Consider the following 60,948-nt stretch of genomic DNA (forward strand, 5'->3'; position numbering starts at 1 on the left):
GGTTTTTAACAACTTCTGAAGTTACTAATAGTTCAAATAAGCAGTATTTTAACTACATGTTTGAAACAAATCCCTCACCGCCAAGGAAAGTGTATTCACATCAATAAACCAAGATTTGCCTGGATTAATTAGAATTTTTCACACCTTTTTTATATACTTTATCCAGAGTTAACGATTAATCCTGGCTATTAATAATCTGATTTGTCACACTATATATTCCTAAAACCCGGGTTACACTGCAAAAAATGTTTTTCTTAGATTTTTTGTCTTGTTTCCAGCCAAAATATCTAAAAATCTGTAAATCAAGAAGGATTTTCTAGACAAGAAAGAAAAATCTTGTTTTCAGTAAAAAAAAAGTGTTAAAGTATTAAGTGTTTTTGCTTGGAACAAGCTAAATAAGCTGCCAATGGGGTAAAAAATAATCCTGTTTTCTGTTTGAAATAAGATTTTTTTTTGTACCCCATTGGCAGATTATTTAGCTTGTTCTAAGCAAAAACACTTAATTTTGACTTTTTTTTTTTTTTCTGAAAACAAGAAAAAATTTTTTACTCGTCTAGAAAATCCCTCGTGATTTAAGATTTTTTAGATATTTTGGCAGGAAACTGGACAAAAAATATAAGTACAATTTTTTTTTTTTTGTAATGTTATTAAACAAAATCATATTTGGTTCTCTACCATTAAAAATGGACATTAAGATCTCAATGTCTCTGGGATTAAATCATAAAGGGCCTAAAAAAGGTAAAAAAAAAAAAAAAAAAAGTCTTAAAAACCAGAACCTAAAATTGTATTAAGACATTTACAGGCATGCACACCTCGGACAAACAAAATAAATTTCCACTGTAAATATTATTTATTTTTCTGAATTTTTTTTGTAAATAATTACAATAAGTATCGGATGTATGCATAGTGACCACATTTGGGTTTTCAACCAATGAAAAAGCATATTATTCAACAATCTGAATATGGAGCTGCACTGAGGTCCCCATGTTTCTGACAGTCACAGGGCCTTGAAAATTATGATTTTAAAAGAATCTAAAAATCTAGACTCTAAAATCCTATTAAGATATCTTTAATGTTTCCTGAGTTACAGGCATGCAAACTTTGAAAATAAAAATTGAAAAGTATTTATGGACAGATAGGCTATGCAATTGTTTTCATAGAGAGAAAAAAAAGGTACATTTCTAGTTTTCTTTTATAGGGAACAATGTATGAAGAATAAATAATATTGTATTTGTTCTTCATACAGTCCTCTCTAAATGAAAAAAAGTATCATGCACAGCAAATGCAAAGTGACTAACATTTGGTTTTTAACCACTGAAAATGTGTACAACTTACCTGTTTACTCCTGGAGATCCCAATATCTCTGTAACAGAATCACACAAGGCCCTAAAAATGAAGATACCAATAGAAAAGTTGATTAATATCTAAAAGGGCAATAAGATGTCTTTAGCATTTCTTGAGTTACAAACATGCAAACTTTGGTGAAAATCTTGAAAAATGCTTTTTCACTATTTTTGAATGGTCACCATTGGCACATAATGCAACAAAGATTGCTAAAGTCAACAGATTTTACTAATAGAGCTACCAATCTGTGTGTAAAAATAACACTATGATGCTGGCAGCTTTCAGAAGTCATTTTCCCCTCCTGTAATTTGGCTCTGAATCTTTTAAAATGGTAATTTTAACAAAATAGTGCATTACTCAGTAAATATTCATTCATAACATTTAATATTTTGGCTTTCATCACTATACATGTTTACCTTTCTTCAGAAAAAAAAAAGCAAAATCAACAATTTGACCTGCAGGTTAAAAAAAAGGCTGTAAGTCAACAGTAAAATGGATTGTTTTAACTTTATTGCATTTTCAGGAAAAAAATTAACATCAAATTAAATGTAAATTAAGTTTGAAATTTTTTATCTTTATTTGCAGCTAATTGAATAATATGGTTAGAGAAAATGTATACATTCAGATTCAATGCTAAATTCAATTTAAATTGACTTAAGTTAGGAATGCAGTTGAATTGACTTAAGAAAATTAAGTTGAAAAAACTACTTTAATTGGTAACACCTTAAATTAAGTTGATCCAACTGTTTACTCATGCAGTTGAATTAATGTAGTCTAATGTAAATATTATGATTGAATGAACTAAAATTTTGTAAGTGTGATTGACCTAGGAAAATGAAGTTGATCGAATGTAATAAATTAAGTTGAAAAAACTTTACTTCAATTAGTAACACCTTAAAAAAATAAGCAGTTGCAGTTGAATTAATTTAGTCTAATGTAAAAATTCAATTAAGTTAACATTATATAAGTGTGATTGACCTAGGAAAATGGGTTAAATGTAATAAATTAAGTTGAAAAAACTTACCATTTTTAGGTGTTACTAAGTGAAGTAAAATTAAAAGTTGATCCAACTGTTGACATTTTACAGTGTGGGTAAGTCTCTGAAATCTGGTGATTTGACGCAGAAAGTACTTCGCAAAAAATATAAATGCATTCACAATGCTTCACAGAATGAGTCTTAAATGCCTCTTTTCATAAGCTTCTTTTCTTTCTTTTTCAAATTTGGTTGATGGTTTATCACTGAATTTCCCTCTATATATGATTTTTATAGACATGAATGTACTGGCTGCCATTGTAATAAGCTAATTTACATTTTCTATATGAGATGCATGTCTGAATAACTGGTCTGAACAGCGACTAACCCTTCGACTGATCTCAGAGAGCGAGCGTTCATCACGACGCACTGAAGCTGAACTCGTCGCTCACAGCGGTCGCTGTGTGCACCCACTCAACACATTTACATAACAGCCCCGACCTCGTCTCACATTACTGAGCATGAGCTGAACACAGACACACATAACCTTTACACAACGCACCTCTCTCTTCAGGAACTTCATTATAGTGTAAAAGTCTAAAACTTTTAAGGTGAACAGGGTAAAAAAATAACTAATAGTTAAATGCAAACATTTTTTGTATTACAAGTTTTCTAAAATTTTAAGTTTATATATGCAAATGAGCTATTGTTTAATGAAGTATGCATACATTTCTAGTACAAAAACCTAAACACTAGATGAGGTCAATTTCAATTCTTGTTTATTTTTTGACATATTAGAGTCAAATGTTTTACAGGGGATTTTGGGTATTATTTTGTCACTCCATAATTTAGAAAAAACTTAGAACAGACAGAAAACAATAGATTTTTTGTTATTTTTAGTGGAATAAAATCAAGCAAATTATATATGAACAAACCCCTCTGTTAAAACCTTCAGGATATACAGTACAGACCAAAAGTTTGAGAAGGTGTGTCCAAACTTTTGGTCTGGACTGTATATTTTTCTGTTTATTAAAGTTTTTACTCTACATTTGTGCAGTTTTCAGTGGGTTAGTGATATTTTTTTAAAAATATATAAATTAATAAATAAATATTTTTTTAATGGGTTTTTATACAAAAACTGCTTTTTTATGTAAACTTCACTTTATAAAAGACCCACATTTCTAACTTTAATTCATGGGGATAACATGGATAATTGCACATGGTTTAGTGTAAGATTTTTGCCCATCTTTTGGAAAATCCAGTTTTAAAAGTAAAAAAATTACTTCTAGCAGTAGGTGGCTGCAGAGCTCCACTATTTGCTATTTGACCACCTGAAAGATATTTTTTCACAAGTTTTTTTCAGTTGAATACATATCTACAGTACAGACCAAGTTTGGACACGCCTGAATGAGAAGGTATGTCCAACCTTTTGGTCTGTACTGTACACAGGAATAAAAATGCTCAGTGTGGTGTGTGTAAGTGCTGCTGAAGTGGAGATTTATGGCTCAGTGTAGGAGAAAATATTCCCCTTACTTAGGAATATTCTCTCTGTGACAGTATACATCATTTTTTATGAAAGGTTTAATTGCCCTTTTTCATGTACTTTAAGTTCCAAGACATGCGGTTTGACTGCACTGCAGCGATCAGGGTTTCTGTTAGTTTAATAAAGACAAATTGAACACTTTTTAGAGACATTTTTAAGGAAAACATGTAAATGTCTAGGGAGAACGCAATAAAGATATATCAGCAACACTTAAGTTTAAAAAACAGAACTTTGAACAAGTTTGAAAATACAAAAAGTAAACAAAAAATAGTTTAACTAGAATATGGATATAACTTTTACTGTAGCTTCTTATCACTGCACACAAAAAAAACAAAGCTCTTGTGTCTAAAAGTTTAACTAAAATCAAGATATATGCAAAAAAAAAAAACTTAAGAAGTTGAGGTTTTCTGAGAAATTAAATGAAGTAAACTTATTAAATAAATTAACAAATATCTGTCAGTGGGCTGATAAATAAAACTTAATTTCAGACAACTGGAAACAACTGTCATTTTTCAAAATTCTAATTCAGATTTGACAAGATATTTGTTCTCGTTTTAAGCATACGCGACATTTTGTATAATTTTTCAAAACAACACCACTTTATATTTTTGAATTTCAAGGGATCTTTTCAAGTGATTTAAGAATGAGAAGACATTTAAAAACGACTTTAAGTGTATATGCAACATTTAATGCCATGAATTTAAATTTTCTGCTCTGATTTAAGACCTTTTCAGGCCTTCATTTGTGTAAGGGTAAATAAAGACTTCTTTACGACCAGTAACAGCTTGTTTAAGGCCAGTATATAAACCTGACATTGATGTAAACATAAATGACACAGACATTAGTGAGTTTGAGAGAGCGATCTACACAAATTAACGTCTTACCTGTCTGACCGGAAGCTAGGATTTCATCGAATCTTTCCATCTTGTGTTTGTTGGAGCGATGTTCGCTCGTTTTTTCACTCTTTGTGAGTCTTTCTGTCTTCTGGATTTTTCTGCTGTTCCAGGTTTTGATTCTCTCGTTTTCTCTGCAGGTGAAGCGCGGTCAGTGTTGCCAGATTGTAAATGTCCAAGTATCGTACCAGAAGCTCAAAATTATCGTATTTGGGAGAAAATTATCGTATTTTAGTCAAACGTTCAAAATAAAGACATTTATCTAGATGTTACAGCTATTTCTCCTTTTTAGCACTCATTTTCTATACCTTATTGCAATGCTAAACTAATTATCTTACCCGAGTCAAACGTTCAAAATACAGCTATTATAGATGTTACAGCTATTTATCCTTTTCAGCACTCATTTTCTATACTTTATTGTTAAACTAACAACCTCAGTTTTGAAACAACTGACCTAAGTACGACAGGAACGTTAACTTGTGCTCGTGAGAGAGAGCCATTCTCCACGATGATTGGTTGAGAAGACGTAAGATTGGATGAAAGGCATGCGTAAGGCACGTTCACCTCTCCTCACAATCATGAAGGTAGACGTAGTATCCACACAGCTAGATCTTTGAGAATAGAAGCTCTTATAATTACAACGACCATAGTGTCACAAAATTCTGAAATTATCGTACATTGTGGTATTATTGATCGTACATCGTACAGAGGTCAAAATTATGGTACAAATACGATAATTATCGTACGTCTGGCAACACTGAGCGCGGTAATTGTTCTTCGTCGCGTCAGGAAACAAACAGCGCGCTACTAGCGGTTCTTCTTCTTCGGAGCATTATCGCCACCTACTGTACAGGATGACAAATTAAACTTACATAGCTCATGAGTCTGAAATTCGAGGAAAAAATACGCATAACATACAATTATCTCATTTTGGAATAGATTCCGGTTGATTGGAAGACGAGCACACCTGTTGTTCTTTGTGGGATGCGTACTAAAGCATCCTCAGAGGCGGCAGCCAATCAGCGTCAGGATCCTCGCCATTTCTCCTCGCGTCTGAAAAGAATCGATTCACAAGCTTTTTTTTTTTTTTAATGCGAAAATGTACATAACAAGACAGGGAACAATTAACAAAAATATACTTACAACAATATAGCAAGAATAAGGGAAAAGAAAAGAAAAAAACACAAAGAATAATATCAAATAAAGTATATTATAAATATTTGGAGATGTTTGGCAGAGAGTTTCAGACTTTCTATTTAGATTTGTGAAATACTTAAACAATACTTAAAAATATGTAAACATACTTAAACATTTTTACAAACTCACAAAGAAAATCGATTCACAAACTCTCACTTGGATTCCGTTCAGATGAGGTTACAGTGATCTGTCCACACATTAACAGGGCTCTACACTTACTTTTCTCAAAAATGTTAGGAGCACCTAAAATCAATTCTAATTCTAATTAGTTTTTCATAAAGTGTTTTTTTCAGACTAGTGGAAAGAAAACACCCAAAAGACACGGTTAAGTCTTTCTTTTATAGCATTTTATGTCATTAGATTTCAATTACAATCCAGATTTTTAAAGGCCATGAGTTTTTTCTCCTACACTGAGCCATAAATCTCCACTTCAGCAGCACTTACACACACCAAACTGAGCATTTGTATTCCTGTCTATATCCTGAAGGTTTTAACAGAGGGATTTGTTCATATATGATTTGCTTGATTTTATACATTTTATACCCCCAGAAATGTCAAAAAATATAGTTTTCTGCCTGTTCTAAGTTTTTCTGAATTATGGAGTGATACGAGATCCCCCAAATCCCCTCTGTAACACATTTGACTCTAATATGTCAAAAAAATTAAACAAGAATTTTAAAACTGACTTCATCCAGTGTTTAGATTTTTGTACTAGAAATTCATGCAATGAAGCGCATATTTAATTAAATAATGGCTCATTTGCATATTTAACCCTAACATTTTAGAAAACTTGTAATACAAAAAATGTTTGCAATTATCAAAGTAATCAATCAGTAACTATTTGTTATTTTTTTACCCTATTCACCTGCAGTGTCTCGCCTTAAAACAACAGAATAAGTTACCAATCAAATGAAATCAGTATTAACTAAATTAATTTGTACTGCAGAGGTGGCACAGAAGAACACAAAAGTGGCTTGTAGGTGTATTTTTTAGATGTTTAATGAGGCTCAGAGATGGCATGAGTGCAATCAAATTCAGAAATTCATGTTGAGATTAATGATCTGCCAGCAGGTGGCGACAAGTCACTGATTTAATCACTGAGTCATTCATTCATTTGATTCATTCGAACGGCTGATTCATTCAGGAATAAACAGTGATGAAACAGTGATACGCTATAAATAAACGGCGTTACTAACGGCGATACTTTTTTCAGTATCGAGTAATCTAACTAATTACTGTTTCCCCCATTACAACACCATTACTGTTACTGACAATAAAATGTGTTACTATAACTGAGAACACTGAAGCGGTTTTCATGCTCTCTCAGCCATAGGACCTCTCTTTCTCTCTCCGCTGCACAATCAATCTCTTATTTACACTTAGTTTATGAAAGGATTGGTGAGATATGTTTGTGATACATTACTCAAAGTTGCAAAAACACGTAGAAACCTTTGAATTTCCCTTCAGCACAAACACAAATATGCTGATCGGGTCAGACACACTGCTGCTCCTAAAACATTTTCATAGTCGCACGAAGTGGTTTTCAGTCGCAAATGCATAAATGTTTAACGTTTTATTCACGCATCAACAAAAGATGGACCAGAGATTTTGGGATTTAAGAAGTGATGTCAATAGATTGAAATAAATCGGGATTAAAATGAAGAAATAGGCTATTATCTGGTAAATTCTGAGTGATAGATTGTGGAGGATCCAGCAGACCACTGCAATCTGACACACTTTACACTATTTTACTGCAGGGGAGCAGTTTGTTTAAATCCACGTGGAGTTCAGAGTATAATTTTTTATCCACATTAATTTCACACTTGTCTATAAATATGTGGCTTTGTTTCATAATTACAATGTATACATTTTTCATCATTTACTTCAAAAGAAAGGAAGTAAAATGTGACAACATGCCCCGTAGGTGGATACATTGTAACATCTGAGGGACACCTTGTAACATTACCATATGACAGCTTCAAATGTTATCTGGTCGAATGAAACAAAATATTCACAACAAACTTTAATATTTATTTTCAATAAAATAAAATGACTAACTTTTTCAAATAAAATAATGGCATTTTTTTAAGAATTAAAAATAATCGAATTTTGGAGTTTGACAATGAACACATCGCAACCATGCTTGGGACAGCCCTGATCGCAACACACAGCTGTACAGTAGAGTTCAAAACAATGTGCACAAATAGATGAAACACATTTAGACATTCAGAGAAACACTCCACACACAGCTCTCATAGAACACCAGACAAATAAACCAGCCACAATGCTTGACATTTCTTCAAATAATAATTTCTAAAAACTAAACATCGACTGTCAGTCTTTATTCACCTGTTTCTTGTGGTTTCTCATTAAAATCCATAAAAGTGAATGGTATAAATGACATCTCTAATGTGATAAAACAGCACGGTTTAATGTTTAACGCAGTTTTACAACGTTCCCCGTCTGCGCCACTGGGATTTAAAACAGGGGAGTGTCTTCTGCTGATTTGCAAAGCATTAATAAACTATCTAAACTGATAAATAACAGATTGGAGATTAAAATAATAGCAGATTTGTCTCATTTTAAATAAATACTAAAAACTGAGATGAAAAATGCACTTCAGCCAGTAACGTACTTTTACTATGGTAAAATAAATATTCACCGAAATCTTCAAGACATTAAAATTTTGGCGCACTTTTTTCTCTGTATAGTGTTTCTATGTCAGCTAGTAAATATCATACATTTGGTTACGCTAGCATGTGTGGAAATATTTAAACCATTTGTGTTACAATTAACTCAATTTGCTCAATTTCTTAGCTACATTTAAATAAACAAATTTAATTGACTAACTTTCAATATATTTTTACGTAAATGCAGCTAAAATAAATTGATTGCAACCACTTACCTTAAAATTGTTTTTTGTAAATTCAATGAGTATTTTTTTCAATGCAGTAAAAATATCTGAACATTCATAAATCAAGATACATTTATTTAAAGCTGAAGCTTTATTTTATGGAATTCACTAATTTTTTTAAGGTAAGTGGTTGCAATCAATTTATTTTAGCTACATTTAAATAAACAAATTTAGTTGACTTTCAACATTTTTTTACTTAAATGCAGTTAAAATAAATTTATTGCAACCACTTACAGTACTGACCAAAAGTTTGGATACACCTTCAATTTCAAATGAATGAGAAGGTGTGTCCAAACTTTTAGTCTGGACTGTATATTTTTCTGTTAAAGTTTTTACTCTACATTTGTGCAGTTTTCAGTGGGTTAGTGATATTTTTTAAATATATATAAATTAATAAATAAATATTTTTAAACAGGTTTTTATACAAAAACTGTTTTTTATGTAAATTCACTTTATAAAAGACCCACATTTCTAACTTTAATTCATGGGGATAACATGGATAATTTCACCTGGTTTAGTGTAAGATTTTTGCCCATATTTTGGAAAATCCAGTTTTAAAAGTAAAAAAACACAACTACAAATAACTTTTAGCAGTAGGTGGCTGCAGAGCTCCACTAATTGCTATTTGACCACCTGAAAGATATTTTTTCACAAGTTTTTTCAGTTGAATTCATATCTACAGTACAGACCAAAAGTTTGGACACGCCTGAATGAGAAGGTGTGTCCAAACTTTATGTCTGTACTATCCTTTTTTTTTTTTTTTTGTAAATTCAATGAATCACTTATTTTTCAGTGTAGGCTACTACTTACCTGATTACATTGGATTAAAAAATTAAATATTCAGCGATATCTTCAAAAGATTTTGAATTTTGGCACACTTTTTTCTCTGTATAGTGTTACTATGTACTAGTAAATACCATGCATTTGGTTATGCTACAATGTTACAATTAACCCCACACTCATCTAGACTACTACTTACCTGATTACACAGGATCCGCAGGTGGTTTCATTTCTAATGTTCTGGTTTCTTTCCAGTTTGAGAAGACTCACACATCATCTGAATGAAAGGTTACAGTGCAGACTTTTTTCTGAGGTGTTCATGAGAATCAGACATTTTGAGCAGTTCAGAAAAAGCCCAATTTATTGTGACATTCATAACACATTTTGCCTGAGGAAACAGTCATTCTTTCAGGTATAATGGATTGTCTCTTTCATCGAGACGATGGCAACTGGAACAAAACACTGACATACGCACGGTACAAACTCCACAACCACACCATGTTGGATACTGGATTAATTAAAGGCACACATACATTCCTCATGCAAAGACAAAGACAACCAGTTGAACGTGGGACAAACGCTCCAGTGCGCAACAGACGATCGAATCGAGGCACTGCTATTCACCGACAAGCATGCAGATGCAAGAAACGCTGTTGTGCTGGAAGATACAAAGATACAAACTAAAACTAAATCATATATTAGCATCAAATATTATACAAAAAAAAACAAAAAAAAACAGCAAGCCTAGAAGCTACGAAGACCGAACTCAAAGCGGCATTCTTTGAAATTATAGGCTGAAGGTTTTTTTTTTTTTTGCGTCTGTGATGAGGAAGAAATAGTTTTCTTCATTTTAAAGGGTCTGTCCAGAGCGATGTACCATCAAATGTGCTGTGAAAGCATGTAAAGCTCCTAATAAAGGAGTAAAAGTCTATGTTTCTGAATGCACAGGTCAAAGTTCAAAAGCAGGGAAGCGGGAATCCTCCGGCTGGACCACATCTGAGAGATAATGGATAGCTCCTGCCATACCTACAACAACAACAACAATCTGGTTAGATTTCATATTCACAATCAGGGATTGAAATTAACTTTCATTTACCAGCCAATTTGGATACTAAATATTTAAGTTATATTCATATTTATATTCATAACTTAATAACTTTCTGTCCTCCTCTATCATGTGTTTCCAATTCATTCCGGTGCTCTCTACACAGCGCACTAACATCACACGCACACATCGACACAATCTCTCTAACCTGCGTCCTATCCAAACCTCTTCCACTGAACCTTTCTCTTTCACGGCTGGACTCTGGAACTGTCAGTCAGCTGTCAACAAAGCTGACTTCATTTCGGCATTTTCTTTGCAATCTGGCCTGAGCATCCTAGGTTTGACTGAGACCTGGAGACGTCCAGAAGACTCTGCAACCCCAGCCGCTCTATCTAATAAATTCTCCTTCTCTCACACCCCTCGTCACACTGGAATGGGGTGGGGGTACGGGACTTCTTATTTCTAACAACTGGAAATACTCAACCCATTCTCCTCAATGCAATTATAGTTCATTCGAATCTCATACAATCACTATAACATCTCCTAACTCCATGTTGTGGTAATTTACCGCCCTCCTAGTCAACTTGGCATCTTCTTAGAAGAGCTGGATGGACTGCTGTCCTCTTTTCCAGAGGATGGCAGCCCACTTCTAGTCTTTGGGGACTTTTAACATTCATCTTGACAAACCCTATGCTGCAGACTTCCATTCACTACTTACTTCATTTGACCTAAAACGCATTATCACTGCATACACTCATTAATCCGGCAACCAACTTGATCTCATCTACACACAAAATTGTATTTCAGACAACATTGTGGTCAAACCCCTACACATCTCTGACCACTTCTTCATTACACTAAACCTACATCTTGCTACTTGTGCACCCCCATCCCCTCTACCTGTTACTTTTAGACGAAACCTACGCTCTCTCTCAACCTCCCACCCTTCTTCCTTAGTATCCTCCTCTCTTCCCTCTCCAACCCACTTCTCATCCCTGGACACTAATGCAGCAACCGACACCTTATGCTCCACTCTTATCTCTTGTCTAGATGATATATGCCCTCTCTCCTCCAGGCCAGCACGGGCTGCTCCTTCCAACCCTTGGTTATCCGATGTTCTTCGTGAGCATCGGTCCAAACTTAGGGCAGCCGAGAGAAAATGGCACAAATCTAAGGATCCATCAGATCTGAGTATGTATCGGTCTCTGCTTTCAACTTTCTCTACCCAAGTACATACAGCCAAATCTTCTGAGGCAGAAGTAGCCAAACTTTTCCTCTCCAGCCATCCAACGACATGTCCTTTAGATCCTATCCCCTCACACCTTCTCCAAGCAATTTCTCCAACAATCCTACCAGCGCTCACACACATCATCAACACATCTCTTCTCACAGGCACTTTCCCCACTACATTTAAGCAGGCCCGGGTAACCCCACTGCTCAAAAAACCTACACTTAACACATCACTCATTGACAACTACAGACCTGTCTCTCTCCTTCCATTCATGGCAAAAACACTGGAACGAGCTGTTTTCAACCAGCTATCTTTATTCCTCTCACAGAACAATCTACTGGACTCTAACCAATCAGGGTTCAGGAGTGGCCATTCAACTGAGACTGCTCTACTGTCTGTCACTGAAGCCTTGCGGATTGCAAAAGCTGATTCCAAATCATCAGTACTCATCTTGCTGGACCTATCTGCAGCTTTTGACATGGTAAATCACCAGATCCTTCTGTCTACCCTCTCATCGCTGGGCATCACAGGGACTTCACTTCGCTGGTTCAAATCCTACCTCTCTGGTAGGTCTTTCAGAGTGGCCTGGGGAGGAGAGGTATCCAAAACTCATCAACTGGTCACTGGGGTTCCTCAGGGATCAGTTCTTGGACCCCTCCTCTTCTCCATATACACTACATCTCTGGGCCCCATCATACAGGCACATGGCTTCTCCTACCATTGCTATGCTGATGACATACAGCTCTATCTTTCATTCAAACCAGATGATCCATCAGTAGCTGCACGGATCTCAGGTTGCCTGGCGGATATCTCTGCATGGATGAAGGAGCACCATCTACAGCTCAATCTAGCTAAAACTGAGCTCCTTGTCTTTCCTGCCACTCCAACTCTACAGCATGACTTCTCCATCCAGTTAGGTTCATCAACAATTACCCCATCAACTTCAGCCAGAAATCTGGGTGTTATCTTTGACGACCAATTGACTTTTAAAGACCACATAGCTAAAACTGCTCGATCCTGCAGGTTTGCATTGCACAACACCAGAAAGATCAGGCCCTTCCTAACAGAGCATGCTGCACAACTCCTCGTCCAGGCCCTGGTCATTTCCAGGCTGGACTACTGCAATGCTCTTTTAGCTGGTCTTCCAGCATGTACAATCAGACCTCTACAAATGATTCAGAATGCAGCAGCACGACTGGTGTTCAATGAGCCCAAAAAGGCCCATGTCACACCTCTCTTCATATCCCTGCACTGGCTACCGGTTACAGCAATTCAAGACACTGATGCTGGCCTATAGGACAGCCACCGGCTCATCACCTGCTTACCTCCATTCACTACTACACATCTACACTCCCTCCAGAAGTCTGAGATCCTCTAGTGAAAGACGCCTCATTGTACCACCACAGAGAGGCATGAAATCACTTTCCAGAACATTCTCGTTCAACGTTCCTGCCTGGTGGAATGATCTTCCCACCCCTCTCCGGAATGCAGACTCCTTAACAGCTTTCAAGCGACTGCTGAAAACCCATCTTTTTCAACACAATTTGACTAAATAATATTATAAAAAAAAAACTTTGTTCTCCTCTCTTTCTTGATTTACCCTTTCTAGCTTGTACTCATCTAACAACGCCTAATATATGGTATTTTTGAGCACTTCCTTTGTTGATCTGCCTAAGGGGCAGGATGAATCACTTGTAGTATTCCCAATTTGTAAGTCGCTTTGGATAAAAGCGTCTGCTAAATGAATAAATGTAAATGTAAATGTAAATAACTCCCACTATCCAAAAAAAAAAAACAGCTTGAGGTTGTCTACAGCAGATGTGACAAAGCGACTGTTGCAGATCATTTGGTGTCAGTACTAGGGGTGTGTGATATTGACAATAAATATTATCTCAATATTTTCTGTGATTTTATAGATCACGGTATTAATAAAGATAATTAGACAATATTATGCGTAGTGAGTTAATGTATGTGGACAACTGACTCCTGAATTCTTTGATAATCTTCAGATTCTGTGGCCAGTTCACTGCAGTGATAGAAATTCATCTTTTCCGATAAGTTTAAATTGATTTTTACCTTTATAAAGCAATTTTTAAAGCGTACATCATCTTTTGAGTGAAATTCTTACATTTAATAAGTCATAATACATTACGGCTGTTACCAAACAAATGAAATCAGGATCAACAAAATTCATCTTTGCAGAAGTTGCATCTAAGGTGCCATTTAGATGTATTTTCACACTGTTTAATGAAGCCCAGAGGGACATGGAATGCTTTAACCTGCAGTTACAAATGCAGAAATAATGTTTTGATATTTTAAACATAAAACGTTGAATACTGATATTTGAAATGATTTAAAAAAATAAAAAGATCCTTTAAATGTGAAATTCAATCACCAGTAGGTGGCAGTAAGTCACTGTTAATAAGTGAGTCATTGCGATTGAACCAAATCATTTAAACGCTTGATTCATTCAAGAACGAAACACCATCATGTTGATCTGAGACGCAAAACGTGTTTGGAAGGATTTTTGTTGGTGAAATAGAGCAAAAACAGCCAATACGGTGTTTAAGTCTCTTATTGTTTATTGATACACATATACATATAAAATTAATATCACATTTGTAATCATGCTGATTTTTAAAGAAAAAACTGCATTCTTTGTGTGATATTATAACTATATGAAATGATATAAATATATAGATTTTCTGCCCAATATCTTGAATTATGTGATGGTTCTTAATGCATATTAATAGACTGATTCATGCAGTGAAAGAACACACTCTAAATGCGCACACGCACTAAATTGGTCTAAAAAGACTTCATCACATAGTCCTGAATGCGTGCATTTCTGTAGTGTTTTGTTTGTTTTTTGCAATATACTCCATAATGTCATGATGTCTCACGAGTTCAGTATTTGTGCTAAACCTGTGCAATTTTGGTTTGCATGAACATTCCCAATAAATTAATGAGTGAACATGACCAAATGTAACCAGACAAATTGGCTGATGATTTGACAGCGTTACACGCCACAGCTGATTTTTACCTGTGGTTAGCGAGTGTTAATTTCAAACCCTGTTCACAATATACTCATATTAAAATAAATAACTTCATCATATTGATACATTTGTTTGAGGTCATGTCGAATGCAGGAGCAGGACCGTCTCTGATGGCTAACTACAGAGAGAGCTGCAGGAGACTCCAGCGACCAATCAGAGTGTGACTTTTAATGAGAATCTGAGAGCAGGAAGTGGGTTGCCATGACAACAGCAAGGTAAAGCAGCAGATAAATCACTATAGATGCCAAGATGGGTACGGCTGGCAGTGAATGTGGAGTTGGCATCAGGGGAGAGCTGAATTTCTTCACAGAGCCTCGGGGATCAGATGATCGGACAGAAGGTCAAGCAAAAAGCCAAGTAGAGTTGCATGAACACCATCAAGTTGTGGAAACAAATGGATTTTGGCTTTCTGATATTATATTTTTGGTCTTTTTCCACTTCTTATTAGAGATGCACTGAATAACCAGCCAGGGACCGGAATTAGCAGGTTTTCGGCGTGATCGGCTCAGACCGGAGACCGGACCAGGGGTGTAGCTTCTGGGTATGCAGGTGCATATGGGATTTTGGATTTTTTTTTTTTTTGGATTTTGCAGTTGTGGATTTGGCTAGATTTCATTTTGTTTCTTTATTAAGTTAATTTAGAAATATGTTTGGAACATATTGTTTGTTAAATTCAAGCTTTTGTTTTTTTGAGTTGAGCATGTTTGATCAATTTAGCCTTCTCAAATCAACACGACTTGCATAAAATAAAATCTATAGACATAAAACACTTGCTGCATTTCACAATATTCATTTAAACATTTAACCTAGGTAAATGTAAGCTGTTAAACGCATATCCAATCGTTTGTGCTGAGCGTGCCAGCGTGACCACTTATTTTTTTCTTAATAACAGTGGAAACCTAAAATACGCCATCATTTTTGCTCATAAAGGTAAGAGTAATACATCATTCGGAATGGCAAAATGTCTACTTTTATTTGTGTGCGCTCACAATATCAACAAAACATTGTGCTTTTGTAAAATAGCTAAATAAAACAAACATGTGCTTCTGCTGTTTCTGTCTTGAGGAGGAGCGCTTCACAAAAATGATGCCTCATAGACATGACAAATATATCTATAGAATGCTTTAAATAACTCAGGTTATTAATCAGGTTATATTACATCAAATTAATGCGAAAATCCCACCTATACTCCATCAAAAAAAAAAAAAAAAAAAAAAAAAAAAAAAAAAAAAAGTCTGTGGCACCCAACCTGTCTTTACATTTAACATGAAAACAGCAATAAAAATTTAGGCTTCAACTCTAATTTATGAGAAAAATACAACAATTTGGGCAAAGTTATAGGCTGGTTGGCTTTTCTGATGTAGGCTAAATGTTACTATAATTATGACTTACATGATGTTTTATTTACTTTTTTTTAACTCTGATTTCATGAGACATTGTGTTTATTAATGTTTTTTTAACATGCATTCAAATATTTTTTCATGTTTATTTCTTGCTGCAAGTATTAAAAAGGAAAAGATCATTGATTCACATGGCGCTTGATCTGAGGCAAATATAGTTTTCTCACTACAAATTAAAGAGCGTAAAAACGCATTTATTGTTTGTATTTTATAATAAAACTGACAGAATTTATAGGCTGAGACTTGCATGCTACAAATAATGAATGGAGTTGAAAATGTTAAATATTATTTCCAAGAAATGATACCTTAAATGAAACAGATTGTGAATACTCAAACATACAGTCACATACAGTGAATACTTTGAACAAATCTGTTGAATGAAGGACTAAATGACAATCTCACATTGCTCACAAGAGAACCACATCTCAATACTACTGCATATTTTTATATATAAAAAATGTAATATAGCACTTCTTGTAATGAATAAATGTTTTGCTTGAATACGTTTTAGCTGCAAGCTGCAAAGAAAATTACAATCCTACCACAGAAGTACTTACTTAAAACTTGTAATACATTTTTATCTAAAATAAAGAATAGAATAAAATACACTACTGTTCCAAAGTTCGAGGTTGGTCATTTATTTTTTTTATTACAATTTAATAAATTGAGGGGGGGGGGGTAGAATTCATATTTTTTATTCATGGATGCATTGAATTGCTCAAAAGTTACAGTAGGACAGTAAAATGTAGGATGGTTTCCACAAAAATACTGGACAGCAAAACTGTTTTCTACATTGGTAATGATCAGAAATGTTTGTTGAGCAGCAAATCAGTATATAAGAATGATTTCTGAAAAATCATGTGACACTGAAGACTGCAGTAATGATGCTGAAAATTCAGCTTTTATCACAGAAATAAAATAGATTTAAACAGATATTCACAAAGAAAACAGATATTTGAAATTGTAATAATATTGTACAATTATACTGTTTTTATCAAATAAATGCAGCCTTGGTGAGCAGAAGAGACTTTAAAACGCTTTTTTTTATTTACCAACCCCAAACCTTTGTATAAAATTACACAACATAAATTTAAATTTAAATAAGCTACACAAAAAAAAGCACACACACAATGATCTGTGTGTCTCTTATTTCCCCACAGAGAATGACAAAAGCTGATTATGTCTAATATAGACAGTGGAAGAGTACTTAAATAATGAGAACAGACCGGGAGAAAGATTATTTGAGGATATTTCATCAGTGAGAAATAATGATCAATTTACCTTCAAAAAGGGAATAAGGCCGGTCAGGAATACGGCAGCCGTGGGTCCCGTAGTCTAGACACCATTCAGCAAACTACAAACAAAATACATTCATTAAAGACAGAAAAACAGAATTTGGAACAAAGTACAAGCTTTGTTATTAAAGTGAAGTGCAGAAAGTGTGTCTGTCCATGCAAATCCTTAAAGCACATCCAGTTCCTCCTCACGTCAACACAAAAATAAAAAGACGAATGATGAGCATGAATCAATTGTTTTGACGGGGCAATTTTTTTCATAAAAGCAACCATAAAAAGAAAGGTTTTTGCTGGAGAGAGAGGCCGCTTGAGTCACGCAGGGTGAAATGAGAGATGGTGTCTGGCGGCGCTGCTTAATTTGGGCTGGAAAATGACTGCGGCTGTGAAAGGTTAGCGTGATACAGAAACACCAGAACAGCCGAGACCATTATGCTTTCATTACTCCGGCAGTTTCGCCAGACTCAGGCAATTATCGGAAAGTTGACGGAAACGGCCAGCGAAACCGACCAACATCAATCTCACCCGCAAATCTGCTCTGAGCTGATCGGATATACAAACACTTTATAATGGCTGAAATAAGACGCTGTAGTCTCACTGTAGAACACAATAGACCATTCTAGAAAAAAGCTAAATATGATTCTGATACTACATTTCCCATACTATTTCTTGGAATGCTATAATATTTACTAGTGTTCAAAAGTTTGGGGTCAGTAATAAAAAAAAATGTTTTATGTATTTGAAAAGTCTCTTCTGCTCACCAGAGCTGCATTTATTTGATTAAAAATACAGTAAAAACTGTAAAAATGTGAAATATTATTAACATTTAAAACAGCTGTTTTCTATGTGAATATCTGTTAAACTGTAATTTATTTCTGTGATCAAATCAGAATTTTCAGCACCATTACTGCAGTCTTCAGTATCACATGATCCTTCAGAAATCATGCTAATATACTGATCTGCTGCTCAACAAATATTTCTCATTATTATCAATGTTGAAAACAGTGTACAGTGTGGAAATCGTCATACATTTTATTTTTTAGGATTCACAGATGAATAGAAAGTTCAAAAGAACAGCATTTAATTAAAAAGGAAATCTTCTTGAAAATTGTTTGTTCACAAATGTTTAATGCATCCTTTCTGAGTAAAAGTATTAATTTACTTTCAAAAATATTACTGACCGCTGACTCATACACAACATACTGCATTACAGCTCTAAAATGTGTTATGTTGCTACAATAGTGCAAGTCAATGTCACCCAACTAATTTCTATATTTTATAATTTATCATCAGATTGATTATAGGTGATTATATACAGATACTGTAAAATGAAATTCCAGCACTTTCAAGGACTTTTCAAGCACTACACTTTTGATTTTCAAGGAGTTTAATCAGAGATCTTGCTTATCAAACAAAATGTTTTCAAATTAAAAAAAAAAAATAAATTAGATACATAAAATTACACTATTAAAACCAAAAAGCACATGCAAAGTATTACAAAGTATGCTACACTTTTACTATAGGAAAACCAGTTATTTACATTGTTTTGTTTTTTTAACAGTACTGCCTTAAATGTTTGATGTTTTCTAGTGCTTAGTAAAAATAAACATTCAGTGAAAATTGTGGTGAAAATGATTCAGCGTATGTGTGCCGAAATCGCAAACTGATTCAAAACATTCGCAAACCTGCACTGAAGTCCTGATCTGAATCAAATGTTTCAAGATCTACGCTGCGAAGTCTAAAAAAAAAATTTGCGAACCTGCTCCAAAGTTCTGATCTACTCTGAAGTCCCCATCTGAACAATTATGACTCATTCGATTTAGATTGGAACTTCGAATTGCGTATCACAAATCTTTTGATTTGAATCATTCAATTTCGTTTCGTTTTTCGGAAGACGGACCTTCGTCAAACCCGAAACTAATCGAGCCGTTTGTGCCACCCTGGGGAGAAAGCTATTGTAATAATGAAAATTATGTGAAAAATAATGCGTTTTTCGAACCACCAAGCATGAGAGCATGTTCTAGTGCACCCACAAAATAAAATAAATGACTCAATTGATTTGGTTCATCTGTTCTCGTGTCTTCAGCCATGTTTACACGACATTGTCGATACTAATACTGGTTTGGTACGCAATCTGCATACGTCTGTGCTGTTTGTGTTCTGGTGTGCTGAGGAAAGTGCTGTTGCAGTACCTTGCAGGCACGATACAGGTATTTCTTATCCTGTGTGGCGTGGTACAGAGCGAGGAAGGCGTATCCGTTCCCAGCCGTGCCGTGACAGATGCCGTAGCCCTTCCTCAGTAAACCTCTCTGCCAGATCACCTCTCCACATTCGACCGCGTCTCGCAGGTACTTCTCATCCTTGAAGATCTGCAAACGCAACGACACACGCATTAAACTCCTCCAGTCACCAGCCTTCCTCTGCACATTCTTAGAATCAATGACGAATCATACTTATTATGCTTTAATTATGGTAATTACAGCATTACAGTCAAATGCAATAATTGCAGATTGTGCTCTGCTTTATGTATATTTACTGTGTGCGCACGCATAAAAACAATCAAGAAATTGAAAAATGTTTAGAATGATTTCTGAAGGATCTTGTGACACTGAAGACTGGAGAAATGATGCTGAAAATCCAGCTGTGAATCAAAGAAATAAATTACAGCTTAATAGATATTCACATAGAAAACAGCCGTTTCAAATTAGAAAAATATTTCACAATTTTATTGTATTTTTCAAATAAATGCAGCCTTGGTGAGCAGAAGGGACTTCTATCAGAAACTTAGCATTTTCTCCAACGTAGTCCATGAAGTGAAATTAATTCTATTAGAGTATAAAGCATATTTGTGACCCTGGACCATAAGAGGACATTTTTGAAATTGAGATTTATACATCATCTGAAAGCTGATTAAATAAGCTTTCCATTGATGTATGGTTTGTTAGGGCAATATTTGGCCAAAATAGGATTTGAAAATCTAGAATCTGAGGGCAAAAAAATTATATATAAATAAATATTAAGAAAATCGACTTTAAAGTTGTCCAAATGAAGTTCTTAGCAATGCATATTACTAATCAAAAATTAAGTTTTAAAATATATGAAGTAAAAAACGTTATGTGACTGTTTTACAGTATAATATATATGTTTTATTTACAGTATAAATGCTTGGAAATTACATTTAACATTTTCAACATTATTTGTAGCACACAAGCCATCCAAAAGCTTTGTGCTTTTTATTACAACACAAAGTCTCAGCCTATTAATTATGTAAATTTTATGATAAAATACAAACAATAAATGTGTTTGTATGCTCTTTAATTTGAAGTTTATTGAAGTATATTCGCCACAGTTCAAGTGTCATGTGAATCATGATCTTTTCCTCTTTAATAACCTACTGGCAGCACGAAGTAAACATGAATAAATATTTGAATGCATGTTGAAAAAATAAAAAATAAATCTGAACAATTGAATGAAGATAAATGGCTCTTAGGAAAGCCAACGATATAACTTTTCCAACACAGTTTTATTATTTTCATAAATCTGCCAGTTAACCAAGTTGAAGCCTACGTTTTTATTGCTGTTTTTCATGTTAAATGTGAAGAATGACAGTTTGGATGCTAAAGACTTGTTTCGGGGCGATTTTTTCACATTAACTTTTCACAATATAACATGATTTTATTATTGTAATTTTGACTTTATTCTTAAAATATTATGCCATCAATCTTATTTATTTAGTTAATTGTTTTTTAACATGGCACTAAAATGCTGATGTAGACTATTTGTACTGCATGCAAACACAATTGCATTGCTCAAAAAACATACAAACAAACAGAAAAAAATCCTCCAGCTGTGCAGCTGCTGTTCAAGCGCATACAATAGGTTAAATCTTGCCTCAAAGCCCAGCAAAAGTAATTAGCCTGGCATGAACATGAATGTGCTGGGGAATATAGTAAGGAGATATTTGAATTATCTGTTAATAAGCTAGTGTTTTCTGTGTTGCAAAGATGAAGTTCCGATCTCCTCGTTGGAGGCGCCTTTAGAGAGAAATGCAAACGTATGGATTACATAATGAAAGAGTTTTTGTTTTCAATTTGAATTACTTTGTTTGAAAATAGTAATTTAAAGCTTTCTATAGATGCTTGCTTGCTTCCATTTTTGTGAAGAGTTCCTGTTCAAGAACCAGACGGCAGAAAGCGCATCTTGTTTGTTTTCTTCATTTTACAAAAGCACAACGTTTTGTTGATATTGTAAGAGCACACAAATAAAAGTAGACCCTTTGCAGTTACGAACGATGTGTTAATGAGGACCTTTAAGAGCAGGAATGATGGCATTCCAAATTGGAACTAAAAATGATATTTCATTCTGTATTCTGTTACTTATTGTTTCTCATGTTTAACATATGTGTGAGAGAGAGAGTGAGAATGTGTGTGAGTGTAGATGCAAAAGCAGGTCCTGCCGTCTGTCTTCATTTGTCAGAGCTCTGGTGTAAAAGTTGCTGGAGGAAAAATTCACTTTCCAAATATAACACATGCTCAATTCTCCCTTCCAGTCCTCAGGCGACCCACCAGACAGAGATAAAGACACAGACGGACACAGAACCAGAGAAAGAAAGAGGACGAGAGATAGAAACATGACCCATATGTTCACTCCGCAGGGATGGAAGTAGAAAATAAACTCACTAAACATGCACAGACTCTTTTAAACAATAAAACTCTTCTATCTAACTATACACTTAAATGTGTAACCAAAAACAAGTCAAACTTGTATGTGTAACATTTATTGGATATCACCATGATGCCTGATAGAAATAAGGGTATTATGTTTAAAACTGGGACTCTAGATGGAAGTGAGCACTAGATGTCACTGTGGGCTGCTGTATGAAGAAATAAACTCTGTGACCTAAAAACACACAGAACAAACATGACCCTTAAGAATGAGACAGACATTTTTTTTTTTTCAAATTTCACTTCAACTGCAGAGAATGAGTTGTTTTTTTCCATATAATAAAGCATGACAGGATATATATATGGTGATTCAAAAGTTTGGGATCAGTAAGATTTTTTATGCTTTTTAAAGAAGTCTTTTCTGCTTATCAAGGCTGTTTCTTTCATTAAAATACAGGAAAAAAACTGTAATATTGTGAAATATTATTGCAAATTAAAATAGTGGTTTTCTATATTAATAAACACTATAATAGAATTTATTCTTGTGATACAAAACTGAATATTCAGCATCATTACTGCAGTCTTCAGTGTCACACAATCCTTCAGAAATCATTCTAATATGCTGATTTATTATCAATGTTAAGTTGTGCTGCTTAATAAATATATATTTTTGGAACCTGTGATACTTTTTTCAGCATTCTTCAATGAATAAAATGGTAAAATAACCACATTTATTTAAAATATGAATCTTTTCCGTTCAAAGTTTGGGGTCAGTAAATGTTTTCTTTCTTTCTTTGTTTGAAAGAAATGAATAATTTTATTCAGAAAGGGTGTGTTAAATTGATGAAAAGTGGTAATAAAGAGTTATATTGTTAGAAAATATTTCTATTTTAAATAAATGCTGTTCTTTTTAACTTTTTATTCATCAAAAAATGTATGAATAATTAGAATGATTTCTGAAGGATCATGTGACACTGGAGTAATGATGCTGAAAATTCTGCTTTGCATCACAGAAATAAATTATTTTTTTAAGGATATTAAAATACAAAACCACTTTTTTAAATTGCAAAAATATTTTACGATATTACCGTTTTTTTCTGTATTGTTTAACAAATAAATGGAACTTTAATGAGCATAAGAGACTTCTTAAAAGAACTTTAAAAATTGTACTAATCCCAAACTTTGAATGGCAGTGTATATAAAAGTACTCACATGGTGATATAAGACTTTGGTCATGGTATACCGATATACTCCTGTGTGTATATTGATTAGATTGTTTTTGTGTGTGTCACTCACTTTATGAGCCATGATGAGCATATGCAGCACTCCAGGAGCTCCGTGACACCAGTGCACCAGTCTGTCCGTCTCATTGCTGAGGGATGATGGGTAATTGCCCGACCGGAACTTCTTGTGCCGCACGTAATCAATACTGGGCCGAACAAGCTCATTCAGAATGTCCTGATGGACTTTAGCACTCGGCTGTGAGGAAACACAAAGTTGAAGTGAATATTTAGTTTAAAACATACAAACAAAAACTAATAAATTACATTACACACAAATTAATCAGTCTGTGATCACATTCTGAACTAAAATTAATTGTAATATTTTTGGGGGGGTTAAAAAAAAAAAACTTAGGAAAATTAGGAAAATAGCCTTATTAGAAGGACATTTTGTAGAAAGCATAAGCAATAAAGACATTTTGGCATATGATGCAACCAACAAAGAGATGTGGTGCAACTTCTATTTAGTTATTATTACTACTATCAATAGAAAAATTATAAATAGAAGTATCAAGTAATTCAACAGTTTTATGATAAGACAACACTAGTTCTGGGTGTAAAATGTCATGTGGAGCAACTTTTTAAAAAACAGTGATATTTATGGATGTTAAAACCATGAAAGCAACATGAATATAAAGTCTGCATTTGCAAGAACTTGGAAAACTCTAGGATTTTTTCTCTATGGTACTTTTTTTGCAAATGGCATATGCACAAAAAAAAAAAAAAAATTGGACAGTAAGATTGTTAATGTTTTTTAAAGAAGTCTCTTCTGCTCACCAAACCTGCATTTATTTGATCCAAAGTAGACCAAAAATGGTACAATTGTGATTTTTTTTTTTTTTTTTACAATTTAAAATAACTGTTTTCTATTCAAATATATTTTAAAATGTAATTTATTTCTGTGATTTCAAAGCTGAATTTTTAGCATCATTACTGAAGTGAATTGCATTAGTGGCAGAATGAGACGGTAATGAACAATAAAACATGATTTGTTTTGAAAAGTCTATTTTGTTCACCAAGGTTATTATTACTTGATTATTACTGCATTAAAATAGTGAAATATTATTGCAGTCTAAAATAGCAGTTTTTTATGTGAATATCTGTTAAAATGAAATTTATTCCTGTAATCAAAGCTGTATTTTCAGCATCATTACTCCAGTCTTCAGTGTCACATGATTCTTCAGAAATCATTCTAATATGCTGATTTGCTGCTCAAAAAATATTTCTTATTATTATTATGTTGAAAACAGCTCAGTAGAATTTTTCCAGGTTTCTTTGATGAATAGAAAGTTCAGAAGAACAGCATTTATCTGAAATAGAAATCTCTAATGACATTATAAATGTCTTTATCATCACTTTTGATCCATTTAAAGCATTCTTGCTAAAATAAAAGTGTTCATTTCTATTTCAGCTTTGATCACAGGAATAAATTACATTTTAAAACAGTCAGCAGTTATTTTAAATAGTAAAAATATTTCACAATATTACTGCTTTTGCTGTATTTCGGATCAAATAAACAAATAAATAGAGACTTCTTTAAAAAAACCATTAAAAAAGTTACTTTTTTGACTGGTAGTGTATTTTTAAAGTAACATTTTATTACTGTTTGTAAGAAAACATCAGCAATAAAGAAATTTTGGCATATGGTGCAAACAACACAGATATGTGGTGCAACTTACATTCAGTTATTAAATATATTACATATCAATATCAATATTTAAATATCAAATGATTCAACACAATTTTTAACAAGACATTTTTTATGCCACAGGTTTCTAAAAAAGGCACAGATTTTATTTCTACAACAGATATTTTGAGCGTTCAGCACAGCAGCGTCACACCTGTAGCTATAGATTAGGGCTGGGCGATATGGCCTAAAAATAAAATCCCAGATTTTTTCACAAAAAATCCGATTTATGATTTAAATCAATTTTCCTCCCCTACTACTTTTAGCCCCAGCTTTTCCACAATATATATATGGGCACCATATATTTTGCAATATACATAGCAACTGCATCAGTGCTTTCCACCAGACCCCATTCGTATCATACCAGACACAGTAAATGTTTGTAAGACAAATAAATATGAGATGGGAGGAAAATATATATTTCCATGCTTTTCTCTTGCACTTATATCCTATACAAAAATATACAATTTTGAACACAGAAATATTAAATGATTTAAATAACTGAAACGATCTGCCAGCAGGTGGTGGTAAGACACTGATTTAATTACTGAATCATATTCATTTGATTCGTTTGAACGGATGGTTCATTCAAGAATAATGCAAGTGACTCTTTATGAATGGGAAATTGAGTCATTTCACTAGATTCGGTTAAAACACGTTCATTCATAAACGAAACATCGCTGTGTTTGAGTGGAGATGCGCAGCGGCTCAGGTGTGACTTGTTTCAGACCACTTTTGACGATGAAATAGAGCAAAATCAGGCAATAGTGTTATAGTCAGACAATGTAAGTCACTTAATAATAACTTTATTTAACTGTTGTAATAAATCAATATCTCGTTTACAAACTCCCTTAAAATTGACTAAAAGCTGTCACTCATCTTAGTTCGCAATCTCACAAAGCTCTATTATAATAAACGAAGCTACTGCCCATTCAGTCTCTTATTTACACTCTCTCTACAATTGAGAAACATTAGTCAACGTGCAAAACACAGAAACCTTTGAAGCTCCACTCAGCGCAAATACAAATATGCTGGTCGGGTCAGTCGCACATGGTGCTCCTAAATATTTTTCATTTTTTTTGCCCTTGAACTGCTGGTCGCACCGGTGCGACCTAAGATTCTTTTTAGTCACACCATTGAGAAATTAGGTCACAGCTAATCATGTCCCCTTAGTTATTTGTTTTCCGTTCTGAATACAGCGGTTAATTAGGAGAGCCATCATGTGGTCGGACAATATTGCCTTTTAATTATTCTGCCATTGGTGCAACTACAATGTATCTAATATTTATATTTCAAAATCGCCATACCTCGATTTAATAAAAAAAAAAATCGTCTTAAAACGTAAATTCGAATTAATCGAAAAAAATCGAAAGAATCGCCCAGCCCTACTATAGATGCATTAAACGGCCCGTTTCTGTGAAGGAGACCCACGCACATCAATATTGATGTAATATTCCTCATTCATAGTGTCCACTTACAGCAGTTAAAGAGCGCAGCGCTGTGTCAAACTGAATTTAAGGATGTTAGTCTTGATGAAGCACTGAAGGCTCCCACTGCGCTACAGGAGCTGCTGCTGATCGAGTTACCAAAGACTTCACACTTAACAAACGCGCCAGAGATCCTAACAGGAGCTCGTTTCTACAGGAAAATGCCCTTTAAGAGCACAGCTGGATGTGTTAGTGATACTGATATCACACATAGTCTGCAGCCCCACAGGTTGCTTCTTTAGCTTCAGCAAAGCACACGCCTACACAAATACTGACACGCTGTGGTGTGAGAGCGCCGATGATGGACAACACTGGCCACCGGACCACATCCCTCTGCGTCACCATGACGCACGCTCCCGTTGCCGTGCCAACCGCTAGAGCGCCACACCCAATCAGCTCGCTGCAGCTCTCTGCTCCTCCCGCCAGCAGCTGCAGCAAACTTCACTGCGCTTCCTGTTTCAATTAACACACCAAACTCAGACTGAGACTGCACTGTGACAAACGTTCAATTACACTGTTAATCTACTATCTTAACCTATACCCAACACTCAACACTCCGATAAGTGATTAATATATCTTAACCTTTACCCAAAACAAATGTTCAATTGTGCTACTCAATTTACCATCTTAACATTTCATGAGCTGGTTAATCTGGCAGCTTAGTCTGTTGCAAAACAAATTTTTTTTATACCGCTCAGCATACTAGTTGAGCATTCTGCTACCTGGTTAACCTGTCAAATAAGTCTATAATAGGGATGTAACCTATCAAAATCTCACGATACAATATCGTATTTATTAGGGATTGGTTGATAAATCGTTGCAAAGCGAATCAACAAATGATTAAGCATTAATTCTGAGATTTCCAAACACATCGCGATTTTTTCCTTACACCTAACCCTAACCCAAATCCTTACACACACTTGAACCTAAAATAATCATTCATAACATTCTAAATAGTTAAAGGGGTCATCGGATGGACATTTTCCACATGTTGATATGATTCTTTAGGGTCTTAATGAGAAGTCTATAACATACTTTGGTTAAAGTTTCTTAATGGTAGTGTACCTTGTCTTCTTACCTTGTCAAAATCAGGCCTTTTTAGAGCGAGCTATTCTGTTGCATGTTCCTTTAAATGCTAATGAGCTCTGCTCGCCCCGCCCCTCTCTGCCATGTGATGATGAGCCGTAATGTTTACTTTAGGCCATTTGCAAAGATGCATAAAAACCCTTCTACTCATTTCTGCTGTGGGTGAAGCTGCATCAGGAATGCTTTGCACAAACATAGACGCATATGTAGTTTGGGATCGATGCTTTACTTTCAAAAACGAAAGTAACATTAATCTTCTCTGTCTTCAGCGGCTCAGATGTTGGGAGTAAATGACCACTGTTATGTTCATTATTACATCCTCAATCGCTCAATCGGATACATTCTTGTCTTCCTCTTCCTCTGGCGATCGGAGTCGGACTGTTTCAGCTCGGTGAGGGCGGGGCTAAGGTAAGGTGCTCATGTCAATCAACTATTGTGGGAGGGGCCTCTGTGTGTCGTCACACCCACAAGAAGCTGAGAATGACCTGATTTTGAAAAGGCGATATTACTTTTAAAGATTAAAAAAATACCACTAGGTGTTTTTCATCATTGCAGGGTGGTTGTGAACACAAACTGCCAACACACATTAATGTTCAAACAACATGGAAAAGTGAGTTTTGCATCCGATGACCCCTTTAAAGTGGATTACAATGGTGTTCACAGTGGGCGGTGTTTACATTAATCTCACGTCATAAAAGCATTCTGAGCCAAGGTGAAATTACACGACTCAGCCGAACACACAAGTGCTCTTCCTCTTCAGCACTCTTCTTCGGGAGCATTTGATTGTGTGGATAAAAACTAGATTACAGCGCCATCTGCTGTTAAACTCTAAACTCAGAATCGATTCCAAAGAGAAATGCAAAGCATTCAGACAATCTCAGAATTGATCCGCGAATCGATTTATCGTCGCATCCCTAGTATTTATACAACAGTTATTTCTGGTTCTCGAATCTGATTGGCTGATAAGAGTGCGATATTAGAGTCCAACAGAACTCCAACAGCAGTTTCACCATTTGTAATCTTGTAAACTTCTTACAGCGAGTGTCATGGCGGACGCCCAAATCCAGTATCATTTTAAAAATATTACTGTTTTAGTGTCTCAGAAGGTTTTCAGGTGAGAATGTACTTGTTTATAGTTCAAATATGCAGTTTGTTAATAAAGATGGCGTCTATTTGAAAATTTGTGTGGATGTTTTCGGACATGAGAGCTCAGGATCATCAGCAGCTGTTCTGCCCTCATAATTCCACCGTAGAGAAGCTTCAACTTGGTCAGATCTTCTAGAATTTACCGCTGACTCTGATGTCTCTGTAGAGGTTAAACATGAGATATAATTTGTTTTGGGTAAATCTAACAGGCAGTCTTTGGTCTCATTGATCTATTATTTGTTCCAGACCAAATAGTTTTGGCAAAATCGCATCATGTTTATGTAAATTCAATGCTGTATGTCAGAGCGCTGCCTGTGTATGTTTGACTGAATTGACCAGCAGCTTTTATTATGGCTGATGTTGCTGTTTATTAAATATTATTATTCAACAAATAATATTTAATGTAAACAATAGTGGTATTTAATACACTGTTTTATATAAACAATAGAAGTATTTAACACTGTTTAGTACTAAGAAACAGTGCATGTGTTCGTGCTGGTAATTTTAGTTACATTATTCCTACATTAAATGGCGACAAGAGACGTTGAAAAAATAAATGCTGTCATAAGCAGAAGTTATTTTTAGTTTCAACATCAGCTTTAAAATGCAAAGCAATTAAGCCATATTGTGCTTTCAGGTTTAGTGTTTTGACAGATACTGTGCCAAAGCATATCATTTAAAGGAGTAGTTCACTTCCAGAACAGACGTTTACAGATAATGTACTCTTTCTTTCTTCAGTCATAAAGAAATTATGTTTTTTGAGGATTTCAGGATTTCTCTCCATATAGTGGACTTCTATGGTGCCCCGAGTTTGAACTTCCAAAATGCAGTTTAAATGCAGCTTCAAAGGACTCTGAACGATCCCAGCCGAGGAAGAAGGGTCTAGTGAATTTTTTTTTTTACAAATTATATACTTTTTAACTTCAAACACTCATCTTGTCTAGCTCTGTGTGAACTCAGTGTATTCCGGTTCAAGACAGTTAGGGTATGTCCAAAAACTCCCGTCTCATTTCCTCCTCCAACTTCAAAATCGTCATGCATCGCTGCAGAAGTACAGACCTAGTGTTTACGAAGTGAATAAGAGGACAAAAAAAGTTTTTTTGAGGTTGGAGGAAAAAATTTGATTTTCCTAACTGTCTTAAAGAGCTAGACAAGACCAGCGTTTGAGGTTAAAAAGTATATAAATTTTCATGTTTTTTACAAAATAACCAATCGTTTCGCTAGATAAGACCTTTCTTCCTCGGCTGGGATCATTTAGAGTCCTTTGAAGCTGTTTTTAAACTCCATTTTGGAAGTTCAAACTCACAGGCACCATTGAAGTCCACTATATGGAGAACATTCCTAAAAGGTTTTCCTAGAAAAACACAATTTCTTTATGACTGAAGAAAGAAAGACATGAACATCTTGGATGACAACAGGGCCATAACCACGATAATAGAGACAGATTTGCTATCGCGATACCACAATATTAATAACACCTTCACATCCCTAGGCTATACCCTATGCAAAATTTCAAGTGAAAAAGTGTTTTTGGTTTACGAATGGCCTCCGTGACTCAATTGAACAGGCAAACCCAATGAAACGAGTGAGCAGCAGTCACATTTCCTTCAGTAAGTGTAAGACATATTTAGTTTTTCTTGTAGATGCCACACTGGAGCAGTTGAGACAGTCTAGCACTGTGTTTGCCGGAGACTAAAACGTTCTTCTTCCAGCGCATGTGGAGATGACAGATTTCCGAACAGAGGCTTCCCGTCGCTAGAGGCTGGAGAAGAGAGAGGACGGACAAAGAGGAAAAGAGCTGCCTTCCTCCTCACACAACACTCAATTACAGCACAAAGACAACTCTCCCACTGCACCAAAACAAACCCTCCTCTCACAGAACGCTCTGCTATTCCCGTTATTTGGCTGTTTAATGTAAGCCGAGCTAGTCGTAACCCTGCCGCACTTCACCATCTCGAAGCTCTATTGCCTCAAATTACATCACAATCCTCTGGGGCTTGATTCTAAACATCCGCTGTCAGTCATCAACCAGCACCGCATGTCTCTGTTAGCCCCGCTGCCACAGAGCAGAGACGATCGTTTACTACTGCCGCATACACTACTGCACGGGATGAAAAATGAGGCGTTTTACTGCTTTTCATCTCCGCTTTTCACTGTATAGCTGAAATGGTTCATAAAGATGTAGCTTTACATATGGAGTCTTATAAGGCTACGGGAAAAGCCATTAGAGGAGGCGGTGGTTGCATGAGGATTATCCATCACAGGAAGCTGTAAAGACATATGCAAATGATAGCAGACTCGATGTTGCATCCTAGGATGCATTTTAAAGGAGTATCGACAGGGTTCTCAGGTGTGCCAGGCCGCATAATGACACAAAAATCCAAACATCGATATCCATCTGGATTTGATATGCAACTGCTCTGGAATGGCTTTAAAAGGCTGTTTTTTTATGCAAAGGAACTATGTTTTTGGACCGAACATCAACTGCAGCTTGAATAAGGATGCACCCATTTGAAAATCCTGACCAATACCAATACGATATGATCAATAACTGATAAATAAAACACTAAATGCTACAGGTGAATTCAGGCTTTACAACATTGTAATGTAAGGTATGAAAAAGGTTTACTAAAGATTGCATTTATTAGTGTTATTATATTCTTAGTGTTTCTAAAATATTTAGCAAGCATTAGAAGAGGATGAAGGATGCACTTTATTAAATATGCAAATTAACTAATATTCACTGACAAAAAATAAACAAAATCTGACACCAGGCAATGCATCACACTACAAGTCAAAAAAAATGTTAATGTTTTTTAAAGAAGTCTCTTTTGCTCACCAAGCCTGCATTTATTTGATCCAAAATACAGCAAAAGGAGTATTACTGTGAAATATTTTTACTATTTAAAAAAAACTGTTCTCCGTTTTCAGTCACATGATCCTTCAGAAATCATTCTAATATTCTGATTTGCTGCTCAAAAAACATGTAATATTATTAAGGTTTAAAACAGCTAAGCAGAATTATTTCTCTTTTTTTGTTTTGATGGACAGAAAGTTCAGATGAACAGCATTTATCTGAAATAGAAATATTTTGTGTATAATGTTACAAAAGTTTTTATTTCAGATAAATGCTAATATTTGGATCTTTCTATTAATCAAAGCATCCTGAAAAAAAATGTAATCAACTGTTTTAAACATTGCTAACAATCAGAAATATTTTCTTGAGCAGCAAATCAGCATATTAGAATGATTTCTAAAGGATTATTACTCCAGTCTTCAGTGTCTCATGATGCTGAAAATTCAGCTTTGATCTCAGGAATAAAATCCTATTTTAACAGATATTCACACAGAAAAATATTTCAAAATTGTACTGTTTTTGCTGTATTTTGGATCAAATAAATGCAGGCTTGGTGAGCAGAAGACAATACTGTTAAAAAACAATCTGTTCTTGTAAAAAGCATTTTGGAGCATAAAATATATTTATTACAAAGAATGAATTACATCTTTTCTGGTGCATACCGACAACATTTTATTGTTTAAATATAATTAGGAGTCATTGCTGTAGCTCAAGCTTTCTACTGTAATTTATTCTTTATTAGGATTCACAGAAATATTTTTTAGCATTATAAAAGTCTTTGCTGTCACTTCTGATCAAGTGTCCTTGATGAATAAAAGCAGTGTTTTGTTTACTTTTAATTACATTTTTTTTTTTTTTTTTTTTTTACTCAAGCTGAAAGCTTTTTCATCTTGAGTCTTTGCTTGGGGTCACAATTAGATTACAGATCTGCATCTTTAAACACTGATGTAATTAAGACTTCACTAAAGGGGTTCAATATTAAAACTTCATTTCCTTCAATTAAGCGCCGTTATCTGTCTCACGGAGGGCAGGAGGTGCTGAGTCTGCATTACAGCCAGCTTTCTTAAAATGTGAACCCATGCATTTGTGCCGCCCTCAAATCGGGGCTAAACGTGTGGTGGTCTGTCCGGGCAGCCGTCCAATGCCTCTAATTCAACATCTTAAAGTTCAAGATAAATTATTCATCACCTCTGTGGACCTCTAATCAATCTTACAGCTGACTGCTGTTAACTTTAGCTAATGTAAGAGCAGAGCATTTTAAAGCAAGGGAAAAAACTATTTCCCTCACTGTTTTTCAAAGCAGTCGGCTCTGCTTGAACGCTGCGTCCATCAAATTTAATTGAAAACATGTTGTATGTGACAGAAAATGCTTCCTGGTGTAAAAGTGCAGTGGCTGAGAAAAAAATTATAAAAATTGTGTGCACTGTGATCTACTGCTGCACAATCAGCTGTTTTAAAGAAAAGAAATTAATGGAACAAAGCGGACAAAAAGGCAACACTGGCATGTTTTCTGGAGGACTCAGAAGATTTGAGCTCCAGAGCATTAGCAGAAGATGCCCTGGTGTGAATTCTGAGAGGATTCAATAAGTTTGGTTCAAGCCCTTCCAATATGACGGCTATCAAAGACAAAATCAAGAGACACTTCTTTGCAATGCATGCTTGTTTTTTGATGATTAGAAAATTAACCAACAATGGGAATGATTTAAATAAATAGATATTTGAATTTAATTTTTATTTATTCAGTTATAATTTTCAAAAAAACATCTTAATGATGGATTTGTTTGAGCTTTAGTCTTGTCAAGATGCTAACTGGTGGACTGGAGTGGTGTGGATTATTGTGATGTTTTTATCAGCTGTTTGGACTCTCATTCTGATGGCACCCATTCACTACAGAGGATCCGTGAAATTTCATTATTGTTTTTAAGTGTTTACTCTACAAAAATGCATTAAACTGATTAAAACTGACACTTAGAGACATTTAAAGTGTTTGTTGGTGATGTTTTTATCAGCTGTTTGGACTCTCATTCTGATGGCACCCATTCACTACAGAGGATCCGTGAAATTTCATTATTGTTTTTAAGTGTTTACTCTACAAAAATGCATTAAACTGATTAAAACTGACACTTAGAGACATTTAAAGTGTTTGTTGGTGATGTTTTTATCAGCTGTTTGGAGTCTCATTTTGACGGCACCCATTCACTCCAGAGGATCCGTGAAATTTCATTATTGTTTTTAAGTGTTTATTCCACAAAAATGCATTAAACTGATTAAAACTGACACTTAGAGACATTTAAAGTGTTTGTTGGTGATGTTTTTATCAGCTGTTTGGACTCTCATTCTGACGGCACCCATTCACTACAGAGGATCTGTGAAATTTCATTATTGTTTTTAAGTGTTTATTCTACAAAAATGCATTAAACTGATTAAAACTGACACTTAGAGACATTTAAAGTGTTTGTTGGTGATGTTTTTATCAGCTGTTTGGACTCTCATTCTGACGGCACCCATTCACTACAGAGGATCCGTGAAATTTCATTATTGTTTTTAAGTGTTTACTCTACAAAAATGCATTAAACTGATTAAAACTGACACTTAGAGACATTTAAAGTGTTTGTTGGTGATGTTTTTATCAGCTGTTTGGACTCTCATTCTGACGGCACCCATTCACTCCAGAGGATCCGTGAAATTTCATTATTGTTTTTAAGTGTTTACTCTACAAAAATGCATTAAACTGATTAAAACTGACACTTAGAGACATTTAAAGTGTTTGTTGGTGATGTTTTTATCAGCTGTTTGGACTCTCATTCTGACGGCACCCATTCACTGCAGAGGATCCGTGAAATTTCATTATTGTTTTTAAGTGTTTATTCTACAAAAATGCATTAAACTGATTAAAACTGACACTTAGAGACATTTAAAGTGTTTCTTGGTGATGTTTTTATCAGCTGTTTGGACTCTCATTTTGATGGCACCCATTCACTCCAGACTCAGAGGATCCATTGGTGAGACAGTGATAGAATGACACATTTATACAAATCTAATGAAAAAACAAATTCATCTATATCTCAGATGGCCTGATGTGAGTACATTTTAATTTTTGAGTGAACTATACCAGGTAGGGATGCACCAAAATTATTCGGTTAGGTCCGAATTATTTTTTTGGCGAGTTTTTTTTGCGGGTCTTCCACCAAAATAAATGTCAACATTCATAACTGTTATAAATGTATTGTAATTTTACTGTTGTTCTGTAAAATAAAATAAAAAAGTAAGACAAAAATAATGATAATAATTACAACAGCCCTATAAAAATACATTTATTATAACATAACATTCACACATAGTGTTCAAATTGAGATCTGTAATGTTTTAAAAGAAGTCTCTTTTCTGCTCAGCAAGGCTGCATTTATGCGTACATTAAAAAACACATGCCTGATTCAAGAAGGGGGTCTTAAAAATGGCCAGAGAATATTATTTTACTAACTTTATTAATTTTAAGTTAAATCGTGCTTTGTTGGTAGACTATAACGTCTACTAGAATTTTAAAAATGTTCAGTAAATATTTTTAAATTGTTGTTTTGTAACTGATTTTTTAGCTTTCGTCTTCTCAAAAGGTCCAAAATTGTGAAAAACACAATTCAGTAATCGGCCCAGTGTTTCATTTTGTTCGGTTTCAACTTCAGCCAAAAAATTTTATTTCAATGCATCCTTAACTCCAGGTTCTAGAAATTGTGCATTTATTTGTTGCATCTATAAAAAACAACAAACACAAACTCAGATTTAAGATACCAGTAAGCATACACAGCAAATTAAACACAGCATACCAAATCTACAATTAACAACATGCATCTGTGGATCATTCTGTCTGTAAACTCATTAGGCCTGTAATTAGTGCAAGGCCTTGAGACTTGAGATTCAGCAATGCATTCAGTGTATTCATCACACACACAACGAACACGTCTGTGATGGGTTACGATTCTTAACTCCTAACGAAGACTTCAGAAAGACTCAGAGTGGACCCAAGATGAATGCTGTTAATTAACAGTTTGATAATTGCACCAGATGAAAACATAACATCAAATTAATAGATGCTTCACTGCCTTTAAACAACGATGGGTATCATAAGGAGTTGCTTCCATTAATGATGCTTTTACTATGTTTGTGATTACGTTTGGAAAAGATGCAATTCCTATTGCACATACACTTACAAAGGATGAGGCCATTACAAAAGTGCATTAAAACGCTGTCAGTCTCACCTGCATGAGCATGTAGTAAATGCCTGCCAGACCGTGAGCCGCTCCTATGTACTGTTTCTTATGCCACTCGTACAGCAGCGGGCAGCGCTCCGTTTTCTTCTCCTCCTTTGACAAGTTCTTCCCCGACTCCAGAATAGCCGTCACCACCTTGGAGGAGCAGAGAGCGCACTGGGATTACATAATAGTCTTGTTGTGGATCAAAGCGTCCGTCAATTTCCAGTAATCAGCAGGTTTATTCACAGTGGTTCAACAAAGGTTAAATAACTGATTAAAATGCAATGTCAGCAAATGCAAAGTAACCAAATGACTGCACTGCAGCAGTGCCACTGTGAGACAACAGAGATATTAAAAAGGCTGCAAAATCACATTTGGGCTATTAAAGGTGTTAGCAAAGACTATCATTAGGAGGATCTAGGTGTTCAGGATGTGCACAAAGATGACAACCATGAATGCTGCATGAAAAAGAGGCATACATAGATTCTTCAAATCTCCTTTTAGTTACATTTTTACACACCTAGATTAGGACTGTTCAATAAATTGTATGTGTTGTTGACGTGACATGACATTTTCACTGTCCCACAACATAAAAATGAATATAAATATTACTGTCATAATTAAAAATCCAGTAAATCATTAAACATTTCTTTGTCCTACATCGACCTGTTGTTATAAAATATTTTTTCCATCCATATATTTCTGAAAGTGTCGGAACTTGATACATTATGTCCTCTGGTGTGCCACCATATCCTGATTTTAAATCGTCCAATTCCAGAGAAACTTTCAGGACATCATGATCATGTTACTGAAGCTTTGTTGTCCTTTGGTGTGACACTAAAACTATTATTGTCATAATTAAAAATGCAGTAAAACATTCAACATTTCTGTGTCCTACATGGACCTGTTCTTATAAAAGCTGCAGTGGTATTCGATTTTTTGTTTTATTTTGAGCCAAATCTCAAATTTGTCCTATGGTGTGACTGTCTCACAAAATGAAATAAAACAAAGCCAACAAAACAAACCCTAAATCAAAAACCCAACAAAAATGATTGGCTCAATCAAAACCCAACCCAATATTACAAAGGCTAATCCTAAATCAAATTCACTACCAAACAAATCTCTAAATCAAAAACCCAACAAAACGAAACAAACCCCAAATCATAAACCAAAAAAAAAGCCAAAATACAAAGCAAAACAAAACCCAAACAAAAAGGCAACAAAACAATGAATCAAAACCCCAACAAAATGAAATAAAAGCCAGCAAACCAAACCCTAAATCAAAAACCCAACAAAAATTATTAGCTGAATCAAAAACCCGATAAAACAAAAGCTAACCCTAAATCAAAAACCCAACACAACAAACCCCAAATCAAAAAGCAAACAAAAAAAGCCAATAAAACAAAACCCCAACAAAACAATCAAAAACCCAAGAAAATGAAATAAAAGCCAACAAAACAAACCCTAAATCAAAAACCCAACAAATATTATTAGCTAACCCTAAATCAAAAACCCTTACCAAACAAACCCTTAATAAAAAAAGCAAACAAAAAAGCCAATAAAACAAAACCCAAAGCAAAACAAACTATAACAAAAAAGCAACAAAACAATGATTCAAAACCCCCAACAGAATGAATTAAAAGCCAACAAAACAAACCCTTAAATCAAAAACCCAACAAAAATTAATACCTGAATCAAAAACCCAATAATACAAAAGCTAATCCTAAATCAAAAGCACTACCAAACAAACCCTTAATCAAAAACCCAACAAAACAAAACCACAAATCAAAAAGCAAACAAAAAGCCAATAAAACAAAACCCAAAGCGAAACAAACAACAAAAAGCCAACAAAACAAACCCTTAATCAAAAACCCAACAAATATTATTAGCTGAATCAAAAACCCAATAAAAAAAACAAACCCTAATTCAAAAACCCAACAAATATTAGCTGAATCAAAAATTCAATAAAACAAAAGCTAACCCTAAATCAAAAACCCTTACCAAACAAACCCCCAAATCAAAAACCAAACAAAAAAGCCAATAAAACAAAACCCTAACAAAAAAAGCAACAAAACAATTAATCAAAACCCCAACAAAATTAAATAAAAGCCAACAAAACAAACCGTAAAACAAAAACCCAACAAAAATTAATACCTGAATCAAAAACCCAATCAAACAAAAGCTAATCATGAATCAAAATCACTACCAAACAAACCCCTTAATCAAAAACCCAACAAAACAAACCCTAAATAAAAAAAAATACAAAATAAACAAAAAATACAAAACCCCAAATAAAAAAAACAACAAAACAAAACAAACCCTTAATAAAAAAAATACAAAGTAAACAAAAACTACAAAACCCTAAATTAAAAAAAACAACAAAACAAAACAAACCCTAAATAAAAAAAATAAACACTAACACTAAAATTAAACCCCTAAACAAGCTAAACAAACAAACCCACTGAAAGGTTTTAATTGAGTCTGGCAAACTAGGTTAAAAAAAATGGAAATGAAATGATGGAAAGAAATGCCGCCCACAGCTTTCTGAATCTCATTCTGTGCGTTTGAAAGGCAGAGACACATGCGCTGCCCACTACAGTGGCATGACGGATGGGATTAGACACGACACACGGCGCTCCTGAGAGTCTAGAGAGACCAACGCTCAAAGATTAACCCCTAAAAGAGCTGCGTCATCTGGGAGCACTGCAGCGAAAGACCAACAAATAAATGTGCCTACATGAAGCCCAAGACCACAGATCAACTAGGACATGATAGATAGGAGAAGACTGCAATAAAGAGGAGAAGAGCAGTAAAAAACTGATTCAAAACCTGATTCTGAGTAATTGTGTTCGCAGTTAATGTCGCTGAGGCTATTTCAGGCAATGGACCAGACTACCGGCGATATCCATTCAGCACAAGCTATAGATTTACCCAGGGATAACAATGACCTCCGGTCAGCAAAGATGAGGCGGCATCTATCTCTCTTTCTGTGAAACTGCCCCATCACCAGAAGAGAGATTCCCTGGAGAACAGACCCTGTGCTTCTGAACACTCACTACAATTAGAGACAAATGTTTGACAACCGAAATTATTCAGTGTTCAGCCGAATAAGCAAAAAGGCCAAATAAATTATACCAAACAATCAAATAGAGGAGTGCACTAATGATCAAACATGTGTTCAGTGTGGAAGCATTTAAAACTGTCCGAGAAAGATGCAAAAATCATTCCAAGCAGCGACAGCGAGAGACTGTTTAGAAGCGCATCGCATGTCTTCATGAGGAGAGAAAGGTTACTGTATGATGACTGAAATCATCCATTAGTCAATCAACTCCAGAACGCTCTGTTGTCTAATACACCAGACACCAATTGTGTTTATTCTGACAGCAGCTCCTTAGCCAGGGTTCAAAGACCAAAGATGACAATCATTCACAAATCTGCTGCTGGTATCAAAAAGTAGGACCTGATGTACAACCCTCTAATATTTAACTCCACTGTGTACAATTCAGCATAATTAAAAAGAGACAAATGTTGAGGCAATACAAATATTGATAACTGTGAGATACAACTCTTGATTAAATGAATGAATGAAGGAATGAAAAGGAAAGACTTGTGGAAATGGAATGGAATGGTCTATCCTAAACATTTAAATTTGCTCAAAATGTAGTCCATTCTGGATGTAGATGAGTTTGTTTGTTGATCAGGTTTGTATAAATGTGTCATTCCATCACTGTCTCACCAATGGATCCTCTGCAGTGAATGGGTGCCGTCAGAATGAGAGTCCAAACAGCTGATAAAAACATCACAATAATCCAGTCCATCAGTTAACATCTTGAGAAGACAAATGTTGAAACAAACCCACCATTAAGACATTTTTTAGATAAAATAGTTAGTTAATAATCCATAATAACACTTTCTCCAGTGAAAAAGGTGTTGAATCAGGAGAGAAATCTGCACAGATCAAGCACTGTTTACAAACCAAAAACAGCTCTAAACAAATCTATGGCTGGATTTTGATGTGAAAGACAACAGGAGATGGACTTTTTCACTGGAGGAAGCGTTATTATGGACTCGTATTTTATTTAAAGCGTCTTAATGATGGATTTGTTTCAGCTTTTGTCTTCTCAAGATGTGAACTGATGGACTGGAGTGGTGTGGATTATTGTGTTGTTTTTATCAGCTGTTTGGACTCTCATTCTGACGGCACCCATTCACTGCAGAGGATCTATTGGTGAGACAGCGATGGAATCACACATTTATACAAATCTGATCAACAAACAAACTCATCCACATCTTGGATGGACTAAACAGCAAATTTTCATTTTTGCCTTAACTATTACTTTAAGAGCTCTCTGATGTCAGTACAACCACCTCAAAGCCAGAGGTGTATTTTACCAAAACATTCAGAAATAGTCACTGACAGATTCTAAAAAGCAAAGGCTTTCATTTGAATATTTTAGATGGAGATGAATTCTTTCACATCAGGGCTGACAAAGAAATTACAAAGTGAAGATGCATAAAAAGCAGGAGAGGTATGACAGACGTTGCCTACTGAGATGAAGACTGAATGTCAAAGGAGTCACTGGAGAAGAAACTGCCATCAAACTATCTATTTTCGGATGCAATCAACTGTAAAACGCACTGTAGAGAAGAAAAAGACTATTACTGTATGTGTCCCCTGCATTTACTATGCTATAAAATCAAGTTATTGTGCATCTTTGTGTGTCCAAATGTTATCATGTTTAATGGTTAAAATAAAATTATGCCAACAATCATTAGGATATTAAGATCATGTTCCATGAAGATATTTTGTACATTTCCTACAATAAATATATTAAAACTTAATTTTTGACTAGTAATATGCATTGCTAAGAACTGCATTTAGACAACTTTAAAGGTGATTATCTCAATATTTAGATTTTTTTTGCAACCCTCAGCTTTTTGTCCAAATATTGTATTTTAATATTGTATTAACAAAACACACAACAATGAAAAGCTTACTTATGCAGCTTTCAGAAGATGTAAAAATCTTAATCTCAAAAAAATGTACCCTTATGACTGGTTTTGTGGTCCACGGTCACAAATGTTAGCAATTAAACATGTCTAATTAATAGCAATCATGAAACTTACACAATATAACAATGAAAAAAAAAAATCAAACAAACTAAACAAATGTAATTTAAATAAAATATATTGACAATTTTTAGGGTTTTATGAATAAGGTTTCATTTTCCCCAAATTGCATGTGTTCCATGTTCCAGGTTTAATTAAACATTAAAATGTAAAAAAAGCATGATTTTGATTTGTTCATCCAAAATTTGCCAAATTCTGTGATATTTCGCATTATGCAGTAAATTTCATTTTTATGACTGGATTCTTCATTTCCCGCATTATGGGAATCATAGGGCCCTGATATTTTGTATAACATTAAAGGTTATTTTCTCAATATTTAGATTTTTTGCACACTCAGCTTTCAGATTTTAGTCCAAATATTGTATTCTAATATTGTCCTAACAAACCATACATCCATAAAAAGCTTATTTTTGCAGCTTTTAGAAGATGTAAAAAACCTAAGCTCCAAAAAAGTAAACCTTATGACTGGTTTTGTGGTCCAGGGCCATAAATGTTAACAATTAAACATGTCTAATTAATAGCAAATATGAAACTTACACAATATAACAATTTAAAGAAAAATTTAACCAAACTAAACAAATGTAATAAAAAAAAAAAAAAAAAAGAAAAAAGATATATGATATTTTTTGGCCTTTATGATATGGGCTTAATGTTTTATTTTTCCCCAATTTCATGTGTTCAGTTATAATTTTTTTGAATTCCATTTTTTTTAAGTTTAATTAAATATTGATATTAAAAAAGCAAGACTTTAATTTGTTCAAAATTTGCCAAATTCTGTGACATTTCGCATTATACAGTATATTCCATTTTTATGACTCTTTAGGATTCTTAATTTTCCACATTATGGAAATCATAGAGCCCAAATATTTTGTATAAGCCTCAATATTTTTGATAAGTAAGTTTGATTAATGGATAATTAATAGCACATCTATTAGGTGGTGTCTATATGTTTTAATCACAGAATCCTGGTCTCAGACTCTTCCTGCTGCGATGGCTTCTGCTCGATTGCTAGCGAAGAGACCTGCTCTAAAAATAGCCAGAGACGGCTTTGAGGAGGAGAATGTGAAGTGTATTATTTGTGTACGACTGCAGCACAGACTGTCCAGGTCCAGAAACAGCTCCTCTCACACAGAGCTGCGGAACCGTCCTGATTGACCAGACTTACTCTTTCCTGCAGCTCTAAGAGCCACAAATCCCAGATTCAACTCAACGGCAGCTTTAATGTTGCATAATTACCACAGCAAACATGTCACACAAACGCATTACTCTCCTTCATCTCCTTCATCTGGTCTGCCCACAAACACTGGAAACTGGACGCCGGCCAACGCACACAGACTATAATGTATGACGTACAGTAAAGCAGCCCACGAGAGGCTAAACATTTACAGTGTGGGTCAGAGGATTAATGCATCTGCTGCAGACACACAAGATCTAGTTTTATCAATGGATGTGTTGTAATGCATTTTTTACCAATGCAAGTTTTACTGCTTGTTGTACTTTGTGTTTATGTATGAATACAAACTCATTTGGATTAAAGTCACCTTTGTGACGGTGGACTCGTCCACTGTGTCCGGCCCGATCTCTTTGTTGACGTACAGCAGGGCGTAGAGGTATCCGGCTCTTCCGTACAGGAGCTCATCAGGAACATCTGAGTCTGGACTGAGCACCGAACGCTGGAGCTGGAGCAGTCTGAACCAGGAAAAATAACACCAGTTACCAAACACTTTGAACATCATCTGTGTTAAATGCAACAGCTGTTATGTTTCCAGACATTGCTACTATAGGACGAGAAAAGTTTGAGATCAGTTTTTCTTTTAAAGAAGTCTCTTGTGCTCATCAAGGCTGCATTAATTTGATCAAAAATACTGAAAAAAACTGTAATATTGCAAAATGTTATTAGAACATGAAATGATGGTTTTTATTTGAATATACTTTAAAATGTAATTTATTTCTGTGATGCAACACTGAATTTTCATCAGCTGTTACTTCAGCCTCAAGTGTCACATGATCGTTCAGAAATCATTCTAATATGCTGATATATTATTTTATTTTGGAACCTGTGATCCTTTTATTCAGGATTCTTTGATGAGTAACAGCTTAAAAAGAACAGCATTTATTCAAAATATAAATCTTTTCTAACTATGTAAGTCGTTGCTATCGCTTTTTATTATTTGAACACATCCTTGGTGAATAAATGTATTCATTTATTTAAAAAGAAAGAATAAAAATGTACTGACCCCAAACTTTTAAACAGTAGTGCATATTGTTAGAAAATATTTCTATTTTAAATAAATGCTGTTCGTTTTAACCTTTTATTGATCAAAGAATCTTGAAAAAAAGTATCACAGGTTTCGAAAAATATATATTTGGCAGCACAACTGTTTTCAACATTGATAATAAATCAGAATATTAGAATGATTTCTGAAGGATAAGACGTGTCTTTAAAAACATTAAAATGTATTTTATTGATTCCAAACTCTTGAGCAGCAGTGTGTATATGTATTATTTTATTTTTCTAATTTATTTTTGACATTGAAATATTTTCTGAAATATTATGCACTGCATATTTATCATACATTTTCAGAAACAGAAACAATAAAAAAATAATATTTATTAATTTTATTTAATCTTTTTTAAATTGCATTCATTTAATTTTACTTGTTTTTCAGTGTTTTAATTTATATGAAGTATCAAATGGTCAGATGATTTGAGTCGTTGATAACGTAATGTAATCTTAAATAAATAAATACGATAAAATTTGTGTAAAGAACATTCTAGCAATCGTTTCTGATTAATTTCACAGTTAATTAAAAAATAATGCCAGATAAATTGTGGAATATGTCTCAGTAATCAGTACTAAATCACACATGTTACAGTTTTTTTCTTATTTGTATAAAAAAATAAGTCTCTTCTTGCTCACCAAGGCTGCAATTATTAGATCAAAAATACAATAAAAACGGAAATATTATTACAGTTTAAAACAGCTGTTTTCAGTGTGAATATCAGTTAAACTGTAATTTATTTCTGTGATGCGCAGCTGCATTTTCAGCATCATTACTGCAGTCTTCAGTGTCACATGATCCTCCAGAAATCATTCTAATATCCTGATTTGCTGCTCAACAAACATTTCTGATCATTATTAGTGTTAAAAACAGTTGTGCTGCCAATGTTTTTGTGGAAAGTGTCATAGATTTTATTTTTCGGATTTACAGATGAATAGAAAGTTCAAAAGAACAGATTTTTTTTTTTAAATGGAAATCTTTTGTAACATTATTAAAGTCTTTACTGTCACTTCTGATTATTTCAATGTGTCCTTGATAGATAAAAGTCTTAATTTATTTAAAAGAAAAATCTTACTGACCTCAAACCTTAGTATGGTAGTATATATCTCCATTATATCAAGCACCCGACTCTCTGGTTTCATTAAAAATATACACAAATCAGTTTAATATGATCAGAACATCATGTAGCATTTTTGTTTAACTTAAACCAGCGTTTGAACAAGGCTCTGAACCGAGAGCACAATACGGGCAGAGCTGGATGAGGGTTTACAGGAGATGTAATCAGACTCATGCTGAGAGCTGCAGTCGAGCAGACCATCTATCAGACCGATGAGTACAGAGAGCACAGCACGCCACCGTCGAACACACACACACACACACACACACTCACACACACACACACACACACACACACGACAGCGAGAGCGTTTCACTACAACACACGCATTTGTTTCTCACACGCAGAAACGCCTCAGAGGAACAAAGCCAATTTCCACCTCCAGCTCCTCAATCAAATCACAATCTGTTCTCTTCACTGCTATTCTGCCCACAGATGAAATAACAGTTGCTAACATAATACAGTTTACTGATGGCAAATCAAATGCACACAATTTGTTTAAATGAGACACTGATTTGTGGGATGTTTCATTTATTTTTAAAGGATTAGTTCAGTTCCAGAATTAAAAAGTTCCTGATAGTTGTGTCACCCTCGTGTCATCCAAGATGTTCATGTCATTCCTCCACACACACCTACATAACATTTGTGCTTTTTATTAGAAGCTGATTTTTGAAACAGATTTACAGTTTACTGCGATTACAGTTGCATTGCAGTCATACACAAAATATAGTCAAATGTCTTCATGCATGTCAGAACAGAAGTTTTTCCAGTAACACTAATAGAACGTTTGTTTAAAGTTTTCTGGTTCATAACAATGTTTTCAAAACATTTGCACAAAAGCCTTATTTATAAATCATTTTTTTGAAACAGTTAAGTTGGACGTTCATCTAACGTTTAAAAAATGTTACAATTGTTCCAGAAATTCAAAAGTAACATCTTATGTTTGCAAAATGTTACAATGTTTGCACAACTAAGAAAAATGCTTTTAAAACATTTAAAAAACTAGACACCAGTAATAATTATTTCATAACTTAACTGGAATATTAGAAAAACGTGTTGGGTCATTAATTAATTTCTACTGATGATATTTGCCTAAAATTATCTAAAACTTTTTTTTTTATAATCTAAAATTGATTTATTGGAATATTATTAATATGTTCAATATATTAATAATATAATTAATTACTTATTATTAATGTTATTTTTGCAGTTGAAAAGAAATTAAGGTTTTTATAGAAAACATTCCAGGAATTTTCTCCATATAGTGGATTTGGGTGCAAATAGCAGTTTCAATCCCTTATCTAGTGAAATGATTGGTAATTTTGAAATAAAAAACGTATATACTTAACCACAAATTCTCATCTTGCACTAGCTCGACTTCATGCATTATGTAGTCACAGCGCTGCATTAAATGCCTTAATCATCAACTCTTTTTTCCATATGTAGTCTCACCAAATTCACATGCTAAATCGACAGCCCTGTAAATGACAAGCTAAAAAAACATGCCCCTGTAATAGTGCATTTTCCAACAACTAGGTTAATTTAAGATTTGTGCTTATTTTGCAAAAGTAAGTTTCTCCAACCTCACGTCCAGAGAGCAGGCACTGGAAGCAACCAGAGAAAGGCAAAGAGAAAAGAATCAAAAAGAGAGTTTGAAATGTTTCTTACTTGGTGAGGCACTCCTGAGACTCGGCCTGGTTTTTTAAATGGTGGTGAACGACCGCAGCTACGGCTAGGGGCCCGGCGTCTCCGCACAAGAAGGTGACGCGCCGTCCGTTCAGGTTCCTGAGCGTGCGTTTGACGTAATCCAGAGCCCGCTGCAGATGCGAGGCCTCCTGCGTCACGCGATAAAGCTGCAGGTACAGCAGGGCTACGCCTGCCAATGACAATCACCTTTCAAAGCATTGGGACTCTGCATTTACTGCATTTACACCTACTGCAGTATATTCAACATCAACAAATTCAACTTTTCTATTTTTATTTTATGACGGCGTTCTTGTGCCACGTTAAAAAAAAAAAAAAGATTATGATATTAAAGTCATAATATTTCGAAAAATAAAGTCGAAATTACAAGAATAAAGTTGAAATATTAAAAGTATAAAGCTACAATATATTTCCAACATATAAAAAATATAAACTAAAATATATAAAAATATAAACAATAAAGTCAAAATGATAAGAATAAAGTAAAAATGTTTTGAGAATAAAGTCAAGACTTTCTTGAAAAATGTTTCGACTTTGTTCTCGACTTTTTTTTTTCTCGAAAAATTTTCAACTTTTTTTTGTTCTCGAAAACGTTTCGACTTCTTTTTTTGTTCTCGAAAACGTTTCGACTTCTTTTTTTTGTCCTCGAAAACGTTTCGACTTCTTTTTTTTGTTCTCGAAAACGTTTCGACTTCTTTCTCGAAACATTCCGACTTTATTCTCGGAAACATTTAGACTTTTTTCTTGACTCATTTAGACTTTTTTATCGAATCATTTCGTCTTCTCTGAAACATTTAGACTTTTTTATTGAATCATTTAGACTTTATTCTCAAATCATTTTGTCTTTATTCTCTGAAACATTTCGACTTAACATTTGGACTTTGTTCTAGAAATATTTTGACTTTATTCTCATAATTTTGTTTTTAAACTGTCTCTAAACTATTTTCTAGAAATTGGATTTAAATAAAAAAGATCTACTTTATTACAGATATAGCAAGTCCACATATAAAGCTGATGAAGTCCATTATATGAAGTGTTAATATTCACCTGTCCAGCCTGTGTAGGTGGAAAAATCATGAGGATCTGCAGTCTTCAGGCCCTCCTCCATCTGTTGAAGAAGGTCTTTGATCTTGCTTTGCACTTTCTTCTGAAAGGCGTCACTGATCTATTTCAGGGAAAGAAAAAAAAAAAGAGTTTGTAAGCAAGCTTCCAAGCTTCATTTGGCAATGAATGAGTTCACATAAAGAGACAATGGCACTCAGTAACATTCGGCATTGTGTTTAAAAAGGCTGCGGACCAAAAACAGAGCCCTGAGGAACCTCCATCATAAAATTCAAAATACATGTACATCAAATCTCAAAACTGATTTGATTTAAAAAATATCTGCATGTGCATACCCATGTGTCATAGACACAAAACACACCTTTACCTTTAGTAAAGTAAACTGTATTTTAGAGACCTGTGGACCCTGCACTGCAACATCTCAGCTCAGCCTTGAGGAACTGCTCGGAGAACCACTGATAATGTTACACATTTCACAAATATTTGACAACAAAGTGACAGAGAGACCAGCTAATTGTATACTGAATCAGCTGTGATTTGCTGACAATGGTACAAAGGGGAATGTGGCACCCTGGGATCCTGGTGTTTGCCCTGATACACAGAGCCCATTTGAACACAGAAGAAAAAATAGATCCTTTTATACAGACTGTTTACTGCCACAGGGGAAAATTCATAATGTGTATTGCTATTTCTGAAGGTCTGAGTTCAATAGCTCAGGAACCTTGGGCACAGAAGAGTGGATCGAATCCAGAGTTATTTCTTTCTCCTGCAGCAGTGAGTCTGTGAGCTGAATCCTTATGAGGAGCAAACCTCACCTACAACAGAACACGCACCCATTACAAGCCACCCTGACATACACAATCTGAATAGAAGTGCTAAGGAGTAATTGTGGGTAAAATAATCCACTAGGGGCAGATATTTCAAGCTCACTTCTGTATTTCGCCTACACTGCAAAACGCAGTAAGCAAAATGCTGAAGTCAGAATATAATGCACTTGCTCTTAGCAAGTCTACAGTCATTTATACTAAAACTTAAAATTAAATGAAGGATATTTGGAAAATACAGTTTAAATAAGATTTATAAATAAATAAGCTTTCCATTGATGTATGGTTTGTTAGTATAGGACAATATTTGGCCGAGATACAACTATTTGAAAATCTGGAATCTGGAATCTGAAATTGAAATTGATCTAAATTGAGAAAATTGCTTTTAAAGTTGTCCAAATGAAGATCCTAGCCATTCATATTACTAAACAAAAATTGGGTTTTGATAAATTTATAATAGGAAATTTACAAAATATCTTCATGAAACATGATCTTTACTTAATATCCTAATGATTTTTGGCATAAAAGACCCATACAATGTATTTTGGGCTATTGCTACAAATATACCACTTAGTTCTACTTAAGACTGGTTTTGTGCTCCAAAGTCACATAATGAATAAAAAATAAATTAACTAAAAAAAAATCTAAGAAAAATATTAGATTATTTAAAAAAATAAATAAATAGAAGTAAAATTATGCCAAAATTGGAAGCAATAAATTAATGTATCAAGTAGGAAGGAACCAGTGTAACTTAAATTAAATGAAAACTAAAATTAAAAACGTTTAAAAAAAAAAAAATAAAAAATAATATAAATATACTGCAACAAAAATTATTAAAAAAAATGTTAAATAACTAAAAACAACTAAAATTAAAATGAAAACAGATTTTTTTGTTGAGCACCTATTCTTTTACTGTGAGGTTACTTCTAAATTCTGGTTTGATATTCATAGCTGGTTATCAGTAAAAATGGAAACAATTTCTTCATTTGTTTTGCAAGATATCTTATTTTTTAATTTAAATTCTCTTTTTCAGATGTTGTTAACTTTGTTTTATTGTTGGGTAAATATCATATTCATACATGCAAATGGAAAAAATGAAAGCCCTCCTTTATTGTATTTTTTGTGAGTTTGTAAAAATGTTTTAAATCCTTTAAAAACTAAATAGAAAGTGTGAAACTCTGCCTCTCTATCTCAAAATATTTATTATTTTAATGTATTTTTATTTGATGTCCTACATTTTTCTATGCTCCTTGTGTGTTTTTTTATTCTATTTTCTTTTTTCTTGTTGTTATATTGTTGTGAGTATAATAAATAAATAAGTACAATTTTCCCTCTATCAACTTCTCTGTTTTCCCTGTTGCAGAGGAAAGATCAGAAGGTTTGTGCTGATTTTCTGTGTGTTGACTTTGCTGAGAAAGAGCCCTGCTGCTGCCTGAACCGAATGAAATAACGAACATGTGTTTGTGCAGAGATCCACAGCACAGGAATGACTGACAGCTGAGGGGAAGGAAACCAGAGACCCTGCTGAACCAGACCACAAGTGAAGTGAACCGCCAACAACTGCTGAGAATACAGAGAAAATCAGCACAAACCTTCTGTCGATATAGAGATGCTGTCTGACTCCTCAGAGAACAATTAGAATTGCTACAGTACAAAATGTTAGCTTTAATCGTAATAAAACTACTCTGGAACTACCACTGTACAGAGACTGGTATCAGTCAGTATTGCCATGACAATCTGATATACAGCATGCAGCATGTGTTTTATACATGGCTCTCCAGGATAGCTAAAAAAAAAATAGCGTGGTTCTTTCGTAGTGAATGTCCAAATAACCATAGCAACCACAGCATTTGATCAAAATTAGACGATGCAAAAAAAAAAAATAGTGCTGCACATTTTGCAACACAATTTTTTAGTCAAATATTTACAGAAGCCTGATTCTGCCATGGAATTCTTTATTCAGGTAATTGTCAATTTTCATTAAATGCAATTTTGATTTTTTTATTCAGAATTGCAAAATGTAAACTAAATTCAATAAATCTTTTTTTTCTAGCAATTTAGAGTTTACATCTAACATCTATTCTAAGTTTACATCTCATAATTCTGACTTTATACCTCACAATTTGGACATTACATCTACATTTACATCTCGTAATTTAACCTTTTCTTGTAAATTCTGACTTTACATCTCAAAATTCTGACTTACTCTCGTAATTTTAACTTTACACCTTGAAATTCTGACTTTTTTCTCATAATTCTGAGTTTACATTTAAATCTGACTTTAAATCTTGTAATTCTGACTTTATGTCATGAAATTCTGACCTTTTTGTAATTCTGAGTTTACATCTTCTCCTGACTTTAAATATTGTCATTTTAACTTTTTTCTTGTAATTCTGAATTTTTTCTTGCAATTGTTAGTTTAAATCTTATAATTCTGACTTTAAATTGTGTAATTCTGACTTTACATCTTAAAATTGCTGACCTTTTTCTTGTAATTCTGACTTTAAATATTGTCATTTTTCCTTTTTTCTTGTAATTCTGACTTTTTTCTTGTAATTGTTAGTTTAATTCTGACTTTAAATTGTGTAATTCTGACTTTACATCTTGAAATGCTGACTTTTTTGCTTGTAATTTGAGTTTACATCTCATAATTCTGACTTTAAATCTTGTAATTTTGAGTTTACATCTTGTAATTCTGACTTTTGTCTTCCAATTCTGATTTTAAATCTCATAATTCTGACTTTTCTCATGATTCTGAGTTCACATCTTGCAACTCTGAACTGTTTATATGTAGCTATTTTTTCCACCATGGAAAGCTGTAATTGCAATAAACTATTGTTTATCTCCCATTTCTGACTTTTTTCTGAAAGAAATATCTTGCCAGTTTACATCTTGCAATTCTAAAAATTGTGAGAAAGTCACAAAAGTGAGTTTCTAGGGTATTGTAAAGGGTTGCTGGGGTGTGCGAAGTACGGCACGAAGCGTTTGTGCTACACGATGAGGCAGATCTAGTCAGTCCCACACTGAGCGTTAGAGCAGTGGAGCAGCAGCCTCCTCTCTGTTTGCTCACGAGTCTGAAACACAACACCCAGTGTTTGAAACAGATAAAGGCAGCCTGCGCTTGCAGCTCAGAAACAGGCACAATAAGAGGCGGCTTCTGTTTGATGAGCCGTGACGTGCCGCAGTGTAGTGAATCCAGCACAGACCAGCATCCAAATCAAACAGTTTCTTGATAACACTTTCAAAAAAACTAGTCAGTGGTTCTGTCCCAAACAGCACAACTAGTATGCACTGCAGAACTGCACTATCGATTTTAATAGGACATACACTACTAGTCAACAGTTTGGAGTCATAAAGTTAATAATAAGTGCCTTCTGCTCACCAAGGCTGCATTTATTTGGTCAAAAACACAGTAACACAGTAATATTATGTCAATTTAAAATAACTGTCTTGTTTGTTTGTTTTTAACTTAGTAATCTTAGTTGCACTATATGCCATTGGTGATGGTTCAAATGGGGAAAGCACTTTTCAAGTACACTACCGTTCAAAAGTTTGGGATCAGTAAGACTTGTAATAGTCTTTAAAGAAGTCTCTTCTGCTTATCAAGGCTGCATTTATTTGATTAATACAGAAAAAAAAAACAGTCATATTGCAAAATGTTTTTAAATTAAAAAATATGTTTTTTTTTTGTTTTGTTTTTTTAACCTACTTTAAAATAGAATTTATTCCTGTGATGAAAAGCTGAATTTTTATCAGCTGTTACTCCAGTCTTAAGTGTCACATGAACCTCCAGAAATCATTCTAATATGCTGATTTATTATTAGAATGATCAATGTCGGATAATATCAACAGTTGTGCTGGCAAATATTTTTTGGAACCTGTGATTTTTTTTTTCAGGATTCTTTCATGAATAACAAGTTTAAAAAGTACAGTGTTTATTCAAAATATAAATATTTTATAACAATGTCAATTATTTATTATTAACTTTTAGTAAACTTTTAATTAACTTAATACATCCTTGGTGAATAAAAGTATTAATTTCTTTAAAAAAAAAAAAAAAAAAAAAAAAAAAAGAAACAATAAAAATGTACTGACCCCAAACTTTGAACGCTAGTGTATATTTTCCCCAATGTTTGCATGGCTGTAACTCAAGACATATTCAAGATATCTTAATGCCCTTTTAGATTTAGTTTCCTTATAAACTTCTCTTTAGATATGGTACAATTTCAGCGATAGTGGAATGGCAATATGGCTGCAGAAGGAAATTGTTAAATTGTACATATTTTCAGTGGTCAAAAACCAAATGTGGGCCACTTTGCATAAAGATTATACTTTTTTCATTTAAATAGGAATGGCTGAAGAACAAATAATGTTAAAACCAGAAGTGTCTTATTCCCATTTATCAAAACAATGGCATAGAATACTCACATATATTTTTTCCGAAGTTTGCCTGCATGCACCTTTTAGATTCCAGTTCTTCATAAACTTTTCTTTTATAATCTTCGTTTTAAAACAGATTATATTAAGAGACCAGACATCCAGGTAACTGACCAAATCATGATGTAAATGCTGTAAATAAAGCTGTAGTTTTGTCACAGTATAAAATGTGTAACATTAAATAAAATTTAATATTTTAATAATTAAATTAAATTTAAATGTCATTAATAAGTATATATCGATTTAAGGTACATTACATTAAAAAAAGTTCAATATTACATTAATGAGAATATCTACTAGCTATGCACGTATTATTAAATAAAACGAAATAATGAGGCTGTGAAAGTGTGTTTTCAGATCATTTCATTAATGAGGAATTAAACGCCCATCTGTAAATTATCTGGGTTAGAATCACTATTTTTAGCTTCTTGAAAATCCAGACCTGAATTATCTAAATCTACGAGTTTGTGTGTTGAAATTCAGACATCTACTAATGTTTAATATGACACAGTGCATCTGCTGATGAACACCAGTGTGTTTGACAACATCAACATCAACATCAAAACCAAAACACAGAACTGACTGACAGCAGCTAGCATGCTACAAACAAACGCGTTCGTTAAACGCGGCAAATAACGCGATCGCAAACCTTTCCGTTGGCATCAAACGGCTCGTTACCGCCGTTGTCTTCTGCTGAGTTTGAGGACACTGACAGGCCCTGGTCCCAGTCCGGGAAGGGGTTGATGAAGCTGCGCTCCTCCATCTCTGACTCGGAGCCCGTGACTAGCTTCAGTCGCTTCGACATGTTCTCGCCCATCGCGACGGCGGCCCGCCAGGGACACGCGCTCACTACGGCTGATACGGCAGAAACGCGTTTCGCTTTTGTCGTCTGGGCTGAGCTGGTCCTGATGCTGATAGTGATGATGATGATGCTGGGTGAGGCTACTGATGAAGGTCAGGAGTCACTCCCTACAAAAAAACAACAGGTAGATACTTAACAGAACTTTTATTAGAAGTAGAAAACGATATCTACTGCATTTATTGGATCAAAACTACAGTAAAAAATGTTAAATATTTTTACAATTTTAAATAGCTGTTTCTATGTGGATATCTGTTAAGATGTAATTTATTTCTGTGATACAAAGCTGAATTTTCAGCATCATTACTGCAGTCTTCAGAGTCACATGATCCTTCAGAAATCATTCTAATATGCTGATTTGCTTCTTAAGAAACATTTCTGATTATTAGCAATGCTGTGCTGCACAAATTAAAATAATAATAATAATAATATGTGTATGTATATATATATATATATTTTTTTTTTTTGTCGAATCTGTCATATTTTTTAGGATTTTTTGATGAAAAAAAAAATTCCCCACATTATTATCAGTTATAGAAATGTTTTATGCCATATTTAATGTTCTTTGTTTCATATAGAGCATTTTATTTTATTGCAGTAAAATGAAGCTGTAATTTTGTCAAAGTATAAAATGTGAGATATTAAATAAAATAAATAATTTAAATGAAATTAAATTTAAATTATGTTACTAATTAGATACTTAACAGAACATTCATTAGAAATAGAAAATAATATATACTGCATTTATTGGATCAGAACTACAGTGAAACATGTTAAATATTATATATGAATATCTCTTAATATGTAATATATTCCTGAGATCAAAGCTGGATTTTCAGCATCATTACTGCAGTCTTCAGTGTCACATGATCCTTCAGAAATCATTCTCATATACTGATTTGCTGCTCAACAAACATTTTTGTGGAATCCGTAATATTTTTTAGGATCTTTTGATTTAAAAAAAAAGTGTTTTATCCCATTTTTAATGTTCTTAATTTCATTTAGGGCATGCTATGTGTAAAGAAACTCAAGGTAAATATCAGAGCAAACAGAGCATTTTGTTTTATTGCATTAAAACAAAGCTGTAATTTTGTCACAGTATAAAATGTGAGATATTAAATTAAATAAATAATTTTAATTAAATTAAATTTTGATTTTTTAAAATATTTATACAATTATTGATATTAAATTAATTACATTAAATATTATATAGCCTAGATGTTGATATTTGGGTTATACTGTATATAAAATACTAGCCATGAAATTCACTATGAATTTTAAAAGAAAACAGCAGAATTTTTCTGTAATGCATGATTAAATGAAATGAACTAATGAGTCTGTGAAAGTGTGTTATTAGTTATTAATCTCCACAACTGCTAATAAGGCCAGTTCTGAAGGCATCACGTTCACTTTCAATTGCAAACTCAAAAATGTTCTGATTTAATGCAATATATTTAATTAAAGCGATGACTATGTTAAACCACATTGAAAAACATTGGCTGTAGGAGCAATTTTCACTCAGAAATTTCTGAATTTCACAAACAGCTAAAAGGAAAAGGCAACTAACACACTGAATTAAACATGACATTGTGATGTATAGAAAATCTTAAACAATATTTTCTTGTAAAACGTGCTGCAAAAAAATGTACTTGCAGCTACTTTAATTTAATTACTGATGAAGAAAATTGTTATATTATGTTTTATGTTACATAAAATGGTAATAAATAAAGTACTGTTTAAAGGAAAATGATTGGATACAAAGATCTTATGAAATGATGAAGACATTATATATCAATTTCTGTTTTTCAAATATTCATATGCCGCATTTTCAGCTCATTTTACATCAATAAACAGGTATTAATAGCTGACATATGAGCTGAGGCGTAAGATCATGACTGTATTTTCACGTTTAAGTTTGATGATGATTATGATGAAGTAAACAAAAGCAGTTAACAGTCGTGCACATAATAGCGCTGAATGCTAGACACGACAGCATCATCTCATTGATAACGAGCACTTACATGCTTCCATTCAGGTCCAGTGCAGAATCACGGAGCGGCGCGGAGCTGCTTTCAGTCCTGGAGAATATCCTCAGCCGGAGCACTTTTCATTCAGCATCCTCCAGAAGAGGCGATCGATGCCATCTGATCAATTAAAGCCGGTCTGGATGCGGCGGAACCGGTCCTTTCCTTCTTCATTTCCGGGCTTTGGCTTTCCCTTCTCACACACGCGAGCGCGCGGACTGTGCAGACACCACAGCAGATGATGAAGATGAAGATGATGATGATGATGATGATGATGAAGATGTGTCTGCCTCTATCTTGGACACATTTGAGCCACAGGAGGAAACAGATGGCGATTCCGCTCCTCAGTCCAGGATTATACGGCAAACAAATCCATAAAGCCCTTCAGTCTCGTGCACTTTTTCTCGCGCGCGCGCGCACGCGCTCATACACACATTTTGTCGTTTACATAGGATGGACCACAAGTGCTGTGGAGTGGCTCTCTCACTTTATTTTTTAAATGGTGCAACCCATTTATAAACCCAAATATTAATGTAACAAATCCATATTAAGCATACAAAGGTCAATCCCCCTCCCCAAATGTGTAATGGGTGTTAAACAGTACTGGGGCATTTCACTGAAGGGTTTAGTCTTAGAAATGTGCATGGAATGGAGTTCTGAATAGCACGTTTCTCGCTTCCCATTCCCTCTTAATAGGTTTTAATGGTAGCAGGTTTCGTCCTGCAATTAAAAAAAAAAAGTAAGAATAATTTAAAAAAAAATTAAATGGGACTTTTTATTGTGCAATCTTAACTTTTTTTTATCAAAATTCTGAATTTATATGTCACCTTTTCTTTTTCTTTTTTATGGAAGTTTTCACTATGGAATAAAAAAGGGTCCCACTTTTTTTGTCTCACAATTTCACATTTTCTGGCTTTTCTAAGAAAAGTTACAAAAAAAAAATCTGTTTATATTTCAAAATTCAAATTCAGAGAATATAATCTGAATTGTCACATATAAATTTGCAATTCTTAGAAGAAAAGTCTGAAAAAAAAGTGAGATAAAAAGTTAGTTACTGTGGCAGACATAGCTTCGACTGTTTCTTTGCTAGAAGCCTGTTTCTGCCACTGAATAAAAAGTAAAAAAAGGTTATTGTGACTGCTTTTCTCAGAATTGTGAGATATAAACTCCTCAAGACTGTCCTTTGTAACTTGCAGTTGCAAGATTGTATCTCACAATTCTGGGGAAAAAGTCAGAATTGCGAAACACAAACAAGCAACTGCAAGAAAAAAAAGTCAGAACTGCGAGTTTATATCTAGCAATTCTGACTTCATAACTCGCAATTGTGTGTTTATATCTCACAGTTCTGAGAAAAAAGTCAGAATTGTGAGATAAAAAGTCACATTTAGCTTTTTAATTTTTTATTCAGTGGCAGAAACGGGCTTCCATACTTTGCAAACTGAAAGCAGCAATGGAAAACTAAAGTGTCACTAAAGTGTTCTGACCAGCTCTCAGTCTGTGACTATGACTATGATGATGTCACTCAAATTCATTTTCACAATGATAAAAAATGTTAAGCCCATTTTTATGGACTTCATTTGATTGTCTTTTCATCGTCCTACATGACCGATTATAGAAAATGGATATTTCCAGTGTTTGATTATGATTAGTTGAGCCATGCTTTAAGCTGCTGGAAATTGTTCTGCTAAAGTTTATATTATATTTGCAATAGATATAGTTATTTAAACCTATAAACGTGTAAATCATGTTCACGCAGGAGTTTTAGAACTACCAATATGATAAATGCTCCTTTAAAAGAATAACCCCTCATTTTTAAACACAGAGGTGAAAGAGCACTATCCACACTTAAATTGTTATAAATCACAAACGCTTTAGAATACAGACATAAGGTTGGACTCTTTTTTAAAGAAGATAATCTGCAGATTATTGCAAAAGTGGAATTATTAAATTACGAAAGTATCAAAAAGTTATAGACGTTTAAATTTACTAAATAAAAAGTGCACCCTAACATTTTTTAATATATATAACACAGATATTGAGATATCCAAAATTGCTATTAAACCTGAAGCCATGTTTAAAAAAAAAAAGGTATGTTCCAAATTTGAAGTTGTTATTAAAAATATATATATATATAGGACGTCATACCACAAACAGCCATCGGGTGCCATCCAAACTCTATAGAATTTTTCAAAATGCATTTTTCTGTCACAAATGTCTACATTTCTGTTAATATTACATCTATTACAAAATCAAAGACTGTAATACATTTTTTTTTTTTTTTTGGCTGAGTCAATTTCTGTGGCTGGTATCAATATTGAGTAATGCTTTATAATAACTACACACTATGAGTCATTAGTTAAGCGTTGGTAAATAGTTAATTAATCATTTATAAAGCATTATCCCTACATTAATAGACATTTGTAAGCAGTTCATAAATACAGCTATAAATGCTCTATTGTTTTATATTGTATTTTCATACTTTATTAAGGATCAGTTAATCATTTCTAAATTAAGCATTACATTATTTACAAACCGGTTCGTTAGTAAGTGGTTCAGGAGATCATTTAGAAAGTGTTTGTGAATGATTTATAAACTATTTGAATGCACATTTATACATCTTGTTATTCAGACATATATTAACAGTTAGTCAGTGTGTTAATAAATGCTTTAATAACAGATATTCCTATGTAACTCATTATTAATTCAGGCAGTTATAAAACATTTACTAGCTGTCAGTTAATGGTTTTTGTGAGCTCATCTAAAGTGAGGGCTATTTATGGCTTGTAAACTGTTTACAAAAGTCGTTCTCCTGTTCTGGCAATATCACTTTTAGCATAACCTAGATCATTGAATCCTATGAGACCGATATAGAACAGGAGAACGGCTGAATGGATTTCAAAACGGTAAAACTCAACTTATTAACACTTTACAAGCCATAAATAGTCCTCACTTTAGATGAGCTCACAAAAACCATTAACTGGCATCTAGTAAATGTTTTATAACTGCCTGAATTAATCATGAGTTACATAGGAATATGTGTTATTAGAGCATTTATTAACACACTGACTAACTGTTAATATATTTCTGAATAATAAGATGTATAAATGTGCATTCAAATAGTTTACTAACACTTTCTAAATGATCTCTTGAACCACTTACAACTACTAACTAACCGGTTTGTAAATAATGTAATGCTTACTTTAGAAATGATTAACTGATCCTTAATAAAGTATGAAAATACAATTATTAAGCATATTATACAGATGCTTATAAAACAAGAATAAAGCATTTATAGCTGTATTTATGAACTATTAATGTAGGAATAATGCTTTATAAATAATTTTACCAATGACTCATAGTGTGTAGTTATTATAAAGCGTTACCCAATATTCTTATATCTTGATCCCTTGTGTTCTAGTAATAATCCTCCTTCTAACTGAAGACTTGAATAAATGTGAATAAGCTGGCGCTGGTAAACAGCTTGTGGTTAGATAATATGTTACAACCTGAAGTTTCCAGCATCTGCTATTGCTGTCATATTCTGTACATTACTGGAAGTGAAAACTGATTGTTTTAGTACAGTAATGCTGCTGAACTGGTTTTTCAGTCAGATCTTACAGTGCATTGGCTGCTTCAGTTTTGGCCAAATGACCAGTGAATATAAGCTCTAAATATAGACTCCATCTGTGCTTCTTAGCAAGACACATCCTCAGCGGAGCCTCTGCTGTTTATTTCCATTCTTCTGTGAATGCTGGATTAATCCTTCAGTGCAAAACCAGACCTGTATCAGACAAACACATTTACTGAACGCCAAAGATCAGCTGTCTTTCTCAAATATGAGCTACTGACATCTCAGTCTGATGAGGAAGAGTAAGCGTGTGGTTTGTGGATGAGTGAGTGTGAGATGAAATCATGAAGAGACAGACTGCACACACGCAGAGATGATGGACAGGACATATGTGTGGTGTTATGAGAGACAAAGGTCTCCTGCAGAATGTCTGTTGGGTTATTACACCTTCATAAGCATATTAATATGACTGTGAGATCAGATGTTCACGCTGCGCTGCTGTCGGCTCAGATCACGTCACTCAACGATTCAGATTTAACCTCAGCCTTCTGAAGGGTCTGAGGTTAAAATAATGCCACTGTCTTTACAAAACTATACTTTTGGAATGTTTTTATTTTATATATGTAACCCCGGAGCACAAAGCCAGTCATAAGGGTCTTTTTTTTTTCAAATTAAGATATATACATGATCTGAAATATTTGGCTGAGATACAACTATTTGAAAATCTGAAATCTGAGGGTGAAAAAGATATATATATTGAGAAAATCGCCTTTAAAGTTGTCTAAATGAGGTTCTTAGTAATGCATATTACTAAACAATTAGGTTTTGATATATTTCCGGTAGGAAATTTACAAAATATCTTTATGGATCATGATCTTAATGCCTTAATGATTTTTGGCATAAAAGAAAAATAGATAATTTTGATACAATTTGATACAATGCTACCTACGACTGGTTTTGTGCTCCAATTGCATTTCTATTGTAACAACATCCTTTAAGTCAGAAACATAATACAAAAGATCAGTCGAAAAAGAAAAGCCAACAATATTAGTTTGTACATATTTGGGGATATTATGTTTTATCATTTCTAAATCAGCACATACATCACATGTAATACAGCTCACTACGTTTAGTTTAGTTAATGATAATAATAATAATAATAATAATAATAATAATAATAATAATAATAATGAATGGCTATTTTAAATAACTATACATTTTTTAATTCACCTTTATTTTAAACAGGAGATTTTACTGGAAACCAATCTGGAAGAAAATTAACCTGGGTTAGTAGTAATAATGAGTAGGATTTTAAATAAATATTATTTTGTTGTCAGCTAAGTTCATTTTAGATATTTCACTGAAAACCAGAAACCAAAATAATTTTAATTTCAAATAACAATTAATATTTCATAGTGCAAATCCTGGGTGAGTATTAGTAAGATGTTTTGAGATTTTATTAAATTTCTATTTAATTTTAAACAGCTGGTTTTGGATATTTTACTGGAAATTAGAAACCAAAATAATAATAAAATAGTAGTGCACATACTGGACAAGTTTCCGGACAAGTTACTAGTATGTCATTAGTTTCTAGCATGATTAGCAAATTGTTAGCATGTTTCTAGTATGATTAACAAGTTACTAACATGTTTCTAGGATAATTAACATGTTACTTGCATTATTAGCATGTCATTAGCAAGTTGCTAGCGTGATTAGCAAGTTATTAGCATATCATTAACATGTTTCAGGCATGATTATCAAGTTACTAGCATGTCATTAGCATGTTTCTAACATGATAAACAAGTTTTTAGCATGATTA

At 34.0% G+C, this 60,948-nt stretch overlaps 1 protein-coding gene across 1 annotated transcript; it reads right to left on the bottom strand.

Annotated features, from left to right (window-relative positions):
* Positions 1-9,987: 9,987 nt before the first annotated feature.
* On the bottom strand, positions 9,988-55,947 carry lancl2 (LanC lantibiotic synthetase component C-like 2 (bacterial)). Its single transcript, XM_073830924.1, has 10 exons — positions 55,559-55,947; positions 53,328-53,647; positions 47,403-47,520; positions 46,320-46,527; positions 42,794-42,941; positions 36,129-36,275; positions 23,629-23,811; positions 19,861-20,037; positions 17,658-17,730; positions 9,988-10,670 (listed from the first exon to the last, which is right to left on the bottom strand). Exons 2-10 carry the CDS (start codon positions 53,493-53,495, stop codon positions 10,594-10,596), a joined length of 1,299 nt encoding a protein of 432 aa, XP_073687025.1. The 5' UTR covers positions 53,496-53,647; positions 55,559-55,947; the 3' UTR covers positions 9,988-10,593.
* Between the last annotated feature and the right edge of the window lie 5,001 nt (positions 55,948-60,948).

The sequence above is a fragment of the Garra rufa genome, chromosome 24, assembly GCF_049309525.1.
Source record: "Garra rufa chromosome 24, GarRuf1.0, whole genome shotgun sequence".
NCBI classification, from domain to species: domain Eukaryota; kingdom Metazoa; phylum Chordata; class Actinopteri; order Cypriniformes; family Cyprinidae; genus Garra; species Garra rufa.

Excerpts from the sequence above, each read along its gene's own strand:
- lancl2 (XM_073830924.1), bottom strand. The coding sequence starts at position 53,495 with ATGGGCGAGAACATGTCGAAGCGACTGAAGCTAGTCACGGGCTCCGAG. Across the intron at positions 36,276-42,793 it reads ACGAGTCCACCGTCACAAAG|GTGGTGACGGCTATTCTGGA; the intron begins GTGACTTTAATC and ends TGCTCCTCCAAG. Across the intron at positions 23,812-36,128 it reads TTTACTACATGCTCATGCAG|CCGAGTGCTAAAGTCCATCA; the intron begins GTGAGACTGACA and ends GTTTCCTCACAG.